This window comes from Dermacentor silvarum, chromosome 6 (assembly GCF_013339745.2).
Source record: "Dermacentor silvarum isolate Dsil-2018 chromosome 6, BIME_Dsil_1.4, whole genome shotgun sequence".
NCBI classification, from domain to species: Eukaryota; Metazoa; Arthropoda; class Arachnida; order Ixodida; family Ixodidae; genus Dermacentor; species Dermacentor silvarum.
In genome coordinates, this window is record NC_051159.1 from 47,711,945 (window position 1) to 47,784,033 (window position 72,089).

Below are 72,089 nucleotides of genomic sequence, written 5' to 3' on the forward strand. Positions count from 1 at the left end.
GCATGTCATTTACTACAAATGGCATTACATGTGCCGTGTGACAGGGGTATTATTCCGTGCATGAGCCAGTTGATGACCTGCATACGTGTATTCTTCGTGCGAGTGCTCCGAAACTGCTTATATCGGCGCCAGTGCATTGACGTGTTTCTCGCGGCTGGTCATACAAAGCAGCATCATTTGAAGCGCGGCACGATAGATAACTGCGGCGGACTTCGAACCTATGAAAAGAAAACAACTGCGAAGATTCCTGCCGTTAGTGGGTGTATTGCCTGTGTGCTCGATTGCTGGATGCGGGTCTGGCTGCGCGAGCGCCGGAATTCGCTCCACCTGAGCGGTTTGTACTCGGGTGCATCACTTACTACGCTATTCCAAGGACGGCGAAGCGCACCACAGCAAGGCGAGCTTCTCTAAAAACGACCAGGTGCGTTCACTTTTCTGTTTCTCTATAATTTCATGCAGTTAGTTGCTCTAGGGAAAACAAAAAGTATACTGTATTCTGCGTGGGACGTGTGGCAGTAGCTGCTATTTACAGTTGTTACCAATATTTACCTGAGCTTTGCTTCAAAATATTCGGTTTAATTAGCTTATGCTTATGAACATCCAAGCCCAACGAGGAAGTGAGCAACAATGAAATGGTTTTCATAATTATACCTGCACGTATACAGAGGGAATGTAATGTTTTATTCCAATACAAAACGTTGAATAACAATACAAGAGATGATAGTTTTTATACATCACATTATCTTTATTGTGATAAAAAAAGCTGTGGCAGTTGACCCAGCTCCTAATACAGAAAACGCTAGCATGTGGTAGCAGGTATATGTCACATATATTTGTTGCGCACATTCCAGATATTAGTGAGTGCATTATGTAAGTGTTAGATTGCTGCATGTCGGTCTGCCTGTGCAAACGCCAGACCAGCTTAAAACTGTGTCTTTGCAAATACGAATGAAAACAGTCCGAGCTTATCAATGTAAAAAAAAATTGGCTTCCTGAACACAACGAAAATCTTTAACGAATTTATTTACTTCGAAAAGTAAACTGATGAAAACGAATACTGTACCTAAGCTAGTTTTTATGTGCGTTAACATCATTGTATGTTTATAACCAACCCTTTCGCTTATGCAGGAACCAGGCTGCCAACGCAACCACGCAGAGCAACTGCCTTTTCAAGGGTGCCGCGCTTGCGTTGGTGTGCAAGCGGAGAAGAGTGGAGCTCCAGTTAATGTGTCCTGCTGCACTGTAGTCGTTGTCGCACTATTTTGGCTAAAACCTCTATCTTCTTTCTGACATCGTAACAGCTCAAACATCACCACTAAAGGCATTTTGCATACATCTGCCTTCATAGGCACCTAGCAGCTTAAGGCTGTATTTTTCATCCAGGTTTCTTTTCTTAAGCCATATTTAATAAAGCAGTCTGTATCACTGAATTATTTCTTTTCAGTCCAAGTGTCAATTTCTCAAACAATAAATTAAAATTATCCTCGTCTTTTTGGGTTCTGATAGGATGCAAAAAGAGCGTGGACTCTGATCCTACAAACACAAGCAGTAGTACTACTGACAAAGCTATTCTAGAATAAAACGCCATCCGTGTTCTAGACAGTAGACTAGCAGTGTTCTAAACAGTAGCATACCGTCGGTTGTGGCCACCCGACGGTATGCAGTGGTAAATCCTTACAGAATATACGCTGTTTCAGCTCCGTTTCTAACTTCAGCTTAAGATTAATTATGAAGGCCGGAACAATGAATTTGTTCCATTCGATGCGGATCACAGTTGGCTTCCATGGGGCTTGCAGAAGTTCAGTCATTGACCGAGGAACAGAGCGTGTCTTGTGGGATTCCACAACAGGCTGCTGAAAAATACAGTATAGAGCGCATTACTACCATGAGTTCAGCAAAGCTGAGATCAACCATTAAAATTATGGTATATTTCTTGATGTACACTTGCTCATGCAAAAGTAGCTTCAACATTCCACTAAATACTTAAGTGGTGCATTACAAATTGCATTACAAGTTGTGGGCAGTAAAAAGCTCACGTCTCAACCGTAACACATTATGGGCAACTCATGACTTCGCAGATCGTAATCATGACTATGCCCTTCAAAACAATTATATAGGACTGTTAAAGAGGAATGAAATATGAGTTTGATTTCATTACGGCATAGCTGTTTCATATTTGCGGTTTTAAATAACACGGCGTGCATTTCACCATTTTGTCAATGTGGCCAGACATAACATCAATATTATTAATTATAAGTATGAAAAATAAGCACAGACTAACTACCGGGCTGATCAATCAAGTACTTCCGCAGCACCTAAGTTCTTTCAGGGAAGCGAGATGGTGCATTTCCAACAGGCAGACACCGTATCTATCGATGCTTTCCCGTCAGTCACATGTCTTACAGTGCAACACAGACGTTGATTTTTTTCCCATCAGCTGGTCTTTCCACGGCCCACATCCTGCAGCAGAATGCCAAAAATGGTATGTACATACATAGAGCGTTCGCACGCTAAGTTCAGGGCAGCTAAGCAACTGAAATGAAAAGACATAGCACAACTAAAAAAAAAATCTGGGCGTTGCGTGCACTTGAAAGCACAGTTTATGGAAAGTGCAGGAGATGCTACGACATAGCACATTGAAAAGGTAAGACGAAAAAACACTAATGCTGGTAATAAACTACTGCGAAGTGAATTTTCGGAAAAATAAAATATTGCGTAGCGTATATGTGAAGTGAAGCAGCACTGGAAATGCAGACACCAGAGCTGGTTCACTGACGATATGTGCTACAATTTGAACAAACCGACTAACCACAACGGCTTCTAAAATAAAGTACAGGACTGAAAAACATTTGTTTCCTTAAAACTGCCGGGGCTACGCGCTTAACCATATGCATTCTGGCACATGTATACTACAACTGCTTCTTCTCTACTGAAAGATGTCTTACGCGATAGTGGAATGATCATCGGACACAGTCGCGGAGCGGTGTCTTGTGCATTTATGTTTAAACAACTGAACCGATAACAGATTGTCGCGCCGAACCTCCCACAAGCTCCAATGCAAAAAAAAAGAAAAAAAAAAGAAACGTCTCGCGAAATCTCATGCTGCCTCGAATAGTATGCTTCGGGTGCTAAATGCCCGCAGCGTGAGCAACTGGAGCCAGTCATGCTTGGATACATCGGACACGTTGACGCGCGGCGGCAACTTCACGAGAACCGCAACAGCGTAATGTGCTTCCATGCATAAACTGCTCACTCACCCTTATTTTTTGTCCTGTTGCTTTCAGAAAGCTTTCAGCAGCACATGGTCTTGAAGTTAACCAACGCTGCCCATCCATCGGCAGTTCCATGCGTTGCCTCCTTCGAAGTCAATCCGGCTAGATCACAGCACACACACGGACAATATCATCCATAATAACCCCGATTAACAACTGCAACGTGAACCACAAATTCAGCACAAGGAAACAATGAGCAGCAGACAAATTCGGGCGCAAATTTTCTTATTTCTCAGCCGTGCGCCATGCTCAGCTTCTGGGGTGTGATCGTTGCCAGACCTCAAACATAGCTCCCGCTTGATATATCAGTCGAACGCTAACAGTGGCAGCGCTGCCGAGATAAATTTGTGCATTGCGCGGTGTTGTCATTTTATAACGAAGGCAAATTAACGGAAACACATATCTGTCTTAAATAATTGGGCTTTTGCTAAGCGCATTTAAGAATAGCCTCGATATCAGACGCTTTTCTCGGTCGGTGCACTTCCCTCGAGTCAAGGGCGCATTTTCAAGGCATTCCTTGGCGGAGGAAAAGTGAAGTAGTGTTGATGAAACGCAACGGCGCCTTGAGTGAAGGAACGCTCGTCGCCTCGACTTGGCTGAGTCGAGGAGAAGCGCTGAGTGAAGGGGTGTTTAAGAATACGGGGGCGAGACATTTTAGCTCGAGTGCTTCGTTTTTGTGTATGCGTACTAGGTTACAGATTTTCCATGCGTGTGCATTATTGTTCGTAATAGTCGTTCGGTCCCTAGTCGTTTTATGTTAAAAATGCTTGCCTACCACGCTAGCAGTTTGTGCTGTCTGCTTCTAGAGTGCTGGAATTCGTGACAGCGGCACAGACGTAACGAGGCCACTGGTGTCACCCACAACTCAGCCATACTTGCCGGAAGGCGGTGGTTCAAAAAATGACAGCACGAAGCCTTGCTAAAATAAACAGTCACGCTCACGAGTACCATGAAGCGGACATGCGCATTGCGCTGCTCTCGACGCCTGTGAGGCCAAGCGCCGCGGCGCTAGGTGCCACGATTAGTCACATTGGCCCTTGCCAACTGTCATCGATTTATTTTGTTCATTGCCCGAACATATACTAACAAATCATTGGCTTGTGAGGAAGGTATTTGCTATGTATAGCTAACATATTCAACACTGATCGATGCCCGACAACTTTCGCAGCACTGCCTTCCAAGAAGACGCTCTATTATGTTTCCAAAAACATCACATTCAAATTGTGCTTTAGCACCTGACTGCTCAACCGTACGCATATGCGCTAGCTAATAGCTACAAATGAAAGTGCAACGTGAGCCACCTGCCTGAGGCCTTCCTCCAATGTCTTTCATAGGAGAAACAAAAGATCGCAAGTTTTGTATGCGGTCTCCTTGTTTTCTTTTTTTATGGCATAGTTGGTACTCGCCGACGAATGGACATAAATGCAGCTAAAAGTGGACATCCAATAACAGCGGCACAAGAGCACTGACGTCATCCATGTTTTTTGTTCTGTTCTGTGCCCGGGTGCGTCAAAGGAAGCAATAACCTAGAAAGCGAACGGACATAAATGAGCAGACCTTTCCGTACCATCGGTCAGGAAGTGCAAATGCCATCTGTGATTAGAAGTTCAGCGTCTGCTAAGATGTCATCAACACGGAGTGTGTACAAAAAATATTCTTAGTAGTATATGCAATGAGGGTCGAAAACATTTAGGTAAGCGCTGCAGAGTCACGGGGGAATTAAAATGGCGCCATTTAGGTACTGATCCACATGCTATAGTGTCAAACTGTTTTAATACCGCATGGTACTTGCCCAATATGCACACTGAGTGCTGATTTCTACAGCCTTGAAATGTAGTGCCCACACACGCATAACCATTCCTATTGTCTTTTTGCTATCAGAGAAATTCTTATAATTGTCTTCGCAAAAGTGCATGAAAGTTCGCAAGCTGAGTTCAAGAAAAACAAAGTTCTTGCCAGTTCTACTGCTGCTAGCAACGTTCTAAGAATTCATCCGGATAGTAGGATACGGATAGTAGGATTGCATTGCCTAGTTGGAGCCAAGGTCAGAGCAAAGTCATCGCCAAGAACGCGATGACGTTTTGATGAAGTTTTGTCTCTGGAAAATGTGAGCAGTTCCCGGAGATAGCGCAGTCTGAAAATGTAGATATAGTGCCAATTAACGTGACCAAATTGTTCGGTACCGGGCAGGGCATAGTGCAAATAAATATCGGACATATTGCAAATTAATACGACTCGCGGCGGCAGGTTATGCTTGTGAGTGCACGCGTTATCTCTAATCCCAAGATGTCGTTGTTATCGTGCTGTGGCCGTCATCCCGTCGTCGTCATTTTATGGCCAATTTGTGCAGGAGGTGTCCGTATTCAACAGTGTGGTGATAGAGGACACGTTATCGCTTAGGCATGCCGCTAGTTGAGCAAGTCGCCGCCTAGTTATCACATTGTAGAGCATCAACGTCTTACAGTGTTCCTTGCGGTGCAGTGGTTTCGCTCATATTTCTAGGGATGCTCTTTCATCGTTGTCACTGATTATCAGTGTATTTGCCAGCGGCTTCATCTTCGTAATTAATCTAGTGGGCTTGCGCAATTCACACGTGATGTAACCACTAGCACGCTCACACAGATTGTCATGTACGCCCAACGTTTCCTTTGACATATTTCTTAGCGTCCGTAAACGCTAAACTCGCCAAATAACGTACGTTATCATCGCGTACGTAAACACCAGAAACCGAATAACGCTCGGAGCGTGCGTATAGTGAGGACAACGCTAATTCTTTACGTACGTAAATGCGTTTACGTTTGGTTGCAAATGCTATTCTAAAACTGTCTAATCGCTTTCATATCTATAAAATTTCCAGGCTTCGATGCCTTCAACACAGAACAGCCGAATAACGCTGCTTTGGAGCACTTTAATCAAGCCCCACACGAACCTCCAGCAACAGCGCTTTTCAGTCTGCAACAGTATCCTCTGACAGAAAAGCTACTGTACTACAGCTCCACGCTCTCTGCTGGTAGTTCCAAAGAGCCTTTGTGTAGTCGTCTTTAGTATCCTATATGATAGTGATCAGAAACGCTTCTGCTTACCAGCTGCATGTAGAAATCAATATATTCAGGCTTTTTTCTCGCTGCACCAGATGGAACCACAGGACTGTAGCGTCGGCCGACTACATACCTTGTCACGGCGGGACGGCCGCATTGTAATTCGACACCGGTACCACAGACACGAACTTCATATTTCAACTCATATCGCTAGTTGGACCTCCGCGAACCATAATAAGCAATCGCGAACGCCAATTTCAGCAGTTACTGGCATTATACTCTATATCATCCGCGGACGAATGTTGCAATCGAGAACAAAGCAAGACCCTTACTACCGTGCTACCTTTGTACGCTGCCTGTGATCACAAGAACTGCGATACCACAGTGCCTTTCTTTATTTACGCTTTCTATACCACAAATCAAGAGATTACCGGCTACAGCGCGTCCTTTCTACTATGCCACAGAGAACCCCTTTACTGATGCATGACGCTGACTTTTCACTCACTAATTTATTTAAAGCCAAGACTCTTCGTGTCACAGAAGAAGCACGCGCCATTGCTTGTCTGTGCTTTCTGGTTTCACAAAAACGCGTTCAAGAGCATTACAACGGCATCTATCGGTACGCCATTCTGTGGCCTAGTTGATATTTTGTGACTTTCGATGGCGACAGATCAGCGTGATTTGTTATAGCACCATTGTATGTGCGCGCAAGTTTGTATTGAATTGAATTGAATTTGCCTTTATTTCCATAAATGTGCAATTTATGGGGGATGTAAGGAAAAAGTTGCACACAGCAACTTGACATGCGCTAAAACTCAGTCTGAGGGCCGCAGCGGCAGGCACAGGCGATAATTCAAGACTTACAACACAAACATACATGTGAATACAATACAATGTTGGCTTAAACATATGCTACAAAAAATGAATATAAGAACACTACAAACCGAAAAAGCAAATAGCAGTTTTATGCATGAGCAACAAAAGCGGTGAAAAAAATCGATCATGTTCAACTGGTTGTTTTCGTTCACTTTGAAATCAGTCGATGCACGTGTTGGTATTCATGACGCTACTAAACGTACGCGTGATTGTGGTCATAGGCCGCGCATTTCTCTTTTATTGCAATAGCAATTATATGGACACTCCAAGCGGACTTCTGCCGTCGGTGTCGTCGTCGTCGTGTGAGGTTCCGTATGAAGTCCAACGGCGATGAAATCGTCGCCGCGCGCCGTATGCTGTATGTGCGAATGAAAGCGCACGAGGGACGCGCGCTTTCAAAGGGAGTGAATGCACTGCGGAGAGAGAGAGAATGAACTTTATTATAATGTCGCGGAGAACCGTTGTGCCTCGAAGGTGGAGCCCTTAGTCCGGGGCCCCATAGGTAGCAGCCACCTCCTCGGCACGGCGCCGCCAGCGTCATAACAGGAAGCTGATGCTGCGCATCGCACAGCTCTCTGCTGAGGCTGTTTGTTACGCTGAGAACCTTACCAGTCAAAAATGGCACTCACTTGGTGATGAACTTAATGGAAATCTCAGTACTGCGCGTACCTGGTCTCCGCTAATAATCTAATAGAGCCCGGCCAAGCAAAATCAGAGAAATCCAGAAGCATTATACACAACTTCTCCACATAACTAACATTCCAGACACCGAATGCCTTGCACAGTTACGACGGTGTTATCTCCCACCACCAGATGCGCCAGGCTGCGCGGACTACACGGGTCCTACCAACACACTATCTTATCTTAACGCGCCTATAATTGTCAATGCATGGCGGAGAGCAAACGCGACTTCTTCCGTCGCGCGAAAGGCCGTGGGGGGACGGGAGGGAGGGAAGGGAGGCAACATTTGGCAGCGGCACCAAATGCGTGACGTAACGGACGAGCATGTGGAGTTATCGACGTCATGACTTATCAGTCATGCTAGGCATACATTCGTACCCTTCCATGCCAATGTTGGTATATACCAAGTGAAGAACACGTGAGTTTTGAACATGTTTTCGATAGGGTTTTTACTTCACACCACCACCACCACCATGCAGCCCAGATCTTGAAGCACAGCTATGGGCTGTCCATCGGGCCCGCGACGCAGCAGAGAGGCTCGGCCTTTCTGTACCGACGTGGGTGCGGCCTGCTACGTGCTGACGCGCATTCCGAGGGACCGTAATAAAGTTTTATCATACCATACCATACCACCACCACCACCACCAACACTTGTGAGGCGATGCAAGCTTCGCTTGAAAACAACCTGCCGCAGGGGGGGGAGGAGGAATGGATCCCACGCCTTCGCAACACGCTTGCGATGCTCTTACCAACTGCGCTACCACGGCACCCTTTTCCCATCCATTTTCTGGGGTATTGTGTTTTACTACTAGAACTAACCCTGGGAGGTTAGTCTAATTCGCTTAGTCATCCTCTTCAACCGCTAAGTTATCAATCTTAATTTAATTGCCAATAACACGCCTGAGTAATCCACTTAATTCGCTTAATCATCCCTCTTAATTAGCTTAGTCATCCACATAATTCGCTTTTTCATCCATAATAACTCGCTTGGTTGTCCTCCTAATTCGCTTGATAATCCATCTTAAATCTTGCTTTTTTACGGGGGTGTGAGCCATTGACGATGATCGTATTTCTACCTTTCGTGTCGTCGACACGTTTTTGCTGAAGGGCTTTGAAGGTCCACTGAACGATGAGACATATAAGGCTTTCAACTTAATAAAGCGCATTCTGTTGCAAACCCTGAATTGCCTGTTCTTAGCTCCAGGACGCGCGCCTACATGTCTTACCGATCTGACAGAGAAAGGTTATTCTACTATAGTTCAAATGGTTAATGCGATCAAGCACAACATAAGGTCGAACGAAGCCGGCAAGCAGTATTTTGCGCAAACGACGCTGACCTGTCGCTTTCGAAAGTCACAAAATATCAATCCGGCCACAAAATGACGTACCGATAGCTGCCGTCCTAATGCTCTTGACCGTGTTTTTTGTGAAACCAGAAAGCCCAGACGAGCAAGGGCACGTGCCTCTTCTGCGAGACGCAGAGTCTTGAAATTACAGTCAGTGAAAAGTCAGCTACATTCAGGCAGTAAAGGCGTTCTCTGGGGGATAGTTGAAATGACGCGCTGTAGCCGGTAATCTCTAGATTTGTGCTATAGAAAGCGTAAATAACGAAAAGCACTGTGGTATCGCAGTTCTTGCGATCAGAGGCAACGTACAAAGGTAGCATGGTGGTAAGGGTCTTGCTTTGTTCTCGATTGCAACATTCGTAAGCGGATGATATAGAGTATAATGCCAGTAACTGCTGAAATTGGCGTCCGCGATTGCTTATTATGGTTCGCCAAGGTCTAACTCGCGGTATGAGTTGAAATATGAAGTTCGTGTATGTGGTGGTGGCGGATTGCAATGCGGCCGTCCCGCCATGACAAGGTATGTAGTCGGCCGACACTACAGTCCTGCGGTTCCATCTGGCGCAGCGAGAAAAAAAGACTCAATATATGTTGATTTCTACATGCAGCTGGTAAGCAGAAGCGTTTTTGTTCACCATCATATAGGATACTAAAGATGGCTAAACAAAGGCTCTTTTGAACCACCACCCACTGTGGTGACTTTGCGTCTATGTCATTGCGCTGCTAAACACAAGGTCACGAGGTGGAATCCCGGCCGTGGCCGATGCATTTCTATGGAGGCGAAATGCAAAAAGGACCATGTTCCCGTGCATCGGGGACACGCTAAAGAACCCAAGCGGGTCAAAGTTAAGGAGGAGTCCTCCACTACTGCTTGCTTCATCATCAAATCATGGTTTTTGCACGTAAAACCCTCGAATTTGTTTAGAACCACCCGCTGAAAGGATGGATATTTGGTATCATTGATTTCTTGCACACTACATGGAAGGTATGTAAGATCAACTTATCCGTATGTGTCTTAGCATACCGCGTTGCACTGAGACCGTTGGCACACATGATGAGCCCTGCGCTGCTCCGATGACTGATTTCCCTGACACGAGTGAGTAAGTGAGAAAAACTTTATTTCAAATAAGAACGATTCGCGTCCAGTGAGTTAGTGGGTTTGGGCACCCGCTGAGGTTAAGGCCAAGTGTTCTTGTCTCCCGGCGGCTTCCTTGGCCCGCTGGACTGCCCAGAGTTGGTCTTCCAGGTTCGAGCTGAGCAGTGCGGACTGCCATCGCGCGTGGAAGCTGTCGGTGGAGGTCTCGCTCTCATTATCGTGAATTAGTCCCCCGCATTCCCATGGCATGTGTTGTAGCGTGGCTCTGGTGCCCCACACTTTGCATCTATCTGTTGTGTATATTTCTGGATAAATAGCGTGCATTAGTGTCGGACTCTTGTATGATTTGGTTTGTAGTTGTCGCCACTGGACCGCTTGTGATCTATTGAGTTGCGGATGGGGTAGTGGATAAGTACATCTTTGAATCTTGTAATGGTTCGTGACGTCGTTGAACCTGGTCATTCTGTCTTTCCATTCTCATACCTCGGAGAGCCCTGTCGAGGGGTTTGCGTTAGTCGCAGCTCGGAAAGTGAGTCCTCGAGCTACATTCTGTGCCGCCGCGTTAGGGTTGTCCTCTCCCGTTGAGTCGGGTGTGTGTGCTGGTATCAATGGGATTTGGACGCATCTGTCTTCCTTGGTTGTTTTGCCAATTTTGCGTATGTTTAGCGCCTCATGTGAGAGCCGGCCGTTCGCGAAGTTGCGTACTCGTGTTTGCGAGTCGCTGATTATATAGTAAGCGTTGGTTTGTGCTATGGCTAAAGCTATAGCCGTTTCTTCCGCCGTTTCGATGCTTGTCGTGTTTATAGTCAAGCACGTGCAGCGTCTACAAAGACTGCGTCCTTGTCATTAACATAGTTCTTCGCCATGTTCTTTGCCCTATTCTCCTGCCCTCGTGGTGTACAGGATGCATATTCTAGGGTACTGTGGGTACCGTGAGTTCGGCCCTTATTTACTAGGGTATGTCCCGCTTGTCTCCATGCTGTGTGAGGTAGCGGATGCCTAGTTAATCTAGGATGTGTCTGCCAGCTTCGGACACGAGCCCCTTCGAGTTTTCTTGAAGCTATATGTGTCTTACAAAAACAAGTGTTATTTTCCCACAAGAGCGCACTAACTCATTATGCTATTATTATTATTATTATTATTATTATTATTATTATTATTATTATTATTATTATTATTATTATTATTATTATTATTATTATGTCTTTAGTAAACATATGTACACTAGACATAAAATGGAAAGCGGGGAGCAGGCTGGCATCCGCTAAGTTACCACGCATTCCCGCATGGGTGTTGACTGATCTCTGCATGAGAGCTCTGGTATAGACGGGCGGTTCGTTATCATTGCCCGCCTCAACTCTGGCCATTGTTATACCGATTCATCAGGTTATTCGAAGACGCCTGCAGGAACAGAAAACTATATCAACTGCAGCTAAGCTCAAGGCGATACGAAAAGTCATAAAGCACATTTATTATGAGCTCTCTCAGAACCGGAGTATATTATGCGACTGAAGATCAGCTATCCAAATGCTTCATTGAGTCGTCAGGAAATAATTCGGCAGATCCCTTCGCAGGAAGACGGTCGACGGTAATGCGTTTACCATTCAGTCAATATAGCGACACAATTAAGGTATTTCCACCGTCGAAATGATTTAAATATGAGTCAGGTAATATAGCGGGGCTCCACTTTCGCATTTCCCTGAGAAAATTCAGAGCCACCCTTTCGGCAACTACACGCGGTAAGCGTGCGGTGGTTGAATTATGAACGGTGCCATGCCCTCTAACGTTAGATGGTGGCACTGGTTGAGTTGGGTTCTGAGAGTTACTTACGGGCGTGGTTTATCGCGTGAAGGACTCGAAGTCTGTATTTGCTCGCTGCGCCCGTTTTTTCTGGCAACACGTCGTAGCCGGGTGGAAAGACTGAAACGGCAGACGAGGAGCCATGTAAATGCACATTTAATGGTGTCTCTTCAACGGGCTTCATCGGTAGAAGATGAAACCTACGTGTTGTCAGCTCACCGACGACGCGCCGTCACATGAAACTATCTCGCCCCACTTTCCGTAGACTCCACTATCCAATCGACAGATTATGGCTCGCGAAATGCATGGCAGCACGTAGGACCCTGCGGATAGGTAATATCGTTGTGCACTGCTGATTGCGTACACTTAAAAAAGAAAAAAAAAGCTGGTGGTCAAAACTGATGGGGAGCCCTCCACGAGGATGTGGCTCATAGTCAGGTTGTAGGTTTAGCACGTAGAAATCCACAATGTATGTATTTACGCATGCGTCCTCTGCAGCGCGCTGGTTCTCTTCTGGCCATGCACTAACCTTGCGCATGAAGTAGCTCACCTCAACACGGCTCTTCCCCATAATGTGAATGTGCGCGCCACACACTGTTGGCGCACGCCATTTTTGTCCTTCACTGTGTATTTGAGTCAGTTTGCACCTTTCTTGTATTAGCGCGGTCTAGGGACACCAGGAACGGCTGAATGAAGAAATTGTGACGCTCATTACCTCCCCGAGTAGGCGTGGTACCTTGTGGCAGAGAAGCTTGGGGGAAAACGACCCTGGGAAACGGATATGAAGTATAAGAAAAAAGCCGGGCACTATAGACGAGGTGATGGGGGGCGCATGGATTCATGTTCTCTTTGAAGGAGACTTGCCGCAACGCTTTCGACCTGTCACTGACTACAGTTAAATTGTTTTTCTTGTGCCATATCTACCAGATGTTACAAAGACAGTGTTAACTAGCCCAGTGTCGGATTGGAAATTACACCGGTCGACCCGGAACAAGTGTTCTTACTCTGCAGCACAGAATCTATGTTGCACTGTATAGACGCTGGGTGGGTTCAAGCTTTGGTTTAGAATCAAATCGCTCGGCGGCGATACACTCTTTTTTGCGCATTCATCACGGCGTCAATTCAAACAAAACTTAAAAGACGTGTCCGAGATAGCTTCCACCAAATGAGGGGAGAGTAGCGCTATTCTGTTTTAGGGACAGGCGTTCGCGGTAGTTCCAGCCTTCACCGTGCCGCAAATTCGGTGTCAGCACCAAGACAGCGTGCGCGCTGATTATAGCAAGTTGAACATCAAAGTCGGTCGAGCACACGTAGACCACAGCTCACGCAATCAAAACACACGCTCTGCAACAGTGAGTTCGCCAACCATAGAAACGCCTAGAACGAAAGTGCCACCTCGTTCCTCGAATCCGTTAGGTGCACGGTGGCTTTTGCTGTGATCGGCGCGAAGCAGTTTGCTCTACTCAGGCGATTTGAAATTCGCGAAATTCATGGACTTGTTCGAGGATTTGGATGACTGCTCAAGAAGTAGCAATGAAATTAAACATAGGATGATAGTGAAGGAGGCAAACTGCAGCCCACGCAACGTTGTCTGACGTTCTCCATTCTTTACGCAAGCACAATTGTGTTTATTTGGGCAACAATGGAACAATAGAAGTCGGTCCTTATTTTTTTTTTGGCTATGCCAAATCTTTCTGCTTTAGAACCTGCTCGCTATATGAGTATTGCCGTTTTGCATAAATTGAGAAGACTGGAGTAATTTTATAAATTGTTTTTCTATATATAGGTAATATCCAAATTGACCTGCGCGGCCGATTTTGGTGCTTGCAGTGGCAACTGTGAAGGCAGTCACAGTCGAAACTGTTTTCAAAGCTGAAACTAGCGCAACTCTACTTTAATGTAATTAATCAATGAAACAAACAAAGGCAACCATGCGACTGAATTTCAGCTAACTATATACATATGAATCAATCGATCAATACAATATGAATACAATGAAGCCAGCGGAAGCATAGTTGGTGAAGACCAAAGGTAAGCAAAAGTGGACGAAAAGATAGCTTGGCCTAACTGTTGCCCAAGCACACTTCCGCATTACGCTTGTAGTGATTTAGCATCTATATTTCGCGGTGGCCTTCCTTTAGTGAGGTATGTGTATGCGTGAATGTGCACAAGAATACCCATGGGAATGTTAGCCAGCACCGCTCGCGACCATGGTGAACATCCTTCCAACCGTACGTGTCACGTAGTACATGAACGCCAGGGGCAGGCCCCTGGTTAAATGAATTTGGTATCCCACCTCGAGGCGTCAATGGTGCCAAACTACGGGCCCCCGCTTTCATATATTTTACTTAAAAGTAATAAAGATATTGATGAGGCCGCAAGATTCTCTATATCTTTCTCGTTCTTTGCAAAGCAAGGGTCTGACTTAGGCCTGTCTTGATGCCGTTAGAGTAGCATACGATTGTCGCTTGGCCAGCTGCGTGAGTAATTCCACGCCCTACATCGCACCTGCTAATTAAAGAAAATTAAAGATGGGGTTTTACGTGCCAAAACCACCATCTGATTATGCGGAACGCCGTAGTGGGGGACACCGGATTAATTTGCACCACCTGGGGTTCTTTGACGTGCACCTAAATCTAAGCACACGGGTGTTTTCTGCATTTCGTCCCCATCGAAATGCGGCTGCCATGGCCGGGATTCAATCCCGCGACCTCGTGCTCAGCCGCCCAACACCATAACCACTGGGCAACCATGGCGGGTCTCGCGCCTGCGGTTGAAAGCATTTTCCACAGACCGCGACGGCCGTGAGCTCCACTAGAAAACATTTGGAAATGCTTATATTGTACACACACAAATTACCATAGAAAGCTAATGCGAGGATGGCCGCTAAGGTAGCTAAATGGAGCACGACATTTTTTTCTGCCATAGATGTGGTTTCGGCTTCCGCCTACGGAACGCTATCCTTTAAACCACTTCCATTTTCTCTTTCATAGTTTCTGATACATTTCAGCTAAAGCAAACAGGCATTCCCCAATTTCTTGGCTTCGTTGCCGGTAGGCATTAAGCGTTTCTAAAAAAAGTAAGCTCAATCCAGGATCCATGTGCTTCATAAAATTCCAGATTTATTAGACAACATTGACATAAGCCTGTTACCAATAAATGGTAGACACCTCCCGCGAGAAATGCGTTCCAATGGTCAGAGTGTGAGCGCAACGAAGCTGTAATCTAATGCCCCAAAGGAAACAGAACCGGGTGCTTGAAAAAAATATTCCAAATATATATACTCAGATTTTGTCCTGGTTGGGAAACATGCAACATTGGGGATCATTTTCGCCGACACAGTTCTTATATTTAGCATTATGTGGAGCACTTCCGCAAGAAAATAAATAATAATAACTGTAAGGTCAGTAGTTGGTTTTCTTATACACAAACAACTGCACTTTTTATAGAAGTTAAAACTTTTTAAACGCTCCATTTTTATGTTATTCTGTTCAATAAATTTCAGCATATCCTTATCCTGAATTCCGATTCTGTTTAGAGCACACAGAGGCTTAAAGGGCCCCTCACCAGGCCCTATTCCTAATTTTGGTTATAAATTGGAAGTTGTATGACGCCGTATATAGGGAACATTTTAGAAAGTAAAACTTTTTAAAATGGGTTGATTTTTTCAGGAGATACAAGAAACTAACTGTTTCGTTACAATGCCGCCAGAAATCGTGCGTCTCTGCCATCGTAGACACTCTCACCATAACTAGCATCTGATTGTGATGTTGCTTCCGTTCCCTAGCTCTGGCACACTGGAACCGCGGAACAGCGTCATGTTCACGTATATATTGAGCAGCGCTGGCTTTCTATTTCTACTCTTCCTTTATAGAGCGCAGTTCAAAGGCGTCCGTTTCTGCAGCGAGCATCGGCGTAACCGAGCGAACGAGCACAACAAGAGGAAGAAAGAGCGAGCGCGGATAAAAGAGGCGCGATAGCGAAGACAGCGTGAGGCGGAAAGCGGAGGAGAAGGGTATGGCGATAGCGTGAAGTTTCGCTTCACGAAACTTACCCCCGTATTCACAAACGCACCTCAACTCGACCCTCCACTCGAAATGCTCCTTGAGGGCGGCTTTTCATTTCACAAATCGCCCTCCGTTAGAAACGCGCCTTGAGTGAAGGAAAGCTCGAGCGTTTTACTCGAGAATCTCAAGGTAGCCCCGCAGATACCTTGAATCGGAGCGCTTGAGTGAAGTTAGTGCGCAAACATGGCTGCGCTGTGATCAGTCGCTCGCCTCGTCGGCTTTTTCAGATGGACGCCAGTTGCCTCCGCAGCTTTTCTTTCGTTAACGATGCTGCGCATCTTCAAGGGCATCGTTTTACGGACTGGTGTAATCCCCTGGAGCGCTTCGGCAACGGAGTAATTCTACTGTGGCACCGAGACAGACCGGACGTCCTGTCAAGAAGACTGCCAGCTAGTGCAGTGACCTGTCGTCTTATTCCGTGCATGAGCCAGTTGATGACCTGCATACGTGTATTCTTCGTGCGAGTGCTCCGAAACTACTATCAGCGCCAGTGCCGTGTTTCTCGCGGGGGATCATACAAAGCAGCACCATTTGAAACGCGGCACGATACATAACTGCGGCGGAGTTCGAACCTATGAAAAGAAAACAACTGCGAAGATTCCTGCCGTTAGTAGGTGTATTGGCTGTGTGCTCGATTGCTGGATGCTGGTCTGGCTGCGCGAGCGCCGGAATTCGCTCCGCCTGAGCGGTTTGTACTCGGGTGCATCACTTACTACGCTATTCCAAGGACGGCGTAGCGCACCACAGCAAGGCGAGCTTCTCTAAAAACGACCAGGTGCGTTCACTTTTCTGTTTCTCTATAATTTCATGCAGTTAGTTGCTCTAGGGAAACCAAAAAAGTATACTGTTCTTTTTTTTTTGCGTGGGACGTGTGACAGTATATAGCTGCTATTTACAGTCGTTAGCAATAATTACGTGAGCCTCGCTTCAAAATATTTAGTTTATTCGCTTATGAACATCCAAGCCCAACGAGGAAGTGAGCAACCATGAAATGGTTTTCATAATTATACCTGCACGTATACAGAGGGAATGTAATATTTTATTCCAGTACAGAACTATTGAATAATAATACAAGAGAGGATAGTTTTTGTACATCACATTATCTTTATTGTAATAAAAAAAGCTGTAGCAGTTGACCCAGCCCCTAATACAGAAAACGCTAGCAAGTGGTAGCAGATATATGCCACATATATTGGTTGCGCATATTCCAGCTATTAGTGAGTGCATTATGTAAGTGTTAGATTGCTGTATGTCGGTCTGGCTGAGCAAACGCCAGACCAGCTTAAAACTGTATCTTTGCAAATATTAATGAAAACAGTCCGAGCTTATCAATGTAAAAAAAATCGGCTTCCTGAACACAATGAAAATCTTTAATGAATGTATTTACTTCGAAAAGTAAACTGATGAAAACGAATACTGTACCTAAGCTAGTTTTTATGTGCGTTAACATCATTGTATGTTTTTAGCCAACCCCTTCTCTTATGCAAGAACCAGGCTGCCAACGCAACCACGCAGAGTTTCAAGGGTGCTGCGCTTGCGTTGGTGTGCAAGCGTAGAAGAGTGGAGCTCCAATTAACTGCTGTACTGTAGTTGTCGCACTATTTTGGCTAAAACCTTAATCTCCTTTCTGACATCCTAATAGCTCAAACATCACCGCTAAAGGCATTTTGCCTACATCTGCCTTCATAGGCACCTTGCTGCTTAAGTCTGTCGTTTTCATCCAGGTTTCCTTTTCTTAACCCATATTTAATAAAGCAGTCTGTATCACTAAATTATTTCTGGTCAATCCAAGTGTCAATCTCTGAAACAATAAATTAAAATTATCCTCGTCTTTTTGTGTTCTGATAGGATTGCAAAAAGAGCGTGGACTGTGATCCTACAAACACAAGCAGTAGTACTACTGACAAAGCTATTCTAAAATAAAACACCATCCGTGTTCTGTACAGTAGACTAGCAGTGTTCTAGACAGTAGCATACCGTCGGGTGTGGCCACCGGACGGTATGCAGTAGTAAATCCTTACAGAATATACGCTGTTTCAGCTCCGGTTCTAACTTCAGCCTAAGATGAATTATGAAGGCCGGAACCATGAATTTGTTCCATTCGATGCGGATGAAAGTTGGCTTCCATGGGTCTTGCAGAAGTTCAGTAATTGACCCAGGAACAAAGCGTGTCTTGTGGGATCCCACAACAGGCCAAATGGAGATGCAGACAGTCACAATGGGGTTGCTGAAAAATACAGTATAGAGCGCATTACTACCATGAGTTCAACAAACCTGAGATCGACCATTATAATTATGGTATATTTCTTGATGTACACTTGCTCATGCAAACGTAGCTTCAAGATTCCGCTAAATACTAAAGTGCTGCCCTACAAATTGTGGGCAGTAACAAAGCTCACGTGTCAACCGTAACACATTACGACCAACTCATGACTTCGCACATCGTAATAATAATTATGCTCTTCAAAACAATAATACATGACTGTTGAAAAGGAATGAAATATGAGTTTGATTTCATTATGGGATAGCTGTTTCATGTTTGCGGTTTTAAATAACACGGCGTGCATTTCACCATTTTATCAATGTGGCCTGACAAAACATCAATATTATTAGTGGTAAGTATGAAAAATAACTACAGACTAACTACCGGGCAGATCAGTCAAGTACTTCCGCAGCACCTAGGTTCTTTAGGGGAAGCGAGATGGTGCATTTCCAACTGGCAGGCACCGTATCTATCGATGCTTTAACGGTCAGTCACATTCCTTACCGTGCAACACAGACGTTGATTTTTTTTTCCATCAGCTGGTCTTTCCAAGGCCCACATCCTGCAGCAGAATGTCAAAAATGATATGTATATAGGGCGTTCGCACGCTAAGTTCAGTGCAGCTAAGCAACTGAAATGAAGAGACAGCTCAACTAAAAAAAAAAAACTAAACAAACGTAGCCGTTGCGTGATCTTGAAAGCACTGTTTATGGAACGTACAGGAGATGCTACGACATAGCACATTGAAAAAAAGTCAGACGAAAAAAACACTAATGCTGGCAATGAACTACTGACAAGTGAATTTTCGGACGAATAAAAGATTGCGTAGCGTATATTTGAAGTGAAGCAGCACTGGAAATACAGGAACCAGGGTTGGTTCATTGACGATATGTGCTACAATTTGAACAAACCGACTAACCACCACGGCTTCTAAAATAAAGTACAGGACTGAAAAACGTTTGTTTCCTTAAAACTGCCGGAGCTACACACTCAAACATACGCATTCTGCCACATGTATGCTACAACTGCTTCTTCTCTACTGATTTTTTACGCGGTACTGGAATGATCATCGGACACAGGCCTTGTGCATTGATGTTTAAACAGCTGAACCGATAACAGATTGTCGCGCCGAATATCCCACAAGCTCCAAAGCAAAAAAGAAAAAATAACGTCTCGCGCAATCTTATGCTGCCTCGAATAGTATGCTTCGGGTGCTAATGCCCGCAGCATGAGCAACTGGAGCCAGTCATGCTTGGATACATCGGACACGTTTTATTGATAGCGCGGCGGCAACTTCACCAAATCCGCAACAGCGAAATGTTGTTCCGTGCATAAACTGCTCCCTCACCCTTATTTTTTGTCCTGTTGCTGCTTTCAGAAAGCTTTCAGCAGCACTTGGTCTTGAAGGTAAACAAAGCTGCCCATCGGCCGTTCCACGCGTTGCCTCCTTCGAAGTCAATCCGGCTCGGTCACAGTACACACACGGACAATATCATCCATGATAACTACGAGTAACTGCAACGTGAACCACAAATTAGGCACAAGGAAAGAATGAGCTGCAGACAAATGCGGCCGCAAATTTTCTTGTTTCTCAGCCATGCGCTATGCTCAGCTGCTGGGGTGCGATCGTTTCCAGACCTCAAACACAGCTCCCGCTTGATCTATCAGCCTAACACTAACAGTGGCAGCGCTGCCGAGCTAAATTTGTGCATTTCGCCGTGTTGTCATTTGATAACGAAGCCAAATTAACGGAAACACATATCTGTCTTTAAAAAAAATTGCCCCCACCTCCCCGAAGGGAATCGTGAGGAAATGCGAATGCATTTCTTGCTCCGAGAGTACACGGCGTAGTAATTTTAATGGCGTAAATTAATGACGAGACGAGGATTTGTACCGTAACCATTTATTTACACATTCATCGGCACCTGTTTGTGTTGTCATTGTACCTGACGGCCATAATCACAGCTTTGTGGTCGCTAAAGTGTACAGTCAAAGTGTCTTTGAGAAGCATGCGCACGTCACAGTTTCGGGTAAAGGCGAGATCAATGCAACTTCCGTGAATGGTAGTCGGACACTTGTCGGACTCGGCGGAGGCACACTGCATAGAGTACTTTGTCCGCATGTACTCCACCAACCACTCGCCGCTCTTCTTTCTCACGTCCACGTTAAAGTCACCAACCAAGACGACGGGGTCAGATACTTTGGAGCGCACACACACACTTTCCATAGCCGCGTCCAGTTGCGCGGCAACGGCGTCACGAGCGAGGTTCGGCGCGAGGTACTCGGTCACCACAAAGACTCCGTCTCCGGTGTAGGCAAGGGTGTAGAAGTCTTTGTACGGAGACGTGTCTCGAACGGGCGAGGTGGCAACGGCATGCGATATGAGGTTCCCATACACGTTAGCAACGAGATTAACGCCGCAGTATTCGCCGTCCTTGCCGCTTCGAGCAAAGTAGTAGCAAAGTAGTGAGTGACGTCACCTCCAGCGAGAGGTGTAATGCTCGGGTTGGATTGTATTACACTTCTTGCTAGGGGTACCGTTGCCGTCAGACATTCGCCTTCACCGACTTCTGCCATCGCCTTGAGAGCCGCCCAGCCAGCGAACGGTCGAGAGTGAGGCGCGCGCTTCATTTCATTTATATATACGTGCGAGCTAGCGAACGGGAGAGTGGGGCGCAGGGAGGAGAGAGAGCGAACGGCGAGAGAAGGAGCGGCGAAGCACTGCACCTACCCTCTCCTACACTCTCTCCACACACGCGGGAGCTCTGGCGAGATGATTGATGATGATGATTTATTGGCATCCCCTTTGAAACGAGGTGGCGACAAATAGTCACCTAGCCTGCTTGATTTAATCAGGTATACTACACATGTTCTTTATCTCGCATTTTTGTATACCTTTTTCAAAAATTTAGCTTGTACCGCTGCCTATGATTTTAAGAGATCAGGTCGTATCCATCTTTTCCCTGCTTTTTTTCCACCAGTACTCTAATCGTCTCTTGCTGATCTCTACGGCTGATCTGTTTATGTTTCCTTCCACTTTAAACCCAAGCGCTTCTGGGAGTTGCACGTTACCTACGGTTCTCGCTGGGTGGATCCCGTCGCATTCCATTAGGATGTGCTGAGTGGTCTCTGGATCTTTACTGCAGCATACACATGTCTCATCTAGTTCCGAATATTTGTTCCGATATGTTTTCGTCCTTAGGCAACCGGCTCGAGCCTCAAATAGCAAGGCACTGCCCTTTGTGTTATCGTACAGATTTTCCCTTTTAATTTCTTTCTTCTCATTCTTGTAAATCTCCATTGTCCTCTTCGTTTCCATTCTTTGCATCCAATTCACGGTCTCTATTTCTCTCACTTTCTTTCTGATGACCCCTGGTTGTCTATTTACAGTTTCGATTATCCTGTACTTGGTTGCCAACTTCCTTGACCTCTTCCTCCATTCTGTGTCCACGCTTTTCATGTAGAGATACTTGTGCACTTTAGCCGCCCATTTATTTTCATCCATGTTCCTGAGCCTTTCTTCAAAACTAATTTTGCTTTGTGCTTCTCTGACTTCAAAAGAGGCCCAACCCATGTCTCCATGCACTGCCTCATTTGTCGTATTACCGTGTGCTCCCAAGCCAACCGGCCTACTGATCTTTGGTTAACTTCTAAACCCGCCAATATATCCGATTTTAAGCATATAATGGCATTTGCGAATGTTAGCGCTGGCACCATTACTCCTTTCCAGATTCCACGCACCACCTCATACTTATTGTGGCCCCACAGTGCTCTGTGTTTCATTAATGCTGCATTCCGCTTCCCCTTTATTTTCAGATTATCTTGGTGGTTGCTTGAGTAATTCTTTCCTTCGTTTATGTGTACGCCGAGGTACTTATATTGCTTCACTATGGGTATTACTTGCTGTTGAATTGACACCACGAAGTTACTCGTGTGTTCATTAAAGATCATAATCCCTGATTTCTCTGTGCTAAACTTAAGGCCTAGATTTGTCGCTGCGTTCCCACAGATATTCGCAAGTATCTGTAAATCTTTTTTATTGTCCGCTAGTAGCACAATGTCGTCTGCGTACATCAATCCAGGGACCTTCCGTTGCACCATTTGTCCATTACGCATGTAGGATAAATCAAAACCTAATTCGCTGTTTTCCAGTCGTCTTTCTATGCCCTTGACGTAAAGCGTGAACAACAATGGTGACAGAGGGCATCCTTGCTTCAATCCTTGGTGAATTCCCACCATTTCATTTCCTTTTCGGCCTTCCCATGCCACTTGTACTTGGTTGTCTCGATATATCTCCCTCAGCAGCTCCACGAAATCGTCATCTATGCCTTCGTATTGAAGAATATCGCACAACAATTCTCTGTCTACGTTGTCATAAGCTCCTTTAATATCTAGAAATGCTACCCATAAAGGTCTTTTCTGAGCTACTGAAATCTCTATGCACTGAGTTAGTACAAACATATTGTCTTCTAAGCGTCTGCCTGGCCTGAACCCATTCTGTAGTTCCCCCAATACACCGTTTTCCTCCACCCACTTCGACAGTTCTAATTTTATGGCTTGCATTGCCATTCTATATATCACCGACGTTACTGTAACTGCCTGTACGAGCTCAGTCTTATCCTTATCTCCTTTGCCTTTGTAGATGAGATTCATCTTGCTTTCACGCCATCCAACGGGAATATTCTTTGTTCTAATCACTTGCTCTATGGCATTAGTCAGCAGTGCCTTGCTTTTTGGACCGAGGTTTTTGATTAGCTGTATTGGGATTTCATCGGGTCCTGCTGCCGTGTTGTTAGGGACATTTTCTGCTGCCTTTTTCCAATAGAAGCTTTCTATGCTGAATTTTGATCTCTCAAGCCTCTCTGTTGTTGCTGGATCTGTTGTCTGAACTACACTTTTTCTCGTACCGAAGTTATGCCTGATAACGTCTGTGATGTACCGCAGCGCATCATCGCCTTCATAGATGTTACCGTCTTCATCCCTTATAGCCGTTTGCGAGTTTCTAGTTGGAGCTCCGAGTGCTTTTATATGGTTCCAGGATCTTTTTGGGGCGCCTTTGTCTCTTTTGTGAATGTTATGCACCCAACGTTCACTTGCGCATTTAATTTTCTCTTGCACGAGCTCACTCGCAACCCTTTTCTTTTCTCTGTATGTATTCCATCTAAGGAGCACCTCTTCTTCTTGTAATGCCAACTTTTTGGCTTCTCGATGAACCCTAGATGCCTCTTTACGCTCTTCTATAGCTTGTTTAATTTCCTTGTTCCACCACTTACGTGGTTTCCTCTTTCCAATCCAACAATTGTATTGCCGTGTCCGCCTTATTTCATGCTGCATAACCTCCACCAGTTCCTTATATTCCCAGACTGCTGTAGGAAAAGCCTCAATTTTCTTCTCTATGTTGTTTGCGATCTCTGTTATTTGCTCGTCATTCATTTTTAAAAACTCTGAGGCTATTGGTTCATGTTCTGCGCTGGTATCTCTCCCAAACGTTAATGCTAAACGTCTATGATCGCTTCCCAGGCTATTTTTTTCATTTTCGTCTATTATCATTTGTTCCAGTTGTTCGTAGACCATTTCTGAGACTAAGGCGTAGTCGATACATGACTGCCTGTTTCCGCTCGCTGTGAGGGCGCTCGCATCGCGAGTTCCCGCGATGCGAGCGCCATCACACGCCAGAGCGCGCTCCTCCTCTCCACTCACTCTCCGCTACTCCGCCCGCAGCACTGCTCCGGTTTCTAGGGGCGAGGAAAAGCGCGCGCGCCCGCAGCTGTTGCTATGGGAGAGGGAGTGAGAGCGGAGAGATAACACCTGCCGGCGCGCGGACACCGACAGACGCCTGACATGCCCCGACTAAGAAATGCATTCGCATTTAAAAATCACAGCATATCCACGGGGTGAACGATGGTGAGTGGGGCGAAGCTCCGGGGGATCATTCGGGTAAACCACAGCTACGGACGAGAGATAAAGCGAGCGCGCGTCGGGAACGAACGCTCTTGTGCAATGCAGCGCCCCTAGCTACGGACGAGAAAGAGTGCGCGCGTCGGGGACGAACGCCCTTGTGCACCGCAGCGCCCCTAGCTACGGACAAGAAAGAGAGCGCGCGTCGGGAACGAGAGAAAGAGAACGCGCGTCGGGAACGAACGCCCTTGTGCACCGCAGCGCACCTAGCTACGGACGACAGAGAAAAACGCCGGAAGCGTTCTCCGGAAGCCGGAAGCTGGCTTCCGGAACCGTAAGCGGAACATGAAGTGGAAACGGGAGCGGAAGTAGGCTTCCGGTTATACTATACATATACATATATATGTATCAGTGGCGCACCGACGGGGGGTTTCGGGGGTTGTACCCCCCCCCCCCGCCCCCCTGAAGCCGACTTAACCCCGCTCTTTTGTTTAACCCCTTTTCCTTCTTTGCGCATTTGAGTACTGCAACTAAGATGTAAGACGCGCAATCGTCTGCACACTCACAAAAAGCGCATTTTTTTGACAATTTCCCGTGAAGAAGTTGAAATTAGTGCTATATGGATGGTATTGGCACACTGTCAACCCCCCCCCCCCCCCCCGGCAGAGATCCTGGGTACGCTACTGATATGTATATATGCGTATACATACATACATAGCGGTCTCCATGCCAACCAGAGCTGTGGACTTCTAGTGAACACTTCATAAAACTACATGCGGCGTCTCTTTCACGTACGGACACACAACGCCATCTATTGAGCAATTCATAAACTAGAGGTGGCTACATACTACTACTACTACTACTACTACTACTACTACTACTACTACTACTACTACTACTACTACTACTACTACTACAGAGGAGGGAACGACCCACACCCTAAGGAGCTTCGCCCCTAATAATTGGGCTTTTGCTAAGCGCATTTAAGAATAGCCTCGATATCAGGCGCTTTTCTCGGTCGGTGCACTTCACTCGAGTCCAGAGCGCATTTTCAAAGCGTTCCTTGGCGGAAGAAATGTGAAGTAGTGTTCATGAAACACAACGGCGCCTTGAGTGAAGGAACGCTCGTCGCCTCGACTTGGCTGAGTCGAGGAGAAGCGTTGAGTGAAGGCGTGTTTAAGAATACGGGGGTTACAATTAGCATTGATTCCGAAAACGTGCGTTGGATCTGTGTATTTTTTTACTCGTCCATATACTCAATTGTAATTAAAGCGTCACAAACCTCACTCAAAAAATGAACGCTGCACTTCAGTTATATTATATGCCCATTAGGAGAACTGGTCCCAAGATTAGCAAGAACAGTAATAATGTTACTGCCAAATCGTAATAAAGTCGTATGCACGGTGCTAGCTAGCGTGAATATTAAGTATATTTGTTTTTATACGCGCGGTATAGTGTAGTGCATTTACTTTTGCATTACCAGAAGAATTCGCAGACCGCGAAACTGTAGCCTGCGGATTGGTGTCAGGGTGAGCGTCAGATCTAGTGAAAGTGAACATTTTCGGAGCCACAGCATCAAGCGCTGGACTACAAGTTAGCGATCGAGGACACATTCTATCGTGAGGAACATCGACGTAGCTCTGTGTTCGAGCTAAAGCGGTTCTCTGAAAAAGCTGCGATTTTCTCACTGAAAACATTAACACTTATCGTCCAGGAAAGCCTAAATATAACGTGACACTGTTTACCATCTTGCCAAACGATTTTCTAAGGTATGTAAAAAAAGCAACGCAAATGAATGAACAATTATGATCAGACGCGCGATACATTTAAACTACGCATAAAATTCAAATCAGTTGATAAACTAAAATATAAAAAACAATTACGCCATTATTGCCGCCGCCAAGAAATGCTGCTGCAGAGCTAGAAAAACAGTCACGGCCACGTCCCTTTCCCTTCGCCATGCAATATTTCGACGTCTTGGTAAACGCAGCTGGTGATGGCAGGGTGCACGTGTGTGTCGCAAGTCTTCTTCATGCGTCCACGTTTCCATGGAAACGTCCCTTTTAGGCCAACGAAGTGTGGACTGCAGACGTCAGTTGACTCCTTACAGAATTCATGGATCGCGCTACACGGCCGCCAGTTTTCGAAATAAAAGAAAGTCCCCGGTGCATCGAAAGATGGTATTACGGAGGACGGAGAATCAAAAAAGTATGCTGATATCCCGGCCCCACCGCACACTTGATTTTCACGCTGACTGCACATACCAGGCTGGGCTTCGACGATCGTTTCATGAAGTTGGGCGACTAAATAAGGGGACGGGATAACTTGCCGCGTCGCACTTTCTAGCGCAACAGAGGAAAGACGTCAGTGCCCCCATCCGCCTGTCTCGACGGCCAGATTTCTGGAGAAAGTCGTCATCCGCAACTGGTCGGACTCGACGGACGCCTTGCTGGCCGCGCGCCGCTTCTTGCGGCGGTTTCTCTTCGGCTTGCGAGGCAGAGGCACTAGCGACTCCCGCATGTATTGGAGCGGCTCCTCTTCCTGCACGACCGTGATGGATGATCCCGAGCGTGATTGCAGAGACGTGGAGCAGTCTTCGATATCAGGAAGTCGTTCGAAAGCAGCGCACGTGAGCGCCATGAGCGAGGCGATGAGTGCTAGCACCAGGCTCTTGCCGCGGCCCGGAATGTACGGGGCGCACAGCTGCCCCAAAAGGGCGCCTAGACGGCCCCAGGCGAAGGCCACCGAGAAGCCGAAGCAGCGGCACGCGGTCGGGTACAGCGCCGCGGTGACGGCGAAGCTGGCCAGTAGGACGGCATTGCCGGCGAGGCGCGCCGTGGCCAGCAGCAGGCTCACGGTCACGTTGAAGCGCTGGTCGTCCTTGTACAGGGCTGAGAGCAGTGCGGTCGCGACGCTGAGGAGCATGCACGACAGCACCGCTATCCAGCGGGCGCCCAGACGCTGCATGCAGCGGTAGACGAGCACGAACGCCGGCCCCGCTGCTGCGGCGCTCAGCACGGTCGACCATCTGCGCATTAATGGTTTGTGGGGATGTCCTGTACTCGTAACAGGGGAGCCACTCGTCTGCTGCGGGCGGTATGCGCGACGTCGCGGGGCGCAGTTACTGGAATCGCGATGGCTAATTTTATCGAAAGAAAGCAATGTGTTACTCTGATGTTGGTATGGTGTCAGCAGTCGCGCCAATCTTTTCGAACCTACGACAGATTGTGGTCCGTCACTCTCCTGGCTGCTGTCGTCTGCTCTTTGCTACTCGTAGATAGCCCCTACCCAGCGTTTTTATTAGCGTGGCGCAATCGTGCAGTCTCAGAGGCGTACGTCGCCGACACAACCATGAAGCTAGCACAGTGTAATCGTAGCCTGGGCGCGTAGAACGTTTTCGCAAAGCGCAGTTTATTACGTCGCGCTAGCCAGCTCATTGCCTGAGAAGTTTAAGTGGAATTCCCACACGGACGTAAGCGAAATCATGGAGGTGGTGAAATGTATTTTTTGGCCCTAAAATTGCTGTGGAGAGACTCCGAAATGATGGTCGTGCCACGTTACTGTTCATGCAGAAAGCACCCGCCTACATCCTCAAAGCTCGCGAGACCGTCTGCTAATTAAAGACCCGACGCGTGAGAGAGCGCGTGTACACCGTCTACTAATCCTGCACGTCAAAAATCAAACGCTCGAACTTAGTAGCAGAAGGGATCAACATATATGTCAACAACAATCCGCGAATCTCCTATTGTATACCACCCCAGCTACCGGCATGAAATAGCCACATGTAATATATGATTCCTTGCACGTACGCGAGTTTCACTTAACTGAAAAGCAAAATTTACCTGCAATGAGCATGACAGATTTCATGAAATACAGTAAGAAAAGCAAGCATGGGCGCCTGATCACTGTGCTTCTTTCTTAAAAAAAAAAAACGCGAAGACTAAAGCTACTGCAATTAGACGGCTCGTTAAAACTTGCATGATGGCACACAAAGCACCGATGTAACAGAAGCGATAACTCAATGCACAGTGGTTGCCGTCTGGAGCACGCAAAGTACGCAGAAGCACACGGAATCTTTCACAACATGGCGTCAAACACCGCGCGGGCTGCCGTCGTCTGCTAGCTACTTGCGCTTGTCCGAGCAAACATCTGCTGACAGCTCCAACAGTCCGCGGGCAGTCCGGAACTTCCAGTCTGTGAAAAAACGAACGCGCTTCTGACAACCTTCGGACTAGTGGCTGCAAGCTTCAACGTGCGCCAAACGGCGCAAAGTCAAAGCCGACAATGCCTTCCAAAAGCTGACCATGTTGTCGCAGACTCGCGATGGCTCAGTTTGGACGTTCCCTAGCTTTCACTGCAGGATGTCAGCAAATGAACGACAGTGCGGCATTTGAATGGTCGTTTCATTTATAGGAGCTGATCGTATGTAACCCTGTTTTTGGAAAGCCTGCACACCGGTGGTGCTGCCTTCTCAGTCGATGTGATGCCCCTTCCTGTCCTGGTCTTACTTCCCTTCATTATGTCTCCCGTTAAACCGTAACAAGCATGGACCGACTAGCCCAGCAACAATAACGTTCCAAAGAATCGTTGGGTTGGTTGCCGTTGACGCCCTCGTCGTGATCAGCTCTGGTCCACATGCTCTGGGCTCTAGTTTACTCCCTGCCCATGGAGCAAGCAAAAAGGTCTACACTCGCAGACTACTTTTCATGGCAATGAAGAGAAAGCTTTAGAAGCCGGGCATTTAACAGCGCTTTTGATTCCGTGATGCAGATACCGTCGCTTGCTCGCGCGATGGTTTAGAATTTCACAAACATGGAACAGACATCCAGAAAAAGAAATAAAATTTGACATTCAGTTTCAATTTTTTTGTAGTTTTATGTTGCAAATAAGGTGGTGTCCTCATCCTAAGTTGACGCGAATGAAAATGTGCGGCTCTTGAAGAGAGCCGCACATTCTACACACGGCTACGCGTGCTTTGCCCACGGGCTTTCTCTTCATTGCTGCAGAAACTTGTGCGCTACTAGAGGAGGCAGTGTCACGTGACAACGCTCAAGCCTAAGAAAAAGAAAATACAGCAGACTTCGGCGATTCCTTTGTCATCGAATTATTTTGTGCTACAGCAGAGGTCTCCCGCGGTGAAGGCCCCTATTTTTTTTCGCTTGCCTACCTCTAATTATCCGATAATTGTGTTCGCCATTATTATTAGTGGATAGATATAATAATGGTTTATTTACTTTCAAAATCCTACTTTAAATGATCATTTTAATCAGAATGCATCTGTCCCTATAACAAACCACCCTTATCCCAATGGGACATTGTCCAGTTTCCCGTAGTAGGCGAACGCATATTTTGAAAAAAAAAGTAAATACTAATTAAAATATCCAAACGCCAACTATAATTGTGTGAGAGTGCAGAAATTATGTGGATTAGATAAATAAGTAGTCACTCTCGTTTTGGGGGTAACGCAACTTGCTTTCTGCATGACATTGAATACCACGTACAACATGCTATTATGTCACTACGTAAATGAACAGACTTTAGCTTTCTCACACTCCCCCTGTCTATGTAGGCTATATTTATTTATTTGAAATGTACAGCTTTTTCATGCATTTTATTCACAGCTGTTCTGGCCTATGGCTCGAGCTAACCCCACCCTCTTTTTATGTTGGAGGTGGTTCAACTTTTTATTATTTGAATATACTTACTTTAGATATTTTGGTGCATCATGTTTATTTTCCTTTATTTCTGGTGCACTCAATGTGAGGTGGAGTTGTGGGTTCGAGCACTTGTGTAAGAGAGTCACATTTTTGTTTCTATTGTTCAGTTGAATAACGTCTAAGCACATGTCTGCCCGGCGTGACTGCACAGTGGCATTTTCATATTTAGCCTTCATATTTGAAGTTTCCTTACACTTTTTGTAATTCACTTTGTGTGTCAATCAATATCAGGCCACAAGTTAGGAGGCAGTTGCTGTGTAAAGACTTGCTTTTCCAGCTTGATGATTCCTTTTCAGCCTACGACCGTGGGATTTGCTGCCGGGGTAAATTTGGGGCAGCAACTTGATTACGCCGCTGCCACAAATTTACACCAGTGCCGAAGTAGAATACACTTGGTTACTGCAGTGTTAGCTATGTTTGCCTGATTGAGCTCTGTGCCACCAGGTGGCTGCACCGTGCAGGCCATTCACGATTCCACCTCCGCTCATCCGGTAAAACGCCAAGTTTGCTTGCGTTTACGCGAGTGCTGGAGACGCTGCAACTCTCTATTGAGCACATCCTTTTCTCTTGCCCCGCAGCCCTACAATCCCCTCACTACCCTAACCCCCCACCTCCCCACTGGCGGGTGTGGTTGGCGTCGGCGGCCTTCGCCGACCAGCTGGCCATGGTCCTCCTGGCGGAGGAATACTTATAGGTCTTAGTCTGACTAAAGTCTTTTCTTTGTCTCTCTCTCTCTATTGCCATTTACGCCTCTTTTGTGCTTTTGTGCCACCGAAGCTGTTTTCACGAGCATGACAACAATTAATTGTAGGCAACGCCACCGCCATCTTGTAAAAAAAGCAATTTATATGCGATTGAGATAATGTTAATATTTTGCTCTAGAATATATTATTTTTCAATTCCTACTTTATATCACGTAGTTTATTTCGTTCCATATATTTCAGGCTTACGAGATGGAATTAATAAGGTTTCTTCCCAGCTCGGTTTCTCTACTCACAAGACAAACAATCTTAGTTTTAGGATGTTCCGCGACTTCGATGTCGTTCAAACATACCCGTGTGCAGTCAAGATGTTGTTGAGGTTGATCAGGTTGTACGAGAAGATCTCGGCTGTCCAAATGAAAGCCAAAACCATCGTGGTGGCGCGCCGCTGGGGAGACAGGATAGCATGCGGTTGGTCGGCCAAGGCGGCGCGCTGCTGCGCCATTTCGACGACGACGCGATTGAATGCTTCCAGAAACTCGGGCTGAGGCATGCCATTCGCTGCTGCCACTCGCATGGCGACGCTCTGCGCCTCGCGCGTCTTCCACGTGGCCAGGAGCCAGTTGTGCGACTCATCAAGTGTGCAGAAAGTCGGCAACATTAGCGCTGTTGGCATCATGAGTAGCAGCTGGACTCCCTTCCAGCTCAGACGCAGTTTGTCTGAGGCGAAGAACAGCGCCGGCACGACGGTAGCGGGCAATGCCACGTAAAGCGTCCAGTACAGGTAGCAGCGGTTGCGCGTCGACACCTCGTACAGCAGCACGAACAGTACGACCATGATGCTGCTCGTGGTGGCTGAGACGATGGTGCGCATGACGACGTAGAACTGGAAGGAGTCGCTGACGCTGTTCGTAATCCCGGCCAGCAGGAGCGCCATGAGCGACGTGTGCGCGACCGTTTTTCGGCCCACGCGGTCGGCCGCGGCGCCCATCAGCGGCAGCCAAATCATCGAGGCGACCGAGTACGCCAAGAGCGTCGCCTCAATGAGCCAGTGGCGGTCGCACACGAGCGAGAAATCACTCACGATGGTGTTGCCATAAGCGCCCAGGTCGAAGTCCCAGGCAGAGCAGCGCACGATCATCGCCAAAGAACCGGCTTCCGGTGGGTCGCGCATGGTGCAGCGGCTGAAGGAGCCGTCTTCCTCGCGGGGAATTGCCAGCTCCTTCCACTCGGCGACGCTCAAGTTGGCGAAACGCTCCGGCTGCTGGCACCAGTGGTCCATGACGCGCGCGGTGAGCCGGTAGCTCAGCACCTGACACAAGAAGGCGGACGCCGAGATGACGGCGCTTGCGAGCAGCAGAAACTGGACGCGACCTTCGCCCACGGGGATGAACCCCTCGAAAGGGTCACCGCAGGGCCACCTCAACGGGCCCGCTGCCTGGTTTTGCGCCGAGTCTTTATCAGCAGCTGCAAGGACTCCAGTGGTCCCGGCGATAGAGACGGATGACTTCTTCGAGGAGGTCGGTTCCTGCATGGCCGATGCACCGCTACTTTGTCTTCTTCTGAAGCAGTCCCGTGGCGCATTCACACGTTGTTGATGATGATGATCCACAGTACAAATGGCACATACCCACCGTGGGGGATCGGCCAAGAATTAGGCAGTTTGGAGAAAATGGATTTAAAAAATTAGAAAAATATAAACAGAAAGAAAAAAGAAAGATGAATTCTGCTTGGTGTTCTAATTACTTATTATAATTGACTATTTTAGGAAGGCAGTCGCTTCGAATCAATAATAAAGTTTTACATTGCAGTGCAAACATTCTGGTGGCTGTACCCCAATGTGGAAGCTCCAAACGAAAGCAAGACGGCAGCGTTCATACTGAGGCCAAGTTTGTTTAAAGGGTCCTCAAGCACCCTTTTCTTTACTGAGGAGAATCGTCGGCAAGCAAGGAGAAAGTGATCAATAGTTTATGGTTCGCCGCACTGTATGCACAAAGGAGATGCCGCCAAACCAGCCCTGTGTGTATAGAAATTTAGTATCGGGATGGGGCAACGTATCCTGGCTAGTGAAATCTCTAATTATCGTGTTGGGCAGAATTTACGATTCCAAGGGAATAGTAGATGGTGGTAGTCAGAATGCGAAGCCATACTATAATTATATATCTCATTCATCATTGTTAATCTCCTAAACCCAGCGGCAGTGATATAGGAAGTTGGGGGAACGGCAGGTACTAAAGGACCCCTGAGGGAAGCCTTTGCTAATGAATCTGCACACTCATTCAAAGGCAAACCTTTGTGCCCGGGCACCCAAATTAAGCGAACCAAACTCAAATGAGACGGAGCTAAAAGATGTAACTCTTGCAAAATTTTTGAGTCACTACGCGTTGTAAGCGAGGAACATAGAGAGAGTGAGTCGGTGATAATAGCAACTGATGAATGAGAGGGGTTCAACTTCCGTAATGCTAAAACCACAGCTAAGAATTCCGCTGTGTAGATAGGAGTAAAATCTGGAAGTCTAATCGAAAAGGACCAATCTAGCGATTGAGAAAAAATTCCTACACCTGCCTTGTTGTGGTTCTGTGATGCATCTGTAGCTATTATAGCATTGGTCTGAATGTGACACAAGTGATCATCCAGCATGGCATTGAGAATTCGTGAAGATAAAAGTTTTGCATTATTTCGGTAGATGTTATCAAAAATTATTTCTAGAGAGAGGGTAGTAGACTTTGCAGGAGTTATAGAGCTTAACATTCAATGGCTCCAGTATTGCCTGCACAAAAACCACCTGTGGCGTGTGAAAACGGGGCCAGTGGACATTAAAAATAAAGTGGGCTGACTTATAAACACTGTCTGGTGTCTTCTGAAAGGTGATTCGTGCAGTCGCAGAAACGTTTGGACTGTTAGTAGTCTGAATCTAGCCATTAACGATGGCACTCGCGCTTCCAGGTCAAACACAGCGTTCGATACGAATTTGGGGAGGCCAAGGCAGAGTCGGAGCGCATCCCGTTCTATTAAAACAAGGGGACGAATTTTGTACGGGGCACTTCCAGAGAACAGAACACACCCGAATTCTAATACTGGCCTGACATACATGCTGTATACCATTAGTAGTGTGTCTCTTCGCATGCCAGACCTATTGTTGCTCAGCCGTCGTGATATTCCGAGAGCACGGCCCCCCTTTTTAGCAATATACTCAATATGCGGTAGCCAATTGAGTTTATTGTCATAAATCACCCCAAGGTACTTGGTTTGTTCAACTTGGGGGATGACTTTGTTCTGATAACAGAGAGTTAAATACACTCGACTACTTAGCGTAAAGACTAGCACCGCACTCTTGTTAACGTTCAGAGATAGGCGAATTCCTTCCAGCTATTTTTCAAGTGTGTTGAGATAAGCTTGCAATTTTCCGTAAAGGGACAGAATCTCGTCTGCAGAAGCGAAAAATGCAATATCATCTGCGTAAACATATGTGTTTACATAAGCCTGACAAGGTATACCGCTTAGTAATATATTGAAAAATAGAGGAGACAAATGGCCCCTTGAGGTACACCCCTGGTCTGTGTAAACCTTTTAGAGGCGATGCCATTCCTAACACAGAAAAATTCTCTCCCCCTCAAAAACTCGGCTGTCCATCTTATAGAGTACTGTGGGAGATCTAGTGCATTCATTCTATCCAATAATATTGCATGCTCGACGCTATCATAAGCTTTGGCGATATCTAGCGTGACCAGTGCAGCACATCGCCCGTGGCGCCGTGCAATATGAATTGGACTTTCTATGTCTGCGTGCGCACACCAGATGGACATGCCTGGTCTAAAACCAATTTGGAAAGGGCTGAGCAGTTCTCTGGTGTTCACGAACTTCATGATTCGAACATTTATTATTCTTTCGATTAGCTTAACAAGGTTTGACGTTAATGAAATAGGCCGAAGGTTCTCCAGTGTATATCCACTACCTTGATTTTTGAGTAATAATATTAGTTTAGCGAGTTTCCATTGCAATGGTATCCAAGCCTTCTCAATAGTATGATGAACTAGAGCCAGTAAGACATCAGGATACTCCTTATACAAAATTTTTATCATTGCGGTGGTAACTACATCCGGACCTGGGGCAGCAGCGGGCAAGCTTACAACCACTGAGGCCAATTCCGGTAATGACACCTCTTCGAAATTATCCACGAGCCAAGCAATAAAGGCCGACAAGGGAGACAAGATGAAAAGCGGCTCTCAAGCTCTTTGCCATTTTTTCCCAAGAACTCAGCAATTTCATTCGGTGTAAGAACAAGTGAGTCTGCATTAATTGATGGTTGAATCATCGTCAGTGATCGTAGAAAGCGGAACAATGCCTCTCTGTTGCGTGTTTGGGACCAGAAATCAAAATGTCTGATGTTATACTCTTCTTTCGCTTTTGAAACTGTACGTTTAAAGGTGGCCGCTATATATTTGTAATCATTCCAGTTTTTTTCCAGTTTCAGTTTTTTATAGAAGCTTTTTCCACGCAGCTGTCCTCCGCCTAAATACTCTAGTGCAGTCGTCATTCCACCATTTACTAGGGCTATTGCTTTTACTCTAACAAATTACAAATTCAAATCGTTTTTTAGAATTCTCCAATACCGAACATATTCTATGAGCCTTCTGATTACAACTCATATGTCTCATTGAATTCAACGTTGTTTCCAAACAAGTATTAAAACGAGTATAATTAATAAAACTTCTCTTATGAAGCTCCGGAGAGGTTAGCGCAGTCATCGTTGACCATGATGATACAACAATATTTGTTCCAGAGAACGTCAGGTCTAAAACAGAGCGAGACTGTCCTCGGAGAAACGTAACGGCTCCAGGGTTCATGCAGGAAAGCCCATTATCTACTGCCCATTCCCACAGTCGTTTACCACACTGGTCCGTTTTGTATCCCCATGATACATGGTGCGAATTGAAATCACCAGCTAAGATTGTATCTTTTCCGCAATTTGCTATAATTGAATCTAAGGAACTATTGTTCTGAACCCCAACAGGAAAGTGAGAATTTACGACTGTGAAAGGTCTACATCCGGGCAAATTTATTTCTACCGCAAGTATTTCGCTGTCTGGGGCCATTAACGTGAATGCTAACTTTGTTATGCGGCAAAATTTAGTTGAAATAAATATTACAATACCTCCGCCTCTAGTAGGACGGTCCAAACGAAAACATCGATAATTTCGCAATGAAAAAATTTTTCCTGTATACAACCAAGTTTCTTGTAAAAGTATGATATCCGGAAAAAACTGATGTGTGAGATGAAGTAAATCTGTTGAAGCAGCAAGTATAGAACGACAATTCCACTGAAGCACGCTCATCAGCCCTCGGGCGGCGAGAGCACCGCAGTGGCAATTGCTCTCCCCAAAATAGAATCTGTTAACTCGGCGGTATTAGGGCTTGTCTTAGGTTTAGAATGGGGGCGAGAATTTGAGCCAACATTAATGGGGGACCCGCGACGTTTGGGGGCCCTTGACTCCACATCCATAGTCGATACATCATCCGACTCCAAGTTACTGGGACCAGCCATATTTGATTCCTTGTCCGTACTGACGATTGGCAGATTGGACAGGTTGAGCTCAGGTACCACACTAGGAAGAGGTACAGAAGTTACCTGCAGCAGTTGCGTTAATTGTGCAGACACAATTAGCGATATACAGTCAGACATACTTGCAACGAGGCGTTCCATGACCTTAGCCATTGACTTTTCTACCGCGGTTGCAATTGCTTCTCAAATGGTTGAATCAATGGCAGCAGGTTGCCGCGCCACAACACCAGCGTAACCATGTGATCTTTCCTTTACAGCTACAGTAGCCTCTCTGCGGGAGCAACGCCTTTTATCCATTTCTTCAAGAATTTTAATTTCTTCTGATCGAGAAGGGCAGTCAGAATTATTAGCCTGATGCGCACCTCCACATAGGCAACACTTCTCCGTTTGAGTTACACACTCATTGCCCGGATGTCCCTCACCTCAGACGCAGCAACGAGGGCTAGACTTGCAGCCCCCCGCACTGTGTCCAAAGCGCCAACAACTACGGCATTGTAACGGGCGCGATGCAAGAGGGTCTACACGAAAAATTAGTGGCCAGATTTTTAATTCTGAAGGACATGATGTACCCGCAAACGTGGCAATCACAGATTCTGTCGGTAGACGTACGTTATCAGTCCCACGGTTGCACCGATAAATGGCAATAACACCTGCCGCAGAGAGCTCTTCCAGTGTTTCTGACGGACAAAGTCGAGAGTCCACACCATGCACTATTCCCTTCGTGCATGCCAGATGAGGTGGAATGAAAGCGTTCACCTTAATGGAGCCAAACGAGGAACATCTTAGTAGATCTGCTACACATGCCTCGTCTGGTGATCTGCACACGATGCCTCCTCGTCCAAATTGTCGAACGCCTGTGATATGCAGGTAGTGATGAGTCACAGATTTAAGATCCGCCTGAATTGCTTGCGGGTTATTGATTCGAATGGAGCCGCCATTCAAAGGTACCAGCGCCACCGGAATGCTGCTCACTCCACTACGAAAAAAGGCTTCTAGAGGCATTTGATGAGGAGGGACAAAAGCTGACCAGGGGCAGCGCCCCTGGCCAGGCGAGCTATTCGTCATGAGGACGGGCTGACTGTCTCAACCGAAACAGTACAGCCTTCTGTAGCTTATTGCCAAAAATCAAGCTAAAACCGCCCAACACTTAGCCGAGCACCCCACAGCGGTTACGTGACCACCAGATGCCTGCTTGTCTTTTTCCGACTGAGAGGACGAGAAACGAGGGACGCGCTCCGAAGATGCCTGAATGAATCCGTCGTTCGACGAAGGATTTTGTGATTTTGTAATTCACACGTTATCGCTTGTAGATGTAGATGTAGATATTAGGATATACTGGCACGTACCCACTCCGGGGGATTGGCCAAGAACCGGGCAGGTGGAAATGAAATGTCCAATAGAGTGCTCAATTTTATACTGGCTAAAGTAAAATCGGACGATGGAGGTTAAAGCCTGCGTGATTTTGTATTTATGAATATCTTACCATAACAATTAAAATAAAGCAATTCAAATTGTCCGTAACACCGGTATGGCCGCTTAAGAAGAAGAATTTGATGATTTTATTATTATAGCACATACCACCAAAGCGTGGTATCGGCCAAAAACAGGCGGTGCATATCATATAAAATACAATTAAACCAATATATAAAATGTAATAAAAGAGGTACAGAAAATATACACAAGGGAAATCATGCAAGGTTGCTTGTATAGATGACTGAAATAAAACGCGAAATTTGCGTTACATTTTCCAAGAGTCAAGCAGGAAAATATAAATTAGCTGAAAAATCTCTTAGTTTGGAAAGTGAAACGGCACATTCCAAGAATGTCAGAGGCTTAGTTTAAATAGAAGAGGGTATTGCCTTATTCCCACGTTAGTAAAACAATTTTTTCTCAGCAATGAAGTTTTATCTGTGGCAGTTAGACCTTCCTGCATGGAATTAATGGTTTAGACAATTTTTACATACATTACGGCGATATAAATGGATTCTAGCCTTTTAACAGGGCCGATATCGTTTTTTTGGACCTCCTTCCAATGTGATATTTATCTTTACATTGTTATGGTTGTTAAACCATACGTAAACGTTGACAGTTGACAAGAACTTTATTGAAAGGTCCCGAGGAAAAAAATTGGGGGAGCCGAAGGCACCCCAATCAAGTTGGTGGCTCTCGGCGACGTCGCGGGCCCTCTGGACGGCCTGTCGTTGATGCTAAAGTCCGCGCTTTGCAGTAGGGCATCCGACTTGGACTTATCGTGAAGACCACGCAAACGTTAGTTTATTAAAGACGATAGTCTTTGTTGGGGAACTTAAACGCTGAAAATTTGGTCTGTCTGTCTGTCTTTCTTTCTGTTTGTCTGTCTGTCAACCGATTCAGCCACCCGGCCAAAGTTGGACCACTTGCTTACCGCCCACACTACTTAAACTGGTACGGCTGTTCATACTTGTGAACGTTATCGATCAAAAAGTAAATATTAGGCATATCTGAGGCGCAACATCACTATTGGTAAGTATTAGGAGGTGTGTTCCTTTAATAGAAAATACATAGATACGTAACTCTAAAGACCCTAGTTTCTTAAGCTGCGCTGAAAATGCTATGCTATGCGCGCCGACGAACGACGTCTGCCACGAAGGGAGGGAACCCTCTGCACAAGCTCGTGTTTCCCCGACTGCGCGCCGACGAGCGCCCTCTGCCATGGAGGAAGGAAACCCTCTGCACAAGCTCATGTTTCCCGATGTATTGCCAGATGGCGTCCATGTCTCACGCAGCGCCTCCTCAATTTTATCAATGCCAGCCAGATGCGGCCGATTCCGCCTCCTCAATTTTATCAATGCCAGCCAGATGCGGCTGATTCAACATAAAGGAAGCGCTGTCTGAGGCAGGGCAAAACATAAATGGCTGCTTGATGAAATACAACCCACTCTACAAGACATGCCCAGACAACGCAGGGAAAAGACCGACGACCAAATTGCAGCGGAGAAGCGCCGGCGTGCCGACGCTCGTCGTCTCAAGCGTGCCCAGGAAACTTCCGAGCAACGAGCCGAGCGGCTAGCGCAAGATCGTGAGTCGAGGCGCACCCGGAGGCAACAGGACACAGACCAGGTGCGCGACGCGCGAATCTTCAGCGACCGAGAGGCTAAGCGAGCTTACCGGGCGGCAGAAGAGACGCCCGAAGCTCGTGCCGAACGGGTAATCAAGGGCCGCCAGGCACAACGGAAACGCCGGGAAACAGAAACTCCAGAAGATGGCGCCCAAAGGCGTGGAAAAGACCATGAAGCCAAGCGAGCCCGCCGTGAGACAAAGGAAACGCCAGAAGCGCATGCCGCGAGAACCACCAAAGACCACGAGGCCAAGCAAGCGTACCGGGCTACTCAAGAGACGCCAAAAGCGCATGCCATTCATGTCTCACAAATGGTTCTTCTTTGCAAACTATCATGCTATACAGTATACCACACGCGACCGAAACATTGCTGACATATCGTGGAGGTAGGAACACATGGCACGCCAGCAGTGATAATGCGGTAAAATGAAATCTGTTCAAACAAACCTCCATTGCATTTATCATGCCAGGACGGAAATTGTACGAGAACAGCATCACAGGTGGCCGCGGATCAGACCAGCACTCATGTAGTACAGGCCGGCAGAAGACTATCGTCTTTCGACGACATTTGCAGCGAAGCACGCAGATACGCAGCCATTTTTTTATACTTTTCCTGGCACATTTCGATTTATTTTAATTCGCTCATTTAGTGTAATGGTTTAAATATAAACTAGACGCGCCATTTGCTAATGTCGTGATCTTTTAGTGTGATTTATCATGGATGCAAGCGCTTACATCATCGGGCAGCCTCCAAGCGAAGCCTGCTGCGGTAATATGTAATATGCGCTACAATAGACGAGTATTAAGTAATACTGCGTACGTGGTTAAGACTGCCAAGGAAACGTGTATGATACGAGTTGGTTCATACATGCTGTGTTGCGTAGCGCTGCGACAATAAAAAAGAATCCCATAACAATTGGAAATACACTCTGTGGTTCCACATCACCTTTTATTTTTGAGAAAAACAATTGCTTCCTGAAAGAGGAGAAAGGTTTGTGCAAAGTAAGGCATTGATTTAGTGGTTGCATGAATGACGAAGCCATTCCCACCGCGGTGCATGAAAATGCGTTCGATCGCGGAAAACGGGACGCGCATCAATGCCGTTTTTTACACCGATGCTCGGCGTTGGATCGCTGGGAAACATGACGAAAATAAAGGCATCAAGCTGCAGTGATTCGTTCTGCTTTGAAGTCATTTTCTGCAATAGCAGCATTTTACTACTGTAAACACCATCATCTTATATCTGCTTGCCTGTTTTTCTCCAAGTAATTGTGCTCGCCCACTAAGTGGGCTAGAAATAAGCCCGCAGTCAGAGCGCGGTTGATTGGAGGTGGGGGTGCGGTCGTACTTCTTCTTCTTTTTGGGGTTTTACGTGCCAAAACCAGTACTGATTGTGAGGCACGCCGTAGTGGAGGGCTCCGGATTAATTTTGACCACCTGGGGTTCTTTAACGTGCACTACAACGCAAGCACACGGGCGTTTTTGCATTTCGCCTCCATCGAAATGTGGCCGCCGCGGCAAGGATTTGGTCCCGCGACCTAGTGCTCAGCAGCACAACCACCCCGGCGGGTGGGGGTGCGGTCGTAAAGAAATGTGTTAATTATAGGCGAGAATCTGGAAAAAGGAATGGAACGGTATTTATGTTTAAATCATAATTCTAAATTCTGTCATATTATAGAAAGAAAAAACTGCTCAGTAGCTAACTGAAGTTGTGACTGTCTTTTTTGCGGTAACGTAACTTCCTTTCTTTTTGCCATATTAATGCGTGTTGTCGAGATCGAAATACCAGTAGAGGATGGAAGTGGTAATACCAGGCAACGTTTTGAGGCTGCGGAGATATTTAGCTTTTTGTCAGATCTCTCGCTCCGTAAATGTTTTTGGTCGATAGTACACAGACAGACTTCAACAGTCTCTGGCTTCCTATGCCTGTATAGGCTACACTTATTTAGTTAAATAACTAGCGTTATGGAACCTTTTGTACGCAGTTCAGACAAAGGCCTATGGTAAATTTTTGCAAGGGTTGGCATTTCACTTATTGAAAACATTTGACATAGACAATCAAGCTGGCCCATGTTTATTTTAAGTTTCGTTTGTGTGCTACCATGGCGATATCCTGGTGTAGTCCGAGTAATAACGTTTGACTATTTGTGCAAATACTCATCATTTCTATTTCTTTCGTTGCGTAAGACAACGTCCAAGCACTACGTGTTGTAAGCGTAGCATTTGATATAATGTTTAAATGTACAGCTATGGATGGGTCAGTATCTCGCCGGATTTGTTTGTGGATGAAACTGTTTAATACACCTAACGGAACATATAAAAATGACAGAGGTCAGTAATTCATGATGACGAGAGGAAAGGAGACGGTAAAACAGTACCCTGAAAAGCCGCAAACACATATACGAGCACTTTATGTGCACCGAATGAAAGTACCAACAAAAGGACCGTAATCCTCGTATGCCGATTAAAAGAATTGTCGCAGTTTCACCCGAAAGGCGAAGCATCAATTGCGATAGCAACTCAGTAGAGAGCTATACGGAGTAAGGATGGTAGTTTTATCAGCTTTAATATCTTGGACATGCAGCAGCACAAGCAACGCACAGAACTGTTGTCGACGCCTTCGCCGTTTTGCCCGCGTTCGCACCGAACGCGGGCGGCCTTGGTGACTGTTGTCAGCACCGTTACTAGATTTGTTGCCAGGGTCTCTCGGGGCGGCTCGGAGGTTTTCGACGAGATAAGAACGGGAAACTCGTCGATCAGCGTCGGAAGTCTTTACCACCTTCTCGCTTCGCAATGTTTTTATATAAATACGCATTTGGTGCCGCAGCTAAACCTCGCCTCCCCTCCCGTCCCCCCACGGCTTTCCGCGCGACGGAAGAAGTCGCGTTCTCTCTCTCTCTCTCTCTCTCTATATATATATATATATATATATATATATGGGGTTTGTAAAGGAGGAAAGAGACGCTTAATTCTGCAGCCCTTCAGGGAGGGGGGGGGGTGTTTATTATACATAAGGAAGAGACGCTTAATTCTGCAGCCCCTCAGGGAGCACGGCGCAGCGTCGTAGGGTATAGGGGGAGTAGGAGGTAAAGAAAAAGTTGTCGCAGTTTCACCTGAAAGGCGAAGCATCAATTGCGATAGCCAACTTGTAGAGAGCTATACGGAGTAATTTTATTAGCTTTATCAGCTGTATAAACTTGGACATGCAGCAGCATCGGCAACACGCAGAACTGTTGTCGACGCCATCGGCGTTTTGCCCGCGTTCGCTCAAAATGCGTGCGGCGTTGGTGACTGTTGCCGGAGCCTCTGATATAAATAGGCACTTGGTGCCGCAGCTAAACGTCGCCTCCCTTCCCTCCCCCTCCCCCATGGCCTCTCGCGCGTCAGAAGAAGGCGCGTTTGCTCTACATATATGGTAATTGTAAAGGAGAAAAGAGACGCCTACTTCTGCAGCCCGCGAGCACGGCGCAGAACGCGCGTTTGTTCTCCGCCGTGCGTTCACTCCCCGTGAAAGACGCGGCCCTCGCACCCTTTCACTCGCACGTACAGCGTTCGGCGCGCGGCGACGATTTCATCTCCAAATGACGTCATACGGAACCTCACGGCGACGGCGACGCCGACGGCAGAAATCTGCTTTTGAGTGTCCATATAATTGCTATCGCAATAAACGGAAGAAGTCGCGTTCTCTCTCTCTCTCTCTATATATATATATATATATATATATATATGGGGTTTGTAAAGGAGGAAAGAGACGCTTAATTCTGCAGCCCTTCAGGGAGGGGGGGGGTGTTTATTATACATAAGGAAGAGACGCTTAATTCTGCAGCCCATCAGGGAGCACGGCGCAGCGTCGTAGGGGATAGGGGGAGTAGGAGGTAAAGAAAAGTTGTCGCAGTTTCACCTGAAAGGCGAAGCATCAATTGCGATAGCAAACTTGTAGAGAGCTATACGGAGTAATTTTATTAGCTTTATCAGCTGTATAAACTTGGACATGCAGCAGCATCGGCAACACGCAGAACTGTTGTCGACGCCATCGGCGTTTTGCCCGCGTTCGCTCAAAATGCGTGCGGCGTTGGTGACTGTTGCCGGAGCCTCTGATATAAATAGGCACTTGGTGCCGCAGCTAAACGTCGCCTCCCTTCCCTCCCCCTCCCCCATGGCCTCTCGCGCGTCAGAAGAAGGCGCGTTTGCTCTACATATATGGTAATTGTAAAGGAGAAAAGAGACGCCTACTTCTGCAGCCCGCGAGCACGGCGCAGAACGCGCGTTTGTTCTCCGCCGTGCGTTCACTCCCCGTGAAAGACGCGCCCCTCGCCCCCTTTCACTCGCACGTACAGCTTTCGGCATTGGCGCTGAGCCGTGCTCCCTCAAGGGCTGCAGAAGATAGCGCCAACCTTTCCCTTTCCCTCAAGAACCACTTATCATCGGCGACGATTTCATCTCCAAATGACGTCATACGGAACCTCACGGCGACGGCAACGGCGACGCCGACGGCAGAAATCTGCTTTTGAGTGTCCATATAATTGCTATCGCAATAAAAGAGAAGAGAGATAGTTCAGGGGGCTCGTCCGCACATCGGTAGACAGCAGAGGCGGCAGGGACCGGCAAGGGCATGTACGCTCAGCGGTATGCTGCTATCCCACTCGCCTCCACGAACTCCACGAGGCTGGGGTGTGTTCGGCCCTAAACACCCAGGAAAGTTCGACTCCATTTGACTCGTGAAGTCACCCGGAATCCGTGGACACCAGTTTTGTGAGCCGGGAGCCGTTATTTACACCGCCACGTCAGAAGAAGCCCTCCACTACGTGGCAGCCGCGCCAAGCCTACCGATAGGTAGGAGACGCTGGCAGCTGCGCCGGTAGTGCCGGCAACGCAGACGCTGACGATGGCCGAGGCGTCTGCGCTCGACACAAAGAACGCCGACGGGCGTTCCTCTGCTACGACGGAAGAGGACATGGACCTTACCAGACCTTCGACGAGCAAGACCGACGGCATCAAGCCAACGACAACTAACTGTGAAACTATTGAAAGAACGACCACCGAGGACGACTGGCACACCGTCCTCACTTTGCGGCAAAGAAAACAACAAGCGAGAGAGAAGAAACAGGGACTAAGAAGACCCGAAGAACGAAAACCAGAGGAAAACCCACTGCGAACTCAAAGGAAAAGGAAGGGGATCAAATACCCGCCGTTTCCGAAAGACGACTTCAAGATAGTGATTCGACCCCACCAGGGCTTACCACTACGAACAATCACCACCCCGGAGATGGCTGCGGCAGTCTCATCCGCCTGCCAACACACCGTAACAGGTGAGCACTTTCTGTTACGGATAAAGCCGGGATCGAACATAGTTATCATATCAACCTCGGAACAAGAAGTGGCAGAGCGAATTCGTCGCATAACCACGCTCACACTAAATGGTCGCAATCATGCCGTAAACGTATACGCGGCGACTGGCGAAGAAGCCCTCAGGGGAGTGGTGCACGGGATACCAGCCAGCACACCTACTGAAACGCTCATGGCCAACTTGCGGGTGAGAACGCAAGGGGTGGAAATAATATATGCACGCATGATGGGGGAAACGAAGAGTGCAGCGATCACCTTCTGTGGCCCGACTCTCCCGCGCTTTGTGTATTACTGCGGAGGAGAACTAGCCTGCCACCCGTATAGAGCAACGGTGCAGGTGTGCAAGACCTGCTACAGCAAGGGGCACCGTACAGATGTGTGCCCCCAACCGGACACTCGCGTCTGCCGCATATGTGGTACGAGGGACCCGTTTGACGGACATATGTGCGCGCCAAAGTGTGCCTCGTGCGGGGGGGAACACGTCACAGGTGACCGCAGCTGTACACAGCGACTCAGACAGCCGAGAACACCCGCCAGGCAACCAAGAAAGCGCTCGCCCAGCCCAAAGGGTAGGGCGATCCGATGGTTTACATCTGAGGAAGAGGAATCCGAACTTTGCAACCAAGTGAAGTCACGATCGCCAAGCCGACACAGGACTCCGTCACCCAACGATCGAAGTAGAGTCCGAGCACGCTCCAAGACACCGCCTCCACCCCGACGCGGATCGAGCTCAATGTCCAGGCCTTCACCGACAAACAACAGCCCGAAACATCAAGCAGGCGGATCGCAGCTGCCCACTCGACCCACCACGGAACCGGCGGGACAGAAGTCGACGCCACCTACGAACACGCAGGTAAGCTGGGCAAGGGTCGCGGCTCCCAAGACCACCCCAATAATACAAAGTGAGGAATATCAGAGAATAATCGCAGAAAATAAGCAACTTAAATCCAGTCTTGCTGAACTACAGGCCGAACTCGCAGCGCTCAAACAACATCTAGCAACTACGACCCAAAGCCAGAACACACAAAACCAAGCAACACAAATGCACACGGACACGACACAATACGCTACCACCGCGGCGCAACACGGGGAGGGACAGCTACGCAACATAGAAACCCAGCTAAAACTTCTCTTTGTGGAGATAGAAAATCTCAAGCAATATGTCGACGACTCCATCAAAGGGGTCAAAAAAACACGGAAACGGGGAAACACAAGCCCCGGAGGCCGCGATCCCAAGGTCTTGTTAACGACTGACACGGAGACAAATTTTTAGAGCTCCTATGATGGCTAAACAAAACACACGCAGTCAAGAGAATCTCGAGTTGTGGCAGTGGAACTGCAGTTCCCTGCACAACAAAGAAGCTGCACTGACACAATTCGTGGAAGCAGCGGCAATTGCGCCAGATCTTATATGCTTGCAAGAAGCCGGCAAACCGAAACGCTCAATAAGAGGATACACACTCCACAAAAACACCGATCACACGGGGACGGCAATATTGGTTAGGAAGGATCTCGAGGTGAGCGTCGAAACTATACCAGGCATTGAAATACCGCATCAAATAGCCACGGTATGGCCGGTAAAGCGAGGTCGCCCGAAGAACATCGTAGCAAATGTATACAGCTCGCCACGAGATCACAAGGCGGACTTCACACCAATTATCTTACACATCATGAACACCGCGAAACGAGGCGATAGATTAGTATTCTAGGGGATTTCAGCGCCTGGCACACGGAGTGGGGTTACAGAAGGGACACGGCCAAAGGTACCAGCCTACTGAAGGCAACTCAGACTCACGATCTGATCCTCGTCACGGAGCCTGACTCACCTACCAGACTGGGAAATAGCGTGTCAAGAGATACGGCCCCTGACCTCACTTTCGTAAGCGATGAACGAGGAGTCACTTGGACTAACCTAGACGAGACATTGGGGAGTGACCATTACATTCTCAGTGTCTCCATTCAAACGGCAAAAATAAGACATCCGATCGGCACGGCCCGTCTGACAGACTGGAAGAAATTTAGGGAATGCCAAACTGAGGCCCCGGACTTCAACACGATACGAGATTTGACGGGGTATTTACGGGACGCGGCGGAAAAAGCCTCCAGACAATTTCAAACCACACAGAAAAACCCAGTGGTCGACAACCATTTAAGCCATCTTTGGGAAGCAAGAAGAAGCCTGACCAAAAGATGGAAGAAACAGCGACACAACCGAAAGCTTAGAGAGCGCGTCGCACAACTCACGGAGGCAGCCAATGCGTACTCGCAAGAGCTGTGCACTACGAACTGGAGGAATTTCTGTGACTCTCTCCGCGGCACTCTAAGCACAAAGAAAACGTGGGCAATCCTTCGCAGTATGCTCACCCCTGCAACCACGCGGAGAGAAACGACGCTCGCCCTCAGGCGCATAGCTAACAACTACGCAGGCTCAGACGAGGAGCTACTGAACGAGCTCCAAAACACGTACGTTGGAGAAAGGGTGACCCCAACCACCACACCAAGTTATACGGGACCGGCTAATCCCACCCTTGACGAACCGATATCCTCTGCAGAAGTATACGCGGCAGCGCTGTCCTTTAAGAGGAACACGGCGCCCGGACCGGATCGTATCACAAACGCCATAATCAGAAACCTGGGCACCGAAGCTTTAGAGAAACTAACGCAGCTCTTCAACGACACGGTTTGGAAGATAGGAGGGTCCATACCACCTGAATGGAAAGAAGCTGAAATCATTTTAATACCTAAGCCGGGGAAACCAAAATCGCTACAGAACCTCCGACCAATCTCCTTAACCTCTTGCCTTGGCAAACTTTTCGAAAAAGGTCATCCAAACACGGCTCGGGAGATACTTAGAGGGCAACGAACTCCTACCAAATTCGATGTACGGTTTCCGACATGGGGTTTCCACGCAGGACGTCTTCCTCCTACTTCGGGACGAGGTTCTCAACCCACCACCCAGAAGCATGAACAGAATCCTGCTTGCCTTGGACCTGCAGAAGGCCTTTGACAACATATCACATGACGCGATACTCACCGGCCTACAAGAAGTAGGCTGTGGGGAGAGGATCTACAGTTACGTGCACAGTTTTCTCAAAGACAGAACGGCGACCATAGGGCTGGGCCACCTACGATCCGACACGATTAACATGGCCAACAAGGGCACTCCACAAGGCTCTATACTCTCCCCACTACTTTTCAACATAGGGATGAGGAAATTGGCTCTAGCGTTGGAGGAAGACCCGGAACTTGGAGTAGCTATCTATGCGGACGACGTCACCCTTTGGGCAACTAAGGGGTCCTACGGGCACAGACAAGACACTCTACAAAGAGCGATCAACACAATTGACGAACACGCGAGAAGGGCAGGCATGAGATGTGCACCAGAAAAATCTGAATTTATTCAAATAAGACCTAAAAACACCCAACAGACACGCTCCCCCATCCTCAATCTGGAGATCAACGGAAGCCAGGTCAAACAAGTGCAGGAGCTCCGGGTGCTAGGCATGCAAATTCAGGAGACGGGCAGCATATCGTCAACGCTAAACAAACTCAAACACACATCCAGGAGCGTATCGAGACTCATAAGAAGAATAGCGCGCAGTAAGGACGGCATGAGGGAGGACGACACCAGGAGACTGGTAGAAGCCTTCGTAATCAGCCGCATTACGTACGCTCTGCCATACCAGCTTTCACGCAGATGTGAAGCAGAGGAGGCCAACGCACTCATACGGACTGCCTACAAAGCTGCACTGGGCCTCCCTGACTGCACTGGCACAGAGCGTCTGGAGAGTCTGGGTATTTACAATACGTACGATGAACACGCCGCGGCAGTCTTGATCGCGCAAAGAGAGAGACTCAACTCGACAACCCAAGGTAGAGCTTTACTACAGAGACTTCATTACCCCTTGGCACCCCAATTCTGCGGGGAGGAGACGCACCAAATACCCAGACAAGACAGGGAACGCATACACGTGCACCCAATACCCAAGAACATGCACCCCATGTTTAACACCGGCCGCAGACGAGCGAGAGCGGTAGCACTCGAACGGTTACGCAACGACCCAAGCACTCACTACACAGACGCAACTCCCTACCCCTCGAGGCTGAGAGCATTTGCTGCGGTCTTCACTAGAGGCAACGAAGCAATCACGTCGGCTACGATCCGTACTAAGAGCACGGCCGTGGCCGAAGCGGCGGCCATAGCACTAGCCATACGAGCGGCAGAGGTCAAGAGGCAATCTGCACACGTTCTCACGGATTCTCAAGAAGCTTGCCGACTGTTTCTCAGGGGCGTCCTCCCTCGGAGCGTCCTAGGCATTCTAGGAAACAACCTTCGAGAAGATCACATCATCACATGGTGCCCCGCTCACGAAGGTGTACAGGGAAACGAACGGGCGGACCGCCTGGCTCGAGGACTAATTTTCCGAGCCGCGGACACATCGACCCGGGAGGAATACCTCACACCTACGCTGCCGCGAGATATCCTCGACAGCCAAAGACGCGCAAGGCAGACAATGGCGCCACCCCACCCTAAACTCACACGCTGGCAATCCCAGGACTGGAGACGCCTACAAACGAATACATATCCCAATATACACACACTGAGCAAAATACACCCGTCCCAATACGATGACTGCTGTCCTTGGTGCAGCGATACACCAACCCTCATACATATCACTTGGCATTGCAAACAAAGACCAGCAGAGGGAAACTCACCCCTCGTTACACGCAACGAACTTGAAAGGTCGTGGGAGGCGCGACTCGCCCGGCAGGACCTGGGAAGCCAGCAGGCAACCTTGGACCAAGCCGAACGAGCCGCTAGAGCCAGTGGGGCCCTGGAGTAGGGGCTTCACCCGCAAGAACCTCAGTGTGCTATTTTAATAAAATGTTTATTCCTCCTCCTCCACGAGGCTGTAATTCGTGGAGGCAGAGTGGGATAGCAGCATACCGCTAAGCGTACATGCCCTAGCGAGCACGGCGCAGAACGCGCGTTTGTTCTCCGGCGTGCATTCGCTCCCCGTGAAAGCGCGCGTCCCTCGCGCCCTTTCACTCGCACATACAGCGTCCGCACGCAGCGACGATTTCATCGCCATTGACGTCATACGGAACCTCACGGTGACGGCGACGACGCCGACGGCAGAAATCCTCTTAGAGTGTCCGTAGAATTGCTATCGCAATAAAAGTCAGAGCCCTTCCACCCTGTGAAGAAAGGAGTCCGGCGAAGCTGGCACTCTGCAGGGATTTGCTATCTTGGGGTTTAGCTATATTGGCGATTTGCTATGTTGAATTTGGCTACAAAATTGTAAACCAACCTCTTCGCTACGTACTCGGGAAAGAGGCTTCAGGGCGAGCTCCAAGTAGCACAATGGTGTATTTTTTAACACTTAGACGATTGCTATACAATGCCCGGCTCTGAAAAAAAACTGGCTCGGCGTTCACGGGCGACGGCGTGCCTAGCGCGTTGCGGGGGATGGGACGCGTCCGCGTCGTTTGGCGACGGCGTTTGTAGCGCGTTTCTCATGCTTTTCTACGACTTTCCCAGACAAGAGTCCTTGACCAAAGCTCCGTATATACAACCATCGCTAACGCGAACTCCTCTCACACCCCACTCCTCCGTTGACCTATTTTTTATTACGATAGCAATTATATGGACACTACAAAGCGGATTTCTGCCGTCGGTGTCGTCGTCGCCATCGCCGTGATGTGCCGTATGACGTCAACGGCGATGAAATCGTCGCCGCGCTCCGGACGCTGTATGTGCGAGTGAAAGGGTGCGGAGGACGCGCGCTTTCACGAGGAGCGAACGCACGTCGGAAAGCAAACGAGCGTTCGGTGCCGTGCTCCCTGACGGGCGGCAGAATTGAGCGTCTCTTTCCTCCTTTACAATCACCATATATACAGAGCAAACGCGACATCATCCGTCGCGCGAAAGGCAGTGGGGGGACGGGAGGGAGGGGAGGCGACGTTTAGCTGCGGAACCAAATGCGTATTTATATAAAAACGTTGCGAGGCGAGAAGTTGGGTAAGATTTCCGACGCTGCTGGACGAGTGTCCCATTCTTATCTCGTCGAAAACCTCCGAGCCGCCCCCAGAGGCACCGGCAAGTCACCAATGCCGCGCGCGTTCGGTGCGAACGCGGGCAAAACGCCGACGGCGATAGACGACAGTTCTGCGCGTTGGTGGTGCTGCTGCATGTCCAAGTATATACAGCTGATAAATCTACTATCCTTACTCCGTATAGCTCTCTGCTAATTTGCTATCGCAATTGATGCTTCGCCTTTCGGGTGAAACTACCAGTGCCTAGAATATACTTAGTGAAACCGACAATTTTTTTGCGTACACCGCCATTGAATGGCGCGCCTCACGCTCTTCCCCTCCAACGCGAGTATTGGACGGTTCGACGTACCTCAACCCCCCTCCCCGTTCTGTTTTCCATCTACACCCTCTCACAGCATTCTCACAGGGTTGAGCTTTTCTTTTCCTCTCCTCTCCCGCTAGGTCACGTGGCTTTTCTACACGCGGACATGACCTCATGGTAACCTCCTGGAACCTAGCCCTTAACAGCTTCGATGTAAAAGAAAAAAAAAAACTTGTGCCAGTAAGGGTGCCTCTATTAATAAAATAATAATGTGATTTATACAAAACTTTGACAAAGAATGTAAATATATAATGGCATGTTTATGAAATAGCGCTTCACATTTAGCTGCTAGTTTTACTTACTTGAGTTTCTTGGATTTAGCCGTGCGGCATGTGACACTGAGGGTGGCCACATTCTTGGCCAATCCTACAGATTGGTTATGCTCCACTGAATGAGAGCGAGTGATTCCACGTGAGATGTTGGAGACATGAACATGTCAGTCGTCGCTCCTGGGACATCCTGTAAAAAATTATCAACAACATCGCCAAATGGCGCCACCAAAAAGGATGAAGACGTACAGGCTTCGCCTTCCTTGGCCTATTGCTCGTCTAGCCCCGTGCTGATTTGGGACCTACCAACACGCCGAAGCAACCACAATGAGTTTTTCCGTTCGCACAGCTGCAATAACATAGATGCTGCAGCAACGTATGTCATAGATAGGAATCCTCCAAAAGACAAAAAAAGCGGTAAATGTATTCAGAACGGACAAAACAATGGTGCCGAGCAGAAAAAAAAGAAAGAATAAGGCAAATTAGTCTTTCGTGTTAAAATGAAATTTGCGTAACATAAACAAGTGCAAGCACATCCGCAAGGACACACAGGCGCACAATGGCTGCATGCGCCACCACACTGGCACGGTGCGCACCCAAGTTAGAAACTATTGTTTTGGTTATTTGATTTATTTTATCAGCATAGGGATGCAGACGAACATGCACGTCAGGTGGAATGCGGGAGGCTAGACTTCGAGCTGTTGGCGCTTACCTGTTTGGTACATACGGCTTGATTTTTTTCTTCATAATTATTGTATTAACTGTGCTTCTAACTGTTCATTTGTAACCTGCCCTTCGACTCTGCAATGTCTAAAGCACGAGTTCACCGTAAATAGGCAAATATTAAGCAAACAATACATTTAAATAAATACGCAAAACAGACTCAGGCGGAGCAATTTTCTGTATTGAAGAGTCCAACTACGCGTATAGCTTCCATTATCATGTGTCTACTTGCCCACCATGTAGAAGTAGATGTTATGGAAGCTGAATAAATGTACACTTGTCTTTTTCGGGCAATGAAGCACGTAGATATTGCACCAGGCGCTTAGGTTATCACGATGCTCCTGCTCATTAAAAGGATCAGTAAAGATGAGAGCGATGCTGACGTGACTGGTGGCTCAAAGTGCCCTGAACCATTTCTTTTAGCGGGATAGCATTAGGGCCCCATGTCGCCGCAAATGTGGCGTCGGTGTCCGCCGCCGGTGGCATGTTTCGTCAGAAAAAGTCATCTCGAACCACTACCACGCAGGCACTCCGCGTGGCTCAGAAGCGTTACTGAACTAATTGAACTTCTAAAATTAAATGCGTAAAAAATAAGTACAGTTTGATTTATGCACAACCTACAGACATGATAGCGTCGGAGTATAGTTTGAATATTCGAGAAAACATAATTCTGTTACGCCAAAACTAAAACACAAACCCTTTTTTTCGGGCTTACGGGGGTATGGACCATTGATGAGTGACTGCTTGACGCCTCTGCCGTACACGAATATGAAGCATTGCTTTGCCCTGCACGGCCACGGGGATTGGTTCCGCCATTGTTTTCCATCGGGCCCTGTGTCACAGAACATCCGGTGTTGGTATCGGCGCCCACGGCGCCTATAACGCTATTTGTCTTGCATAGCTTTACGAAGGCCAGCCGGCTACTGCCTTGTAAATACTCCACGTAAAACACTGATGCAGAATCGTTTGCAGATAGCAATAACCATACAGTTAAGGAAGCAGCCGCCAGAATTGTGAATGTCATAAGAGACTGGTACCTCAATTATTACCTTCTCTATTGCGAATTACTAGACGTACGCGTATGTCAACCACTGACAATCTTGTATCCTGCGTGCACATCGGGGCTTGTGGAGTAACACTGAACTTTAGTGCACGATATTCTGCTGAAATTTGGGTAACGAGGCAGACGTTATTAGTAATACCAGTAGTAATCACCGTGAACCACGCTACGGAGCCTTCGCACGGGAAGCACGTCGATGAAGGCTCGTCGCCACAAATACAGCATGTCCGGAATACGACAAGAAGGAGACGTCTGATCATTTATCTTGTCAAGTAGATACACACACCGCAGTGCTGTGCAGAGAGGCCCTGACCACTTTCCTCCACCTGGGGCTCGCGTCTGACACAAGGCAGGTCACATCTTCCCCGCAGACACATCAAAATGCCTTCTCGCACGCATGAACGTCTAACGACATCTAACGTGGCGCTAGGATCATACAGCACCTCAACACTCAACAACACGGGACGGCCACTAACGAAACAGGGCCGCCAGGGCCCCAGAACTCCCTTTTTTTCTGTCTGCCTTCTAAGCTGCTTTCTTTCTTTAATACCTAGCCACCTTTATTCCAAGCCCCTCAATATTATTTGGTCACAGGATAGTACAACTACCCGCAAGGCCCTGAGGGGGTTACGGTGCCCGTGGCCACACATCTAGCTTTGTTAGCCACGCAGTTTATTCGCAAAAAAAGAGAAAAAAAAAACACCGGCAGATCCCAAGCACTGTGGGAATCGATGTTATGCGAAGCAGTGTGCGGGGAGCCTACCAATTAACGAAACGACTATGAGAGCACCAAGACGTAGGCGGCTGTTTCATGACCTACATGACACGCATGCCATGACATTCATGTCATGAGCCCTCAGGAGTCGCTTTAGCTACGCCTAAGAGACCTTAAGAAGAAAGCTTTAGTCATGCTTATGACTATGGCTTCGACCATGAACTTTTAGCCATTTCCTTCACTTAGTACCACATCCGAACCCGTTCCAATGGTTTTTGCGTGTTAATCTTTTTTCACTGAGTCTTGGTCATTTTTGCTTAGTCATGCTCATAATTATGACTTCTACCACCAGCCTTTGGTGTTTCCTTCACTTAGTACCCATGCCCGAACAGATTCTAGTTACACACCAAGTTAACGAAACGAACATGAGCGCACCAAGACGTAGGTGGCTGTTTCATGATCTACATGACACACATGTCATGATATTGATGTCATGACCTATCATTTATGTTCGTCGTACACTCTTGTCATACTATGCCAATTTTGGTACTTTCCAAGTTAACGAAACGACCATGAGAGCACCAAGACGAAGGTGGCTAGATAGATAGACAGACAAACACTGTCAAAGTGGCAAATGTTCCTCAAGAAATGCTTCGCATTAAAAAATATATGAGCGCAGGTAGCCTATAAATAACAACATGCGAACATTCAGTGGCGTCCACAAGGAGGGGCGTGAGAAATGTCAGATAGAAAGGCACAGCCAATGGAATGGGGGGAGGGGGGTCACATGTTAACACAGAGCATGCGACAGTAGGAGCTATCAGAAGAGGGTTTCTCTTCTTCTTAATTGGAAGTTAGTGCAGCTTTTCTGAGACCACGAAGACGGTCAACACACCCCCACCTGGTTTTATGACGCCCACAATGTGAGCTGATATAACCAGGTTGTGGTGTATTGACCGCCTTCGTGGTCTCACAAGAATTGCAGTAACGTCAAATCAAGAAAAAGAGAAACACTCTCCTGGTAAGTGCGACCCCTCGCATGCTCTATGCTAACATGTGACCCCTCACACAATCTGATTCCTGGGTGCTTGCAATCGCTCCCTTGATAAAGGCTGGACTCCGGCCGAAACGTCGAAATAAAATGCTTGTTTCGGATTGTTTACGTGCGCCTGTACATTCACTTGATTAACGCCGTATTCGAAGCAGTACTTCCTTCACACACACACACACACACACACACACACACACACACACACACACACACACACACACACATATATATATATATATATATATATATATATATACATACATGCAGGGCGTTTCACGTAACTTGCTCGAAAGGTTAAAAATATTCAAATTCAACGTAGCTGCCCAGCACCAAGGTGGTCTTGTTTGCCGTCGCTTGGGGATGCTCAGATTATTTTTTTGCATTCCGCCTTATTACATCATTAGTTTTCATTGATTATTCAACTTCTCAAATATTATAATTAGATGAAAAGTGTCAATGAGAAAATTGTAGAGCATCATGCAGAACACCCGATACAGCTTTCTGTTGCACAATACGTGCTACACACGAATGTTTTGCCGAGCGGGAAAGAAGCCCGCGAATACACGCAAGGTGACTCGAACAGCCAGGCGCCCGGGAATTGCTCTTCTAAAGTCGGCCATGCCACTTGTGTTCCGCGGCCAAAAAGCTTTTTCAGTGGCACACGGAATGAACATTTCTGGTGAAGCTCCCAATACGGCCGTTAACTAAACTTGTCACTAAAACTATACAAACAGGGTGAGCGGATAATATGGTGGCCTCGGGGAGAGATATCTACGAGTTCAGCTGCATGATTTCTGTAAACCATTAGACTAATGAATACCGTCATCTTCTCTGGGAGCATTAACCGCGGCGGTTAACGACACGCGCAGTCTGTTCTGTTACGTGCAATGGTTGAACACAGGTTTGGTGCTTAGCCAAGAAGCCAAACGCTCTTGTAGAAAATAGCTGTGGAAAATATTTAAGGGGCACAATGTGCCTGCTTTTGACTTCTTTGTCTCCGTTTATGCCGCGCAAGACTGCACGAAAAGTGCAGATGCACAGGAAAGATCGATGCAGAGTTCAGTATAAGGCATCCCTATTCATCGTCCAGAAGCACAGGTGTCCTCCCCTGCTCATTATATGCGCGCGCAAACCCCTACGTTGAGCCGACTGCGCGCTGCTTCAATTTATATATACACCTAAATGTCATCTTCCGATAAATATTATCACGTAGCCGTGCAATCTTACCAGACACAACAAGACCGTCATAAACCGCGCCAACGTGTAATCCGCTTCCCCGGTTCAGGAAGCATTCATTGAGCCATATGTATTGTGGCGCTCAGTATGAGCTAAAACGCGTTAGTGCGCGGCAATGTGGTGGCGCGTTGCATACCTGAGCTTGATAGTGCTAACAAAGGCAGTGGAATATCTTGTTTTCGTGACAGACGCTGTAAGGAATGCAAAATTGCAATCAATGTAATTGCAAATATTTTTGACATTATTGAAAACTTATGCACACGTGGCCATGCTACTTGTATTAAAAGTTGGTGCGTAGCCAAATGCCTCAAAACCTCGCTATAAAAGCAGTAGTTTTTACAACAGAAGTAATCAGAACCGTATTATAGATACAAAAATCTGCTATAGCGTTTATTCAACATAGCTGTGCTGTCTCCATGCTGTCTACAATGTATCTAACCGTGCTAATAAAATTGTGAGGGTGAGCTGTGGTGATGTGACGAGGGCCTTTATGTGTTTAGTTCATCTTTCTCACTGCAAAAAAAAATAGAAATTTGTCAACCGAGAAAAGCGGAAACGAAGAACGACGATGACAAAGCTACAAACATGATCGAGGAAAGGCACAGAAAATAGGTAAACATACAGAAAAACGAAAGAGTGGTGCCGTGGCTACAGCCTGAATTGTGATGGATGTGCCAGACCAGCGAAGGAAGATCTCAGATGCACCAAGACGCAACCTGTTGGACCCGTCCGTGCTGCTTCTTACTGGGCATTGTTGTTCTGCATATGTACTTCTGCTCGACCTCGTGGAGTGAAGAGTTACACAGTAAACAACGTCTCGGTTCTCGTCTTGTGCTACTGGTTACTCGAGTACAACCTGTTTGATTTCTGCACACTACCGCGCTTCTGCGATGGAATGATCCCACCCACAGCATACAATCGACGCCTGTGTCGATCAGTTTCTGTAACATCCTAATAAACACCACTACACCACTTACATGTGAAGTAAGGGACATTTTTAACGTGATTTACTGAGTGATTCTGTCTCGTATATTTCATATATATATGAACGGATATTTAATGTAACTTTCATGTGTTGCCTGTATGCAAGATTCATAACATGCGGGCGTGTACTAAAAAGAAGGTTTGCACGAATTTCACTTTATTTATCTATTTGCATTGAACACATGTAATAATGGGCCATGGTAAACACATTTAAACAGTGCGAAAGTGATATCGAATATAGCTGCTTACTGCAAGTCGTGGCTTAATTTTCAGCATCTAAATAGGGCCGCACATTGTCTAGAGTAGCTTCGCGGGAGTATGACTGGTTGAGCTAATGCATTACAGTAAATATGGGTGGAATGCAAAGCACTTTTTGTTATTTGTGTAATTTTTAAGCAACCTCCGTGCATTTGGTGGGGCCTTTGACGAGGCATTTCATCATTTGTAAATGCCTACCAGTTAATGGTCCTCCCACCGCTAGGTTAGGGAGGACAATTACCTGAAACAAATTACGGCAGAAGTCTTCTCGCTAAGACTATCGACGGTAATGCGATTAACATTCGGGCACTGTGGCGCCACACGGTATTCCTGAATTCATACTTATTAATGGGGTGAAGGGGTCATTTTGAGACTTCCGTTGCGGTTGCTTTGGCTACATGCGACGCACTCGGAAACTTTCCCACTTTGCTACATGTATCCCGATATGTGTTACGCGACATAACTTAATGAAATAACATGAATGACATGGCATGACATATTCACGCATGTTTTGTCATTATTGTCATGTCATGACGTACATAGCATGTCATGCGATTCATGGTATTCATGGCATGACACTCTTGTCATTAATCTGATGGCACATGTTATTGAGGTGAGGTCAGGGAATCATGCGAGCATGTAATGTTAGCCATGTCCAGATATATACTGAGTCAAAGAACCGAAAAAACGACATCCTATCATTCATACCACTTATGCCATAACATAGAAGCCATGACAAGCATGGGATGTCATTTATGTTATTGACATGCATGTTATTGAAGTGATGGCACTCATGTCAATCCATGTCAGGTCAGGGCGTTATGCGCACATGTCATGTCATTCATACCTAAATAAATTTTGTATCTATCTACTCATCCATCCACCTAGCATCCTAGTTCGTGATACCATCGTGGTCATTCCTTCAACACTACCTATGTATCACTATTGGCTTGGGCTGCAAATTATGGCTCGTTGACGTGACGCCATCGTAATCATTGCGTCGTCATCATTTCAGCTTTGTTAGATGACTCTTGTCATGTCGTCATCGTAACACAACTGTCCATATACAACTGTCACGCATTCGTTTTCACATCGTCGTCGTGATGCCGTCAGCGCCGTGCCATGGTCGTCGATCTAACATCGTCATCTCTCATCGTGCTGTCATCCCGCAGTCGTTGTCATACCATTTTCCTCTTTCTGTCATCGTTATACCGCCTTCGTCAATCTATCGACGCCAATATATCGTCATTCTTTGTGATCATTCAATCATCATTATACCGCCGTTTTGATGCCGTCCTCTTCAGACAGTGGATAACATGCCTCCATTGTCACACGGTCGTCGTCATGCTGTAGCGGTCGTGTGATATTCATCACTCCTCCTTCAATTGCCGACTCTCATCATGACACCGTTCCGCCTTTGTCCTCATACACTCGTCGTCACTCCAATGACCTCTTATCTTCGTCATGCAATCGTAGTCATAGCGTTATCATCCTACAGTCCTAGTCATGCATTCCTTGTCATACCATCGTCATCATGCCGTAGCGGTCGCTTCATTTTCGTCATAATTTCGATATGTCGGAGAGTGTGGCATATAGCCAAAGCAACGTCATTATCAGAATCACCTCTTCAGTTGTTCAATTAGCATGACTTCACGAATACGGTGTGCTGGGGCATTGTTCGAATAATAATCGCATTACCGTCGGCTTTCATCATGAGATGATTTAAGCCGTATTTTTTCAACTAAAAAACCTTGTGGTGTAATCATCAGTGATTTAAGTGAATGACAGCGTAAAATGAATAACAGAGTCTGCATCTGACTATAAAGGACTACGTTACTCAGTCCCAGTAAGTGTGGAGCTTAGTTATAACTCTCTATTTATGTCAATTTTAAGTTACTGCTAGGTATTATGCTGTACTACAAGTGTTTCGAAGATTAAGAAATTACCCATAATACAGAAAAGGCTCCCCGAGCGATCGCAAATGCTTCATATGAGAACCATACAGAGCCGCTTTTCAGAAAGTCGCATATAGTTTCCTAAGACATACGGGAGAGCTAGTTGGTTAATCATGGCGTAATGTGGCAGCGCACTTCGATATAAGGACGTAACACAGTGTTTGTTCACTGAGGTACGTCGTTGTATCAGAGTGCCCTGCCATATTACAGCATTTAGTTTCCCTTCATAACCTTTACGAGCGTACACTCATTAGGCGCTACGAAATCGAACTCAGGAAAAAATACAATTCGCTCCAGACTATTGCCTGTTTGACACATAATCAAATTACACGTGACACCCGATTTCACGGAATGTGGGAAGTTTCCCGTCGCGGAACTCACTAAGGTGACCAGGATTGGCCATGCAGCTACGGCATCCAGTAAATAAATACCTGATGTTTCCTATGCACCATATCGGTCCTACTTTTTGTTTACATCCTGTTTTTCACATGTTGTGTAGTTTAGGTACGTTTTTGTGCGAAATTTTTATTCTTATTCTTGTAATATGCTTAACTTATCGAATCACTTCTTTATGTTGTACACGCTACTCAGCATCTACTTCGTCATGACTGAACTTTTGCATATTGTGTCTTTTTCTTTTCGTTTTTTTAAACTTTCTTCATATGACATGTCAACTTGGGAGTATTTAGTTACTCTATTGTTTACTATATTCATATGTGCAATGCCATCTTTGCGTATTGCACTGTTGTACTGCTGTCTGTCAAATGTGATCGTCAGTGGATGCTTTCAAGCTCCTTTTGGATGCTTTTTGTCCCCTGCCCACAACAGCATTGTCTTCTGATGTTGAAAAGTAAAATTGAAATTGAATTTGAAAAACGTTTAGTAGTGATCAATGAGAGTATTACTTACGAAGTGTCAAGGCTGTCATTTATGCATGCGAGCACACAAATTAACAGTGCCATAACGGCGTGACACTCGTAGGTAACAGTTCGCAGCTTTCAAAATATAGAACTTTTTTATGCAGTATCTTCACTTGTACCTCAGCTGAACTGAGAAGTGGAAAAGGCGCCTAATCATTTTACCAGATTGTTATGATTATGTGGCGTTTTTTGAAATGAGTCAAATATTCTACGGCACTTTCAAGACGTGGCATTGAGACGGGGTTTAGTGTAATCTTAAGTTTGGTGTACTGCAGTGTATTTTTCGCTGCGGCCGAATGGTGGTATGGTAAACTAAAGCTCTGGTAGAGATGTATGGACATTTTTGGTGGACATATAGAATTGTAACAAAACAGATGAACACACTGTCTGAATTTGGTGCTCGATTTACCTGCATTTGATTTCAATGGCCCAAATTGTGGTACTGCAAAGATAATAAAATTAGTAAATTCACCTAAGCCGTTGATTTCTTAGCGCCTTTTCTAGGAGGTCTGTGCGGTGTAAAGTTACATGTGAGCACTTATGGCAAAAGTATGTGAAGTGCTTATTTCTTGATGGATTATTTTGTTGTGCTGGTTGGCAAAGTAGCTTTATTTGGCGGAACAATGTATTTGACATAGAAGCTGGAATATCCTGGACCATATGCACATCTAGTCAATAATGTCGTAGCAAAAACATATGAAGTTTAGGAAAATATTTGAAGCCGTTAAATATCGTGTGAAATTTACTGAAGCTGTGTGTGATTTAGGCAAAATGTATACAGCGGTTACATCATTTTAAACATTGCGATGTTGACGCTCGTCTCCATACATCACATGGTTGTATGTATTATTGGATTGCTTGAAACGCACGTGCAATGTTGTTAGTCGCATTTACATTTGAAATAAAAAGATGTACTGTGTAGAACTGCGTCTTTGTGTCTTCTGTTATTCGAAATGAGAGACACACAAGAAGTAGCGGACACAATACTGTCGAACTTCTCAGGTGGCCAATAATCTTTCACGTTTGCCATCGTGTCTGAGCTCTCGGAGGATATTGGCTTAGTTCACCGGATTGAAAAGCGCAGTCCCTGTGAAGGTCTTGTTGATACCACTACCATGAGAAACCATTGCCGGGTAGAGGATCTCCGACATCTCCGACCAAGCACAATCTTCACCTCGTTCAAAAATGGTGCAACGAGTGGTTAATGACGCATTAATCTGTCTAAGTGGTCGAATGTATCATTTATCCACCTTAGACAGCATTTTATATTTCGGTATAGCATTGCTAGGAATATCCTAGTGACAGTAACAGTGTTCCACTTCTTACGTCACACTGACTATTCACATGACATGCAACGTGCCTGTTCGTATTCTGAATCTATCAGTAAACTCACATTCCTAAATTGTAATATTTGACATACGCGTAAGCATGTCAGATTTCTGACATGCAAATCACTCATTTGACTCAAACTATCATGCTCGTCATCCATATGACATCTGCCCCACAGGGGGCTCTCCAATTAAGTGAAAGCATTAAAAACCTTGTCACAAAATTTGTTAATTTCTCATATTTATTTGACACCTGTGTTCGAGCCTTCGAAACGAAATGTGGCTTCAAACCACATATATGGCCATATACTTTCCCTTTTTCTAAAGTATCGCTATTCATTGCTCAATAACTCACTTTACGTGATGTCAATATGTCTCCCTGTACCGGCCAGCCAGTACCAGTTTAATTCGAGAACTTCTATATTACCAGCATGCTTCTCTGCTCATCCTTCCAAAGATCGGAGCGGCGTACGTCGATATGATCGCCAATACATGCATATTACCATTTCCAGAAAACATGTTCGAACATGTTTTGAACTTACGCCACGTAGTGACGCGCTTGCTTCATTGCTGCGTTTCCACAGTTAACAGTTACTATTACCGCATACGTTACTCGAAATATCGTTTCTTTTATTCTCGTGAAGGATATATACTGTTGTTTTACGGCGTAAGCTGTTAATGGCTCATTCCAATGGCGGTTTCGGTTCGCGATAGCGTCCGCTGCCGCCACAACCCCGCCGACGATATCCGGTGACCGTAACCGCTATCGTCAGAAATACAGAAAAAAAGTACCTGTTTCCCGCCTGGATCAAACCCGGACCCACTCGCGGGAATCAGATACTCTACCACTGAGCCATGCAAGCGTTTCCCGCCAGGTAGCGGAAAAATGCCCTATAAACGCGCCCTAGGCAGGCGCGCAGGCGCAGAAGACGAGATTTCATTCAGACCAGACACGCAATCAACGCGATCTCGAGCCTCCGCCAGTATGGTGGTGCCATCTAGTTAAGGCGCCTTCATACGTAGAGCTACGTGCGCGGCTACAATCAGGCATCATCTGGCTCAGCAGACTGCTGTGCAGAGAGCATTAAAAGCCGCAGCTCGCCGTCGACGCCGGGCGGACAGTTCAGATCGTTCTCGCCAAACGAGTCGAAGAGACTGTCGCGCAGACCCTGGTTTGCTTGGAGCCGAAATTGGCGCTACTCTTGAGCCGCTCCAACAGCTTACTCTGTGACTGTGTTGCGTGTGCCGCGCAGGCCTCTGGCTTTTTTAGACCAATACTGTTTCGGAATTTTCATGGGATAATATGCAAGAAAGGAAGCTTAAAAGCAGTATGCCTAACTACAGTACTCTCACTTTTACATACAAAGATGTCAAGCATACGGTGATGCCCTCAAAACACAATGATGTAGAGCTGTGATTTAAGGGATATGTCCAGGCTTCGAATATTGTTCCCATGTTAGTGTCAGCTACATAGATCGATCTATCAAAATGCCTACACCTGATTTTCAGCAACTTTGTTGTCCCGAAATGCCCCAGACTTACATTGGGTGCCTGAAAATTTCCAGATTTCCAGATTGTGCAGCTTTTCGATCGTTCCGCTGATTCAGTAGATATGCTTTTACTCCCTTTCATATTGAAGAACTGGTAATAGTTCAGCCTAGGCAAGAAGCCCTAGTGGTCTCCTCAGCCAATCGACTCACGGCTTCCTAATCAATTGTGCTCTGAACTATTTTTCATTCCTTCAGTACTGTAAGAACTGTAAATACACTGTTTTTTGCGCATCACGTTTCATTCGTTGCCTGCCACAGTAGTTCACGGGGGTCCACATTCACAAGAGCTTTAATATGGAAGGTTAACCTGATCGTCAACTACATAGTGTAATTCATTCCTGGCACTCGCCAAAAAAAAAAAAAAAAACGCCAGACATTTGGCGGAAATCTACCCTTCTATTGCACCTTGCTACGTAATAGTTTTCACCTTCTCTACACGGTAGTGTTTGCTACACCAGAGGGCGATGCCATTGAACAGCTTTCTTTGAGGCTGGCTATCAAGTCCCGCCATGTTAGATACACATAGTCCATGCGAGAAACAAAATAAGCATCTCGGCCCCTAACAGACTTCCGACCACTTTTCCTCCGAGCATGATTAAACAACTCGTAATACATGTAGTTTAGCCTAGGCAGGAAGCACTAGCTGTCTACTCTGCCAACCGGCCCATGGCTTCCTAATCAATTGTGCTGTAACCTGCCAGCACAGTTGCCGATAGCTTACATTCTGAAATTGAAATGCTCGGGCGCTCTTATGCGGCTTGCCAATAATCGACAAGTATGAATTGATACGGATTTCACCTGCGAGGCTAAAAAGAGCAGTGCTTGACGTAGAGGCACAGTTTGAAATCTAGAATTATGCAGCAGGAAAGTTGGACAGTCTTGCTAAAAGAAAACTCCCAGGGAGACCTGAGTCCCATTGAGTGGGTGCGTTCGCCAAGACAACAAATGGTGACTAGGACTTGGACGTAAACCAGCACTCAGGTTCTTCCTTTTCATGTCTGTCGAAGCAGAGCTCTTCTTCTCCAGCCTTACTTAAATTTTATCTTAAGGGAGAAAAGACACAGGCTAAGTGATCAGCCGCGTGAGAGATCCTTGAGAACTTATTCTAATGACAGAGAATAAAGCGGCATAGGTTTTGGTAGAAAGAACACGATAAACATTTTGATGCCAATAAAGGCAAAGTCAACGTATTTCGGTGTTCCATGCACTTTCACGGAAGATGTCCTAATTTTATAGTATTTTATGTGCAGAGTTTCTGCAGATTGGAGACATGTTCCTGTCACGGTTTCTCAATTTTAATCATATTGCCATGAGACAGTGAAGGGGCGGCTACTCTCGGTCGGACGAAGACGACGGCCCTCGAAATGTTTCCGGTTCTCGCACAGCCACCTCATTCGCCGACCACATTCGAGCGCATGATGGATGCGCTTCTTCGTTGCTTGAAATGGTCAACCTGCTTGTGCTACCTTGACGATGTCATTGTGTTTTCGCCAACATTTGACAGCCATCTTCTTCAGCGCCTCACTGCCATTCTCGAGGTATTCCGCAAAGCCGTTCTCCAGCTCAATGCCTCAAAATGCCGTTTCGGACGCTGTGAAATAACCGTATTTGGCCATCTCGTCAACGCAGATGGTGTCCAGCCCGATCCTGAAAAAGTTCGCGCCATGAAGAATTTTTTTGCTCCTTGTTCGACTAAACATGTACGAAGCTTCATTGGAGTGTGCTCTTATTTCTGAAGTTTCATTCGTAATTTCGCCGACATTGCGTGTCCCCTTACTGCGCTCCTCAAAAATGACGTTGAGTTTACATGGAGCTCGCCCCAAGCTGCTGCCTTTTCGGTGCTTGTCGATGCCCTCATGACTTATATTTTTGCGCATTTTGATCCGACTGCACCGACGGAGCGTTGCACACATGCCACCGGCCATGGAATCTAAGCCGTCCTCGCTCAGCGTCAGGGCGGACACGACTTTGTTATTGCGTACGCTAGCCGCTTCCTGTCCGCACCGGTGAAGAATTACTCAATCACGGAACGAGAGTGTCTTGCTCCTGTCTGGGCTGTCGCCAAATTTCGTCCTTACCTGTTTGGCCGCACCTTTACCATCGTAACTGATCATCATGCCCTCTGTTCGCTTTCTTCTCTCAAATACCCTACAGGTCGCCTTGGTCGTTGGACTCTGCGAATCCAAGGATACTTGTTTTCGGTAGTGCACAAGTTCAGTCAGCTTTATCAAGATGCCTATTGTCTATCTCAGCATCCCGTGGATTCCGCTGACGTCACTGAGCAAGGCACGTACGCCTGCGTCTTGCCTATCTCGAACCTCGTTAATATACGGGGCGAACAACGCCGTGACTGGGCTTTGAGGACTATCATCGACAGTCTCAGCTCTGCCACACCCGACCCTTCACTGCACTTGTTCTTCTTTCAGGACGGCACCTTATACCGCCATAATATGCATCCTCAGGGCCCTGAACGCCTCCTTGTCGTGCCTGCCCATCTGCAGTCAGCTGTCCTTTGCCAGTTTCACGATGACCCACTGCTGGTCACCTTGGTGTCACCCGCACTTATATCTGCTTGCCTGACGCTCCTCGAGACAATTTTTTTTTCGCTTGTCTAGTCACTAGTGATGTTGTTAGACTCTCTCCAGCATACTCATGTATAACCTCTCGCGTCCTTGACGATACGGGGCGTTCAAAATTAGGCTTTACGGAATTTTAAAGAATCGCCTGTGACAGGTAGCATAATTCTTATTCTTGAGCTGTGTTATTCGATGAGGCGGACATTAATAGCACGAGAAATCAAAACACATATTGAAATAATTAACAAAACTTCACTAATTAGCTTAGGTAATTATTTACGACACATATTGCAATTTACGAATTGTAGCCGGTGAGCTTGCCAGGCGTATCCACTTGGAATGAATATCCAGAATGAAACCAGCTTGTAGATACGCGCTATGAAACCCGCCGTAAAAATGCACTGTTGTTCTATTTACTTTTTTTACGAAAATGCTGCTTTATACACTGAAGCACAAAAGTAATTGGGACGCCCATGCATTTGGTCCCACACTGTGGGAAATAATATATTGAAACTTGTGTCATCCTGGAAATTCATTTCAAGTCAATGCGTCTTGTAAACTCACCGGCTAGAATTCGTAAACTGCAATACGTGTAATAAGGTAATTAAGTAGGAAGTTAATTAGTCAATTTTTGTTAATCAGTTGAATATGTGTTTCGATTTCTCGTGCTACTAATGTCCGACTCCGCGAACAACCAAGCTCAACGATCAAAATTATGCGGCCTGCCACAGGCAATTCAAAAAACATCCGTAAAGCTTAATTTTGAACACTCTGTATAATGCATCTAAGAATATTGCCCATAGGTTCCCAGCTTACAGGAACTAGGTCAGGGACACTTGCTGGGCGTATAAACAAGGACCTGAAGTTAAAGCGAAAACAATGCGTCTGATGAAGTCCGTTTTCAGCAGCCCAACTTTCTTGGCTGAAAGAAGGATCAATATACTGTATTACTATGAGTGTCTTTTCATATCATTATTGGTCGCCCTGTATATGCGAGTGGAGACTTTCAGAGGCATTTTGAATTCGCTCGATTGGTGCAATGGGTAGCGTGAAAGAAACAGCGCAGAGAAAACACGACACCAAGAAGAGACGTCGTCCTGCGTTCACTACGCAGTAGGTTGTGCTTGTCGCAAGAAAACAAGCAACGCAGATGCAAATAAGAAAGGCACAGAAGTTCGGAAAAGTGGGAATGATTGTATATGTTGGTACATTTAGGATCATAATGAAAACAGCCCACAGAAAGACAACGCTAAGAAGAGACGTCTTTGTTTCTGGATGAGATAACAACTGGTGTTTGATGCAAAAGCCTTCAAACGAGGACATAAAAAAATGCTCATACCCAAGCGGCTTCTGTTGCAGCATTCCTTTAAAATTAAAGAGACTAAAGTATAATTAATAGACAAGGGACGAAAAACGTAGGAATACATAAACGATGACTTGCACTTGAATGTTATTTCAGGTACAATGAAAATTCCTTTAAAATCCTTGTCTCAAGTTTTCTGTGCTAGACGCCAGTTACAGTTTCTTACGAAGACAACACTAGCTAAATTGTTTTTGGTGTGCTTGTCTATCATTCTCGTAATCCTGGTTTTTTTTGCGGTCCCAAGTTGCAAAATATCCAGTTCTGGCTGGATTCCCTAAGGTTTTTCCTCGGGATTAGTTCCTATATTTTGAATCAACAGACTTTTTCGCCCACTTCGAACCACGTTTTGTTGGGTATGTAGTGCATCTGTTTGTAGAGGGGAGAGGTTGACATAAAGAAGCAGTTTTGCCTAGAAGCACACAACATTGTGGCATTGTTGCCTCGTCTTGAATGACTACTGACCGAATCAATCAATGAATCTTTAATAATAATAGTGTTGCGGCGCTACCAAGAGTGGCGCCAAAGTACATTTCCTCAGATAAAATAGGGAAAAGATTCAAGCTGTGGGCTGCTCTTTGATATACGTCACTACAAAAAACTTTAGCATCTCGACTGCCACTTTCGAACGAATTATTGAATGTATTTACAATATCATGATTATCTTATGTAGGGCCTTCATAGTGAGTACACTTTAGGTCAAGAACTAATGATTTACCTAAAAGATACTTACCTTCTCTTGCTTGTTAACATAATTTCCAGCTTTTTTTAGTTTCACAATCTTAGTAACGCATTTGAGCATTCTTTAGAACTGTACTTTCAAAACTAGAATAAGTTTTGTAACGTGCACGCATACTTACACACAATAAATGGTTGTCGTTTTGTTTTCTTATAAACATTGTCCCGCTTTTTTAAGCAGTTAGGGTATTTGATGTCATCCATGGAGCTGTAGGAGCCGAAAAGCGTTTTTGAAGCGAAGCTTGTATTGCCTCACAAATGTCGGCAGTGCTCGTGTAACGCTAAAACCCTACCTGTCGATAACATGCGTATAGTTCACTTGGTATATACCAAAATTGGCATGGAAGGGTACGAATGTATGACTAACGTGACTGACATATGATGACATCAATAGCATCACTTGCTTGTCACTTACGGCACGACTAACGATAATAAAATCACATGTGGCGCATACCCGCATTGGATATGCTGGTATGAGCCAGGGACAAGAACGAAAGAAAGAGCATGTGCGGGGAAAGCTACGCCGGCGCCGGATCACATGACGTGCACGACCAATCAGGGTTTGGTGTGTCGCGGGGAGAGAAAGAGAAGAAAAGGGGGTTGGCGCGCACTCCGTCAGGCTTCCTTCGCCTCAGATCAGTTTCGGCGTCCTGATGGAAAGGCTTGGCATTGTGCGTTCCACCCAGGAGCAGGCTGCGTTCGAGCAATGGCGCCGCGAACTGACGACTCTGGAAAGGGTGCGTCATCGACGTGCCAATTCTAGCGTGAGGGTGTCCGAAGCTCAGGCGACACGTCAGCGAAGAGCCGCGGACTCCGAGTTGCGGAAGCGCAATGTTGAGACCAAACATCAGCGAAGCGCCGCCGACCCTGAGTTTAGGGCAAACGAAGCGGAACGCCTCGTCTTGCCGCAAGCTTCGCTTATCCCTATTTTCTCGGCAGGGGAAGGGCTCTGAATTTTAGATGCGAAGCAGCTTATGGTCGGGGCTATGTCACTCCCACCTTCCCTCCGCCGTGCGGCGTCCACACCCCTACTGCGCATGCGCATCTTCCGGCTTCCGGAAGCCGGAAGTCGGCTTCCGCTTCCGGTTCCGCTTCCGTTTCCGGTTCCGGTTCCGGAAGCCAGCTTCCGGCTTCCGGAGAACGCTTCCGGCGTTTCGCCCGAATTATCCCCGGTGCTTCGCCCACTCAACATCATTCACTTCGTCCTCTCATTCTCCGGCCGCAACGCTGCGATGAGTGCCACGGACAGCGCCAGCGTCAACGCCAGTGTCAGCGCCGTGGACAGCGCCGCAGAGAAGAGGGCTCGAGCCGCTGCCACGAAACGGCAGCGGTGACAGGCCGATCTGAAACTAATGGGAACTTGAGTCGACCCCATGGCTGCTTCGCGTACTACTCAGGGTTCCCCTGCGGGAAGATGGTGTAATTTTTTTTACAAGTTGCCACATTTGTTAACATAGCAAGTGTGTCGGAAATAATACTGGAAATTTTGGTAAAAGCAACTTCGCGGTTATCCATCGAACATAACTATGCCCACTTTGAGTCAGCTACAAACTCTGCGAAAGAGGTGGAACTGAGCTGTCTTTTAGTAAACTGTACATCACTATTGGAAAAAAACCTGAAACACACGAAGACAGGGCAACCATCTGCTATTATAGTTTGAACCAGACCGGCATCTAAAGTAAACAACAAAATTGGCAATATATGCCCAGTAATGTTACCCTGACCCCTGGAAGTGCGTCGAGTACGAACAGAGACAAGGTGATCAAGGAGATCGATATACCGGGTGTTGAAAGTTAAGCTTTACGGAATGTTTAAAAGTCGCCTGTGGCAGGTAGCACAATTCTTATCTATGAGCTGGGTTATTCAAAAGGACGGACATTAGTACCACAAGAAAACGAAACCCATTGAACTAATTACCAAAACTTCACTAATTTACTAAGCTAATTACTTTACGACACATATTGCAATTTACAATTGTAGCCGGTGAGCTTGTCAGGCATATCGACAAGGAATGAATATCCAGGATAAAACCAGTTTGGAGATACGCGTCATTAAACTCGCCGTAAAATACACTGTTGTTCCACTTACCTTTTCTACCAAAATGCTGTTTTATACATTGAAGCCCAAAAGTAACTGGAACGCCCATGCATTTGGTCCCACACTTTGGGAAATAATATATCGAAATTTGTGTCATCCTGGAAATTCATTTCAAGTGAATGCGTCTTGCAAACTCACCGGCTACAACACATCGGTTACAATTGCAATAATATGTTTCGTAATGTAAGTAACTAAGAAGTTAATTAGTCAATTTTTCTTAATCAGTTGAATATGTGTTTAGATTTCTCGTGCAACTAATGTCCAACTCTTCGAATAACCCAGCTCAACGATCAAAATTATGCTACCTGCCAGAGACGATTTTTTTTAAATTTCGTAAGGCTTCATTTTGAACACCCTGTATAATGCCTATAAGAATATTATTCATTTAAATATCGCCCATAGGTTCCCTGCTTACAGGAACTAGGTCAGGAACACTTGCCGGGCATAAAAACAAGGACCTGAAGTGAAAGCGAAAACAATGCGTCTGATGAAGTCCGTTTTCAGCAGCCCAACTTTCTTGGCTGAAAGAAGGATCAATATACTGTATTACTATGAGTGTCTTTTCATATCATTATTGGTCGCCCTGTATATGCGAGTGGAGACTTTCAGAGGCATTTTGAATTCGCTCGATTGGTGCAATGGGGAGCGTGAAAGAAACAGCGCAAAGAAAACACGACACCAAGAAGAGACGTCGTCCTGCGTTCACTACGCAGTAGGTTGTGCTTGTCGCAAGAAAACAAGCAACGCAGATGCAAATAAGAAAGGCACAGAAGTTCGGAAAAGTGGGAATGATTGTATATGTTGGTACATTTAGGATCATAATGAAAGCAGCCCACAGAAAGACAACGCTAAGAAGAGACGTCTTTGTTTCTGGATGAGATAACAACTGGTGTTTGATGCAAAAGCCTTCAAACGAGGACATAAAAAAATGCTCATACCCAAGCGGCTTCTGTTGCAGCATTCCTTTAAAATTAAAGAGACTAAAGTATAATTAATAGACAAGGGACGAAAAACGTAGGAATACATAAACGATGACTTGCACTTCAATGTTATTTCAGGTACAATGAAAATTCCTTTAAAATCCTTGTCTCAAGTTTCTGTGCTAGACGCCAGTTTCCGTTTCTTACGAAGAAGACAACACTAGCTAAATTGTTTTTGGTGTGCTTGTCTATCATTCTCGTAATATTTTTTTTGCCGTCTTGTACAGATAGATCGCTGAAAACTTACAAAATACTTATTGTTGGCTGCCTTTCCTCAGGTTTTACCTTGAGATTATTTCCTATATTTTGAATCGACAGACTTTTTCGCCCATTTCGAACCACTTTTTGTTGGGTCTGTCGTGCATCAGATTGTAGAGGGGAGGAGTCAGGCATAACGAAGCAGTTTTGCCTAGAAGCACGCAACAAAATTGCATTATTGCCTCTTCTTGAATGACTACTGACCGAATCAATCAATGAATCTTTATTATTAATATTGTTACGGCGCTACCAAGAGTGGCGCCAAAGTGCACTTCCTCAAATAAAATATGGAAAAGAGTGAAGCTGTGGACTGCTCTTTAATATACATCTCTACAAAAAACGTTGGCATCACGACTGCCAATTTAGAACGACTCATTGAATGTATTTACAATATCATTATTACCTTATGTAGGGCCTTCGTAGTTTATATACTTTAGGTCAAGAACTAATGATTTACCTTACAGATAATTACCTTCCCTTGCTTGTTAACATAACTTCCCTTTTTATTTAGTTTCATAATCTTAGTAATGCATTTGAGCATTCTTAAGAAGTCTACTTCAAAAACTAGAATGAGTTTTGTAACGTTCGCGCATACATACTCACAATAAATGGTTGTCGTTTAGTTTTCTTATAAGGATTCTTATAGTTTTCTTATAGAGATGTCCACCCGTGGGCGGACATGGTGCGGATGAAGTCCCTATATAAGAAAAGTACCACCATCTACTCTTTCCTCCGCCATCTCCTCTCCTAAAGCGATTGTTTTTTTCGGTACTTTTTGCTTGCAAAAGCAAGTCGACGGTGGCGCACCTAGAAAGTCCACGTTGAAGCTTTCAGGCCGGGCGCGCGCCGCCG

General features: G+C 46.4%; 1 protein-coding gene across 1 annotated transcript; it reads right to left on the reverse strand.

Moving 5' to 3' along the window:
- Positions 1 to 26,701: 26,701 nt before the first annotated feature.
- Positions 26,702 to 32,289, reverse strand: LOC119456645 (solute carrier family 22 member 7). Its single transcript, XM_037718472.1, has 2 exons — positions 31,109 to 32,289; positions 26,702 to 27,365 (listed from the first exon to the last, which is right to left on the reverse strand). The coding sequence occupies exons 1-2, from the start codon at positions 32,287 to 32,289 to the stop codon at positions 26,702 to 26,704; spliced, it is 1,845 nt and encodes a 614-aa protein (XP_037574400.1).
- Positions 32,290 to 72,089: the final 39,800 nt, after the last annotated feature.

Excerpts from the sequence above, each read along its gene's own strand:
- LOC119456645 (XM_037718472.1), bottom strand. The coding sequence starts at position 32,289 with ATGCAGGAACCGACCTCCTCGAAGAAGTCATCCGTCTCTATCGCCGGG. Across the intron at positions 27,366-31,108 it reads AACATCTTGACTGCACACGG|ATGGTCGACCGTGCTGAGCG; the intron begins GTATGTTTGAAC and ends ATTAATGCGCAG.